The 71,531-nt window shown below is 40.4% G+C and overlaps 2 protein-coding genes and 4 long non-coding RNA genes across 9 annotated transcripts; 2 read left to right on the top strand and 4 right to left on the bottom strand.

The window, feature by feature from the left end:
* Positions 1-4,705: 4,705 nt before the first annotated feature.
* LOC114790669 (uncharacterized) lies at positions 4,706-5,243 on the bottom strand. Its single transcript, XR_003749855.1, has 3 exons — positions 5,182-5,243; positions 5,009-5,067; positions 4,706-4,883 (listed from the first exon to the last, which is right to left on the bottom strand). It is a non-coding gene; the product is annotated as an uncharacterized LOC114790669 (long non-coding RNA).
* A 9-nt stretch (positions 5,244-5,252) lies between these two features.
* On the bottom strand, positions 5,253-6,342 carry LOC114790668 (uncharacterized). Its single transcript, XR_003749854.1, has 3 exons — positions 5,603-6,342; positions 5,375-5,496; positions 5,253-5,287 (listed from the first exon to the last, which is right to left on the bottom strand). It is a non-coding gene; the product is annotated as an uncharacterized LOC114790668 (long non-coding RNA).
* Positions 6,343-26,289: 19,947 nt separating this feature from the next.
* Positions 26,290-26,797, bottom strand: LOC114790671 (uncharacterized). The gene is made up of 3 exons (XR_003749856.1): positions 26,739-26,797; positions 26,566-26,624; positions 26,290-26,464 (listed from the first exon to the last, which is right to left on the bottom strand). It is a non-coding gene; the product is annotated as an uncharacterized LOC114790671 (long non-coding RNA).
* Positions 26,798-41,248: 14,451 nt separating this feature from the next.
* On the bottom strand, positions 41,249-53,388 carry LOC114790667 (uncharacterized). 3 transcript variants are annotated; one of them, XR_003749851.1, is made up of 5 exons: positions 52,658-53,388; positions 52,430-52,551; positions 52,237-52,297; positions 52,064-52,122; positions 51,806-51,962 (listed from the first exon to the last, which is right to left on the bottom strand). It is a non-coding gene; the product is annotated as an uncharacterized LOC114790667 (long non-coding RNA). The 3 variants fall into 3 exon arrangements; XR_003749852.1 differs by lacking the exons at positions 51,806-51,962; positions 52,064-52,122; positions 52,237-52,297 and adding an exon at positions 41,249-41,283; XR_003749853.1 differs by lacking the exons at positions 51,806-51,962; positions 52,064-52,122; positions 52,237-52,297 and adding an exon at positions 52,309-52,342.
* A 6,551-nt stretch (positions 53,389-59,939) lies between these two features.
* On the top strand, positions 59,940-60,943 carry LOC114790663 (gamma-crystallin S). Its single transcript, XM_028980907.1, has 3 exons — positions 59,940-60,073; positions 60,219-60,461; positions 60,589-60,943. The coding sequence occupies exons 1-3, from the start codon at positions 60,056-60,058 to the stop codon at positions 60,859-60,861; spliced, it is 534 nt and encodes a 177-aa protein (XP_028836740.1). The 5' UTR covers positions 59,940-60,055; the 3' UTR covers positions 60,862-60,943.
* A 130-nt stretch (positions 60,944-61,073) lies between these two features.
* gtf3c3 (general transcription factor IIIC, polypeptide 3) lies at positions 61,074-71,311 on the top strand. Of its 2 annotated transcripts, XM_028980905.1 has the most exons (18): positions 61,074-61,341; positions 61,429-61,531; positions 63,923-64,161; positions 64,271-64,394; positions 64,601-64,792; positions 64,948-65,113; positions 65,206-65,353; positions 65,431-65,530; positions 65,804-65,904; positions 66,253-66,424; positions 68,330-68,532; positions 68,713-68,814; positions 69,040-69,175; positions 69,562-69,787; positions 70,273-70,463; positions 70,557-70,681; positions 70,887-71,039; positions 71,112-71,311. In XM_028980905.1, exons 1-18 carry the CDS (start codon positions 61,240-61,242, stop codon positions 71,232-71,234), a joined length of 2,706 nt encoding a protein of 901 aa, XP_028836738.1. In that variant the 5' UTR covers positions 61,074-61,239; the 3' UTR covers positions 71,235-71,311. The 2 variants fall into 2 exon arrangements, with proteins under 2 accessions (XP_028836738.1, XP_028836739.1); XM_028980906.1 differs by lacking the exons at positions 61,074-61,341; positions 61,429-61,531 and adding an exon at positions 63,106-63,129.
* The last annotated feature ends 220 nt before the right edge of the window (positions 71,312-71,531 follow it).

The following is a 71,531-nucleotide window of genomic DNA, read 5'->3' as shown; positions in this document are numbered from 1 at the left end:
ATAAAGTAAAGACTATCATTGAGGTGCTGACGGTCTGTTCTGATCTGGCAACATTAAGTGACATGGCTGTTGCAGATTCAGGTGAGTTACCTTGATTTGCATTCTCCGTACTCACACGTGTTTGTCTTTGCAAAGCATTACTGTAGTTTTCATCATGAAGACACACAGGATGTCTCTTTGTGCAGGTTTCGCAAGTGAGGCGGCATCTGCAGTCCTTACCACTGTGTCCTTGTTTCAGACAGCCATAACAAAGCTTTTTGTCTCTCACATATTTCTTTCTATTTTCTAGAGACATCTTTAAGAAGTCTGGGCACTTGTGAATCTGATGTGCGTCCTGGCACAACATGCATGGAGAACTGATAGGTGTTTTTGTTATTGTCCGTTTGTCACTTTGTACAGTTGCATTTGTGTTAAATACACCTGCTTTTTTCCCACTGATTACCCTTGTACTCAATATTTCAATATTTATCAGTATATATCAATATTTGTTTCAGTGCGGCGAAGTGCATGAATGGAGGTGACTGGGTTGCAAGCAACTTCCGCTTCTAATGAGAGGAAGGAAGCAAAATCACAGAAACTTGGAAACTCACCACCCTCCATTAAAGTTTTTGTTTTGTTTTTCTATTCCATCTTGCATTTATCCAGTCCGGTAGTTTGTGCAAAAATCTTTGATTTTCTTCGCAGTCGTTGAGTATTTGTAATCCCTTTACGTGCGGCATAGCAAGCTTGCATGCATTTATGAAATCTGCAAGGTTCCTTAATCCATCAGCGTCTCTGGACTGCACCTTTGGCCAATTCGCTAGCTTCTCTCTAAATGCCTTTTATATCATGAATGGTTGACCGTATCTTTGGTTTAGTTTATCTCAAGCATCTTTGTATGCCTCTGCATCGTTTCTGAAGAAACTTCTTTCAAGACATTTGCGAGCCGACCCAGTTAAATATCTTTTTAAATACTACAGTTTATCTTTACCGCTGAGAGGCCCTTTCGTTCAATCAGGGACATGAATGTGGATTTCTACTCTATGAAGTTTATTGGATCACCACTAAACACTGTTGGTTCTGGTGTGGGAAGTTTGTTCATTTTTATGCTGTCTTGCACTGCTTGTGCTAGCTCAGAGACATCCGAGTGAGCTGTTTGCACAGGAATGAAGGGGAGTGCTGGTGTGGGCTGTTTGGGGGTGAAGTTTGGGCTAACTGGTTCACCTTTTATTGACTGTTCATCCCCCACTAGTGATAACTCTCTATCATATGCTTCCCACCTGGCTCGAGCTGCTTTTACTTCCTTCTGCGCTCTTAAGCGTTCCAGCTCTGAATTTTGCGCCGCAATTTGTACTTTGTGCTCCTCCTCTAGAGCCTTTATCCTTTCTCTTTGTCTTTGTTCTTCTAATACAACCTCATATTCTGCCTCTTTTGCTGATAGTTCTGCTGCTGCTTCGGCTCGCTTTGCGGTCAGCTGTGAAGCTGAGGATCGTTGTCTGTGGTTTGATGCCGCGGTCGAGCCATATATGGACATGGCATAGTCATGCTGTAAAAGTCCACATAAACGAGTTCTTTCACACTCTGCATCAAAATCTCCATCAACACTACTTATTCTCTCCAGAATTATTCTAAAAACTTCATGAGTTACTTGTTCACATGCATCAATCTTTCTCCTTATGTCAGATGGTGGTGCCGTTTGGATTATTATTTCTGAAAAGAACATCAGTATATTGTCTCTCATTTGTTCTATTATGTCTGCAAGTTCTGACATCTCTTTGTCTGTGATATCTGTCTTTAGCTTTTCTCTTGTTTCTCGTACTTGCATTTTCCATTGTTCATTGTTGGTAGTCTCCTTTCTTTTTGGCATAATTCTTCCTTTTGGTATGTTATCATCCTTTCAGTTTGTACTTTAACTCTTTCAGAACATCTTGGTAAGTCGGACATGGTTTAAGCTTTATCTTGAAGCTCACTTCACATTTGTTCTTTGCATGTGATTGGATCTTTAATGTCTTGTTGTGAACTTGCAATCTGTTCATTTGTGACCGTTTGACTTAGTGATGCAGCTTGTACGTCTTCCATTTGAGCCCCTTTTGATCCATTTTGTCTTCTGACCAACTGCTGGACGTCGCGGGTATTACCTTAAACCACGTAGTGCAGCGGGAGGCAGCGGTCAAGCTCTTACTGTAGCATTCAGTCAATATTGAGAAGGCCAGAACTGATGGTCAAATGATGATTTATTGAAGCCGTCCGTGTCATCAACCAACGTATGAGCTAAGCAAGAGCAGATACCAATAATTACGATCACATCCCTCGTCATGCATAGCACCTTACGTTAGTATATTTCTTTCCCTTAGCATAACTAATCAAGTCTTTTCTCACAAACATTACAGGTTGCTCAAATATACTTTAGTCATAGTTACAAACCTTGTTCCCTTATCAACTGATGCTAGATTTGTTGCTTTTAACTCTTTCGGTTGTCCTTTTCTCTGCTTTGCCACTGAGCCTTTCCTGCTTTACTTCACGCCTTCTGTCTTACATCCAGCTCAGTTCCGTTACCGTACTTCCACTCACAAAGGGGTTATCAAAATATTAGCGGGTAACATTGTATTAATGTAAATCTTACTTTTTTGGTCTTTACAATGAATGTGTTACACTGCACAGTTCATTCTGTCAAACAGTACAAAATGTCTGCTGGTAAAATTTTGTACCATCTGAGATATGCATCTCAATTATTATTCAGAGTACAATAATAGACAAGTTTATAACTCAGTTTAATTATAAAATTATAGAATTATTGGGGTATGCATATAACGACAGGCAGAAATTCATACCTGCTATATTTGAATCTGCAGTATTTTAGGCAATGTGGCTGATAAAGTGCTGAAATCATCCCTCATAGGACAGAGTGGACTGCCAGACAAACAGAAAACAAAGAATGCACAAAGGTGCACAACTAGTGGCCTGCACGCCACATTGATTACATTGGTGAAAAATAGACCCTTTTCGCAATGACAGCTTGGCGGCGATGTCTCATGCTCCTCACTAGCCTCATGATGTGTTTCTGAGGCAATGCGTTCCACTCTTCCACAAGAGCTAAACGCAGTTCTGCCGGGTCACGTGGGGGTGGGGTACGATCATTCAGTCTCTGCTTCAACTGGTCCCAGACGTGCTCTATGGGGTTCAGGTCAGGTGACATTGATGGCCATACCATATGAGGCACTCCAACTGCCTGAATTCTGCCACGATGTGGTGGAGCATTATCATCCATTAATAGAAAGTTGGGCAGAATTGGGGGATGATGGTGGGTTCTATGATGTGTCTGAGGTAAGAATGTGCAGTGACTGAGCCATGTACAATAACCAAATCGGTTTTGCGCTGACTGGTGATGCCTGCCCAGATTGTTGCTCCTCGTCGCTTGACCTCAGTGTATCGCTCACCTCGCATTCTCCAGCAACGCTGACACGACACTAATCAGTGAACAGGACGGTGGACCACTGCTGCATTGTACAGACAACATGGCCTTGTGTCCACTGCAAATGTTCACTGCAGCGTCTTGGTGTCAGTGGAGTCTCCGGCAACGGTCGTCTGGCATTCAAGCCAAAGCGGTGCAGTGGGTTGCGAATGGTTTGTCTGGAAAGCCTAGTAACCCCGCAGCTCATAAACGGGCCTGCAGCTGTGTGGCAGTTGCATAATGATGTCTGAGTATGTAGGTCCTTAGGTAATGGTCATCATTCCAGTCTGTCACTTGTGGGGCTCCACTGCTGGGTCTGTCATGATCTCTGCCAGTAGTCCTGTGTCTTGATGCAAGTCTGCTGATGACACTTTGAGACACATAAAGTTCACGAGCAACATCTGACTGCCTGGTGATGCCTCTCATCCATTAAGTGACATTGTGGTTTTATGGCTGTTTGAATGATTTACTGACAATACCAGCTTCTTATGACCACAGAATGTTGAATTTGATGCCACGTTGAGAAAGGTTGTCTCTTGGTATTGGCCCCAATATAAGGCACACCTGTACACAATGAGACCATTACGTGGAAAACACAAAATGTGTTTGTCTATCAAACCAACATAATTGCCTCCCTATCCCAAAAATGTCCAAAAGTGAAACAAACATCGTATAAATGACATCCACTAAGTCTCTTACAATATCCCTATCTTATTGTGAGTAGTGTATATATCAACTCTGGGAACAGATCCTTCTCCTGTTTCATCTTGGTCTTATAAAGTTGAATGTTTACATCGTTCCATGTGTAATTTTAGTCTCTTGAGCATGAAAAATGAATTATATTGTCTTCACATATGCTGTTGTGAATTGTAATTTTGAACATCACTTCAAGGTGACTTTTAGTTTGCTTCAGAAAAAAAAAAACTGCAGAAGAAACTCCCCTGAATAAACAATAAATTCCCCTCCTCCTCTTTAACAGAGCCACATTCAAACACAATAACCAGTCAGTGTGTAACAGTGGAAGGACAATTTATTTCAGTTTCAAATAAAACGCTTACAAATATTTTATGCCAGATAAAGTTATGTGTTTTATAACAATGAAAAAAATGCTAAATAATTGTCAGATCTATTACATTTTAATATTTAAATCAAACATGTAATATGGGTCAAATATAATTTGCACATACATATAATAAGTAAAACAATTTATGCTACAGTAATTAATTAGGCAAAAGCAATTTAATTCAAATAATTTAATAAAAAGTCAACATGGAACTATGTACAGTTTTAATAAAATCAATTGAACATACAACAAAAATTAAAGTAAAAAGGGGCGTTTCAACAGAATGAAATAAAAATAAAATATGCACACAACGCATTGCTATTCTTTGTCCACTGCTGCAGAGTTGACGCATCCCTGATGGAACCACTTGTTGCAACTATTGCAGGCAATCTGAACATTAAAAAATAAAAAAAACATGTTCATTTTTTTAAATATTTACATGTTCCTTTTTCATTATGTGTTTTAAGCAACAACATATCTGGAAATACCATTCATGTTAAATTTAATATAATTACCCATTGTAGGTCATCTGTTTCCACAAACCCACATTGACAGCAAAGCTTATCCAGGATGTCTAAACACAGACAAATTCACATCAACATCTCGACATATTTCTATTGCTTCAATGTCCTCAGCAAAATATTTCAACATGAAGCTAATTACAATCCAGAACAGTTTCAGCTCTCACCTTGTTTACGGCTCTTCTTCTTGTGCCAGTGGTGGGACGCACCGAGTATGCACTCAGCAAACTGATGCAAAAGAAAACAGGACCGTAGACAGAAGAGGTGAACATCCTGCAACACACAGCCAGAAACAAAATCAGACCTGATCAGAAACATCACAGCAGAAAGAGTTTGGGGCATGACATGACAGGGCATTACCTGTTCGTTTTAGTCAGCAGGCCAAATGCCACCCCATGTTGTTCTGGTGAGTGGCTCTCAGTCCCAATCTGCCTCTCCTCCTCCTCCTCCTGGTCCGCGGGAATGACCGTCTGCCTGGTTTTCTTAGAAAGGATGGCAGAAAACGATTTAACCAAAAACGAATCACCTCCGGGCCATCCTATACAAATCACAAACATATATACACATGAGGTCTGGAAAAGGACTCACCGGTGGAGAACACCAGAGAGCTCTCTTCATCTGTGTATGTCGCTGAAGCTGACTGCTGCTCCCAAGTCACCTGTAGAAAGAAATGAGAGAACATTACACTCCAATTTATTGGAGTTGGAGGACCAGGGCAATACTCACCGATTTTCACTTCACCCTGCCCGGTAACCATGATGTTGTTGCTGTGGATCACCTCCATTCGGTGGAAATAAGGTAGGGAGTGCACCACGGATGAGAGGAGAAAGGGGGGAGAAGTGGAACGTGCACTGTAAACCCGAACAGTACTACTAACTTTTATCCATTACGTTAAGGATAATGACACAAAGTTAGCAATACATTGGAAAAATAGTTAATAATAAGAGTTGTGAAAACTAGGGATGGTAGAGACACCGGCAAGCTGGCATTAACATTTACATATTTTTGGCCTTGTAGGCTAAAGTGGATGCAGAGTCTGTGAATGTGGTAAGTATCCTTTTTTCGTTTACTTTAGATATTTTTAACAGCTTCACACGTAACCCTGCATTGAATTGGTTCTTCGTGCCCTAGCAGTGTACTTACGTGAAGATGACCCACAGTTTTTTAAGACATGGAATGTAAGTACTCGGTGCACTCACCAAACAGGATCAGTTTTTGTGATTATCAGGGTTTTTTTTAATCTTAGCTTCATTAACAAATTACCATAACCACATATATTCAACTTTTTTTCTCTACTGTTGCAAATTCTCCATGTATGTTCTTGTCTAGTTTTTAAATTTGGGCCAATTCGGTGTAAACTGAAAAGGCCTACCTGGTTAAGTATGATACTATATTAAAGTGATAGTTAACCAAAAATGATCTGATGATGTAATTCATTACTAGACATGTTTACAGTTGGACACTCTTTGTGCATTCCAGGTGGAGGATTCAGATGAGCCAGACATCACCTAGTTCCTGCTAAGTAGTTTTGTAAGCGTATGTTGTAGAAAATGTAGCTTTTATATTTGGTATGTTGTCTTCTGCACCAAATCTACCTCAGTTGCACTTCTACAACAAAAACTTTTTGCAATCAGATTGTATTTTTTTATTCTAAGGTTTTTTACAAGTGTATGTTGTTAAACATGTAGTTTAAACATTTGGTAGGTTGTTACTTTAATATTGTCACTTCCTCTGTTTATCTCAATTTGTTTTATAAGCTAAACATGTAGTTTACAGCAGTTTTACATTTAGTAGGTTGTCTTCTGCACCAGATCTACCCCAGTTGCACTCTTACAACAGAAACTTGATATTTGTAATCAGATTTAGTTTATTTTAAGGTTGTTTACAAGTGTCTATTGTTTAACATGTAGTTTAAACATTTGGTAAGTTGTTAGACCTACCTCAGTTGCACTTTACACAATGAAACATTGTGAAGTTAAAGCATTTAAATGTTTACATTTACATTTTTTACAATCTATCTCTGTTGCATATTTCATGCAACAAATACTTGGTTTTGAAATCAGGTATGTATTATTTTTTGTGTTTTGACTTATTCATTTATTGTTTTTATTTCCTATAAATTATAATTTTAACATTTCTTTTTGAAGGAGCTTTATTTATTTTATTTATTTTGATTTGCCGTCTTGCAAAATAATGGCAATGGATGTAAAGTACTCGGTGCACTCACCAAACAGGATCAGTTTTTGTGCTTATCAGGGTTTTTTTAATCTTAGCTTCATTAACAAATTACCATAACCACATATATTCAACTTTTTTTCTCTACTGTTGCAAATTCTCCATGTATGTTCTTGTCTAGTTTTTAAATTTGGGCCAATTCAGTGTAAACTGAAAAGGCCTACCTGGTTAAGTATGATACTATATTAAAGTGATAGTTAACCAAAAAATTCTGATGATGTAATTCATTACTAGACATGTTTACAGTTGGACACTCTTTGTGCATTCCAGGTGGAGGATTCAGATGAGCCAGACATCACCTAGTTTCTGCTAAGTAGTTTTGTAAGTGTATGTTGTAGAAAATGTAGCTTTTATATTTGGTATGTTGTCTTCTGCACCAAATCTACCTCAGTTGCACTTCTACAACAAAAACTTTTTGCAATCAGATTGTGTTTTTTTATTCTAAGGTTTTTTACAAGTGTATGTTGTTAAACATGTAGTTTAAACATTTGGTAGGTTGTTACTTTAATATTGTCACTTCCTCTGTTTATCTCAATTTGTTTTATAAGCTAAACATGTAGTTTACAGCAGTTTTACATTTAGTAGGTTGTCTTCTGCACCAGATCTACCCCAGTTGCACTCTTACAACAGAAACTTGATATTTGTAATCAGATTTAGTTTATTTTAAGGTTGTTTACAAGTGTCTATTGTTTAACATGTAGTTTAAACATTTGGTAAGTTGTTAGACCTACCTCAGTTGCACTTTACACAATGAAACTTTGTACAGTTTAAAGCATTTAAATGTTTACATTTACATTTTTTACAATCTATCTCTGTTGCATATTTCATGCAACAAATACTTGGTTTTGAAATCAGGTATGTATTATTTTTTGTGTTTTGACTTATTCATTTATTGTTTTTATTTCCTATAAATTATCATTTTAACATTTCTTTTTGAAGGAGCTTTATTTATTTTATTTTATTTTATTTTATTTATTTTGATTTGCCGTCTTGCAAAATAATGGCAATGGATGTAAAGTACTCGGTGCACTCACCAAACAGGATCAGTTTTAGTGCTTATCAGGGTTTTTTTTAATCTTAGCTTCATTATCAAATTACCATAACAACATATATTCAACTTTTTTTCTCTACTGTTGCAAATTCTCTATGCATGTTCTTGTCTAGTTTTTAAATTTGGGCCAATTCAGTGTAAACTGAAAAGGCCTACCTGGTTAAGTATGATACTATATTAAAGTGATAGTTAACCAAAAAATTCTGATGATGTAATTCATTACTAGACATGTTTACAGTTGGACACTCTTTGTGCATTCCAGGTGGAGGATTCAGATGAGCCAGACATCACCTAGTTCCTGCTAAGTAGTTTTGTAAGTGTATGTTGTAGAAAATGTAGCTTTTATATTTGGTATGTTGTCTTCTGCACCAAATCTACCTCAGTTGCACTTCTACAACAAAAACCTTTTGCAATCAGATTGTATTTTTTTATTCTAAGGTTTTTTACAAGTGTATGTTGTTAAACATGTGGTTTAAACATTTGGTAGGTTGTTACTTTAATATTGTCACTTCCTCTGTTTATCTCAATTTGTTTTATAAGCTAAACATGTAGTTTACAGCAGTTTTACATTTAGTAGGTTGTCTTCTGCACCAGATCTACCCCAGTTGCACTCTTACAACAGAAACTTGATATTTGTAATCAGATTTAGTTTATTTTAAGGTTGTTTACAAGTGTCTATTGTTTAACATGTAGTTTAAACATTTGGTAAGTTGTTAGACCTACCTCAGTTGCACTTTACACAATGAAACATTGTGAAGTCAAAGCATTTAAATGTTTACATTTACATTTTTTACAATCTATCTCTGTTGCATATTTCATGCAACAAATACTTGGTTTTGAAATCAGGTATGTATTATTTTTCGTGTTTTGACTTATTCATTTATTGTTTTTATTTCCTATAAATTATCATTTTAACATTTCTTTTTGAAGGAGCTTTATTTATTTTATTTTATTTATTTTGATTTGCCGTCTTGCAAAAAATTGTAATCACTGTTTTAACACTTTCCAACCTTTATTTTTAGTATTTTGAACTCAAATATGTGTCAGGCTATGAGTTATTCAAAATGAGTTTATTTCTTGAATAAAACTATTTATATAAGTGGTAATTAATTAAAAACAATAAGTATTGAAAACATAACTTTAGTGTATCATATGTACAGTTTTAAGTACACTGAACTTAAAATAAATAAAAAAGGAAAGAAAAATATTTAAGTTTAGTGTCATTGTAATTTTAAAGTATGTTTACTTAAAAAAATCTTAGGTAATCAGTTTCCACAAAAGTTTTGAGTACTCTTAACTTATCGGGTTTTACAGTGTGGTAAAGGAATTCTGCTGTCTGTCGAGAGGTTTGCTTTCGAGGTTGAACCGGATGTGTTTGGCTTTGGGGGCGTTTTCTCCCCAGTTAACCTGCCTCCGAGTGTATTCTACAATACTATTACTATTAACTGCTAAAACTATAGGATTCGATAGGATTACTACTATTAATATTAATTAAAAGGTTGTTTACAAGTGTCTATTGTTTAACATGTAGTTTAAACATTTGGTAAGTTGTTAGACCTACCTCAGTTGCACTTTACACAATGAGTACACTTAACTTATCGGGAGGTCCTCCTCCTCCTCCTCCTCCTCCTCGGCCCCGCGACCTCCTCCACGTCCCGGAGGTAGCGCTCCACGCGAGACCTCTCCAGGGACGCGGAGCCGCTGCAGTAGAGGCCGGAGAAGGCGGGCTCCGTGACGGCCTTGTTGAGCACCTTGGTGCTCCTTGGTGGAGATGTTGAGCGCCGCCACCTTCTCCACCTGCCGGTGGAAGCTGCGCTCGGTGATCTTGTTCAGCGCCGTGCGGAGGTGGAGCAGCAGCCGCCGCGTTCCACTAACCAGGCCGCGCGTCGCCATCATCCTTCTCGGCCTCCAGGGCTCTTCAGCCCGGTGGAGCCCGAATTCGTCTCGGGGCCGAGCGCTCATGGTGCTGAAAAAGTCCAAGCGTTAATACACAAAAACACTACAATAATTCTCAACAACAAATTCAGAGAATCTAACGGGGTCAATAAAATCAACAATTAAATATAGAAAGTAGCAGTAGAGTTGAAAAAGTCGTGATAATCGCTGAAAATCGCTTTTGGGGTCTTGAAAGCACGCAGCCGCAAGCAGTCAAGTAGTTTGCAAGTAACTAACTGTTTCTAGCACGTCTATTTTAAACAAGAGCTCCTCGGCCAATCAGGACGCTGTGTTTTATTGACAGTTGTCATGGTAACCCGACACGTCTGAACACGTTGGCGGTGTTGTTTTTAATCAAATGATTGTCCATCTAGCATCCTCAGGCCACTTTTTACTCAACTTTTAAATTAGAACTTGTGCTTTTGCGCCCTCTGCTGACACAGTTTTGTCATGACAGCAGTTTAATAAAACCAGGCGCTGAGGTCATATATACACTACGCACAATAAATTAGGGACATTGTTATTTACATGAATGCTTTTCCTATTTGATCTGAATTTTAATGAAAGAATTAAAAGTTCCCTTTGATATTACTAATAATGTATGAGATGAATTATGATGGGTTCTATGATTTCTCTGAGGTAAGAATGTGCAGAGGCTGAGCCATGTACAATAATCAAATTGTCACCTAGTTTTGAACAAACTTTTGGTATTTAAAAATAAAATTATTAATAAACCATGCTGATGTCCCAGCCGTATTATGCACAATTATGAATGTGTTACACTGCACAGTTCATTCTGTCAAACACTCCAAAATGTCTGTGGGTAAAATTTTGTACCATCTGAGATATGCATCCCCCCCTGAATTATTATTCAGAGTACAATAATTGACAAGTTTATAACTCAGTTTCATTATAAAAATACAGAATTATTGGGGTATGCATATAACGACAAGCAGAAATTCATACCTGCTAGATTTGCATCTGCAGTATTTTAGGCAATGTGGCTGATAAAGTGCTGAAATCATCCCTCATAGGACAGAGTGGACTGCCAGACAAACAGAAAACAAAGAATGCACAAAGGTGCACAACTAGTGGCCTGCACGCAACATTGATTCCATTGGTGAAAAATAGACAATGACAGCTTGATGACGATGTCTCATGCTCCTCACTAGCCTCATGATGTGTTTCTGAGGCAATGCGTTCCACTCTTCCACAAGAGCTAAACGCAGTTCTGCCGGGTCACGTGGGGGTGGGGTACGATCATTCAGTCTCTGCTTCAACTGGTCCCAGACGTGCTCTATGGGGTTCAGGTCAGGTGACATTGATGGCCATACCATATGAGGCACTCCAACTGCCTGAATTCTGCCACGATGTGGTGGAGCATTATCATCCATTAATAGAAAGTTGGGCAGAATTGGGGGATGTTGATGGGTTCTATGATGTCTCTGAGGTAAGAATGTGCAGGGACTGAGCCATGTACAATAACCAAATCGGTTTTGCGCTGACTGGTGATGCCTGCCCAGATTGTTGCTCCTCGTTGCTTGACCTCAGTGTATCGCTCACCTCGCATTCTCCAGCAACGCTGACACGACACTAATCAGTGAACAGGACGGTGGACCACTGCTGCATTGTTCAGACCACATGGCCTTGTGTCCACTGCAAATGTTCACTGCAGCGTCTTGGTGTCAGTGGAGTCTCCTGCAACGGTCGTCTGGCATTCAAGCCAAAGCGGTGCAGTGGGTTGCGAATGGTTTGTCTGGAAAGCCTAGTAACCCCGCATCTCATAAACGGGCCTGCAGCTGTGTGGCAGTTGCATGATGATGTCTGAGTATGTAGGTCCTTAGGTAATGGTCATCATTCCAGTCTGTCACTTGTGGGGCTCCGCTGCTGGGTCTGTCAGGCACACCTGTACACAATGAGACCATTACATGGAAAACACAAAATGTGTTTGTCTATCAACATAATTGCCTCCCTATCCCAAAAATGTCCAAAAGTGAAACAAACATCGTATAAATGACATCCGTATAAAAGTCTCTCACAATATCCCTAACTTATTGTGAGTAGTGTATATATCAACACTGGGAACAGATCATTCTCCTGTTTCATCTTGGTCTTTTAAAGTTGAATGTTTACATCGTTCCATGTGTAATTGTACTCTCTTGAGCATGAAAAATTAATTATATTGTCTTCACATATGCTGTTGTGAATTGTAATTGTGAACATCACTTCAAGGTGACTTGAAAAAAAAACTGCAGAAGAAACTCCCCTGAATAAACAATAAATTCCCCTCCTCCTCTTTAACAGAGCCACATTCAAACACAATAACCAGTCAGTGTGTAACAGTAGAAGGACAATTTATTGCAGTTTCAAATAAAACACATAAAAATATTTTATGCCAGATAAAGTTATGTGTTTTATTACAATGAAAAACATGCTAAATAATTGTCAGATTTATTACATTTTAATATTTAAATCAAACATGTAATATGGGTCAAATATAATTCGCACATACATATAATAAGTAAAACAATTTATGCTACAGTAATTAATTAGGCAAAAGCAATTTAATTCAAATAATTTAATAAAAAGTCAACATGGAACTATGTACAGTTTTAATAAGATCAATTGAACATACAACAAAAATTAAAGTAAAAAGGGGCGTTTCAACAGAATGAAATAAAAATAAAATAATGAAAACACTTTAGACAATGCACACAAGACATTGCTATTCTTTGTCCACTGCTGGAGAGTTGACGCATCCCTGATGGAACCACTTGTTGCAACTATTGCAAAAAAACATGTTCATTTTTTAAATGTTTACATGTTCCTTTTTCATTATGTGTTTTAAGCAACAACATATCTGGAAATACCATTCATGTTAAATTTAATATAATTACCCATTGTAGGTCATCTGTTTCCGCAAACCCACGTTGACAGCAAAGCTTATCCAGGATGTCTAAACACAGACAAATTCACATCAACATCTCGACATATTTCTATTGCTTCAATGTCCTCAGCAAAATATTTCAACATGAAGCTAATTACAATCCAGAACAGTTTCAGCTCTCACCTTGTTTACGGCTCTTCTTCTTGTGCCAGTGGTGGGACGCACCGAGTATGCACTCAGCAAACTGATGCAAAAGAAAACAGGACCGTAGACAGAAGAGGTGAACATCCTGCAACACACAGCCAGAAACAAAATCAGACCTGATCAGAAACATCACAGCAGAAAGAGTTTGGGGCAGGACATGACAGGGCATTACCTGTTCGTTTTAGTCAGCAGGCCAAATGCCACCCCATGTTGTTCTGGTGAGTGGCTCTCAGTCCCAATCTGCATCTCCTCCTCCTCCTCCTGGTCCGCGGGAATGACCGTCTGCCTGGTTTTCTTAGAAAGGATGGCAGAAAACGATTTAACCGAAAACGAATCACCTCCGGGCCATCCTATACAAATCACAAACATATATACACATGAGGTCTGGAAAAGGACTCACCTGTGGAGAACACCAGAGAGCTCGCTTCTTCTGTGTATGTCGCTGAAGCTGACTGCTGCTCCCAAGTCACCTGTAGAAAGAAATGAGAGAACATTACACTCCAATTTATTGGAGTTGGAGGACCAGGGCAATACTCACCGATTTTCACTTCACCCTGCCCGGTAACCATGATGTTGTTGCTGTGGATCACCTCCATTCGGTGGAAATAAGGTAGGGAGTGCACCACGGATGAGAGCAGAAAGGGGGGAGAAGTGGAACGTGGTAAAGGAACTCTGCCGTCTGTCCAGAGGTTTGCTTTTGAGGTTGAACCGGATGTGTTTGGTTTTGGGGGAGTTTTCTCCCCAGTTAACCTGCCTCCGAGTGTATTCTACAATACTATTACTATTAACTGCTAAAACTATAGGATTCGATAGGATTACTACTACTAATACTATTCTAATTTGTATAATTATAGCTCTGCGTGTTGGGCTTGTTTTATTCTACGACTGGCCACGTCGCATCTCTGTTAATTACTAGTTACCTATTTAAAAGCTTCAAATATTTAAATGATTGAAAGAAATAGACTAATGTAATTCTCTTCTAGAATTTTGGTCAGTGCCAATTGGAAAGAATAAATTGAAAGTGTTTAAACACAGAGTGGCGCTGTTCTGGGGCCCAGACGCGCCTTTACCGGCCTGCACACCGACTCCTGCTCTCCATCCATGGCGCACAGCCGCGTTCCCTCCACCGGACGCTCCCTGCTCTTCACCGCCTTCTCCTGCCTGCGGAGCCAGAGGCTGCACTCGTCCAGCGTGTCCTGCAGCCTGAAGCGCAGCTGGAACGAGGTCCTCCTCCTCCTCCTCCTCCTCCTCCTCGGCCCCGCGACCTCCTCCACGTCCCGGAGGTAGAATTTTTAAATTAGAAAAAACAGGCGCTGAGGTCATGACGGAAATATATACACTACGCACAATAAGTTAGGGACATTGTTATTTACATAAATGCTTTTCCTATTTGCTCTGAATTTTAATGAAATAATTAAAAGTTCCCTTTGATATTACTAATAATGTATGAGATGAATGATGATGGGTTCTATGATGTCTCTGAGGTAAGAAAGTGCAGTGACTGAGCCATGTACAATAACCAAATTGCCACCTAGTTTTGAGCAAACTTTTGGTATTTAAAATAAATAAATAAATAAGTCCATATTGAGAAGGCCAGAACTGATGGTCAAAATGATGATTTATTGAAGCCATCCGTGTCATCAACCAATGTAAGAGCTAAGCAAGAGCAGATACCAATAATTACGATCACATCCCTTGTCATGCATAGCACCTTACGTTAGTATATTTCTTTCCCTTAGCATAACTAATCAAGTCTTTTCTTACAAACATTGCTCAAATATACTTTAGTCATAGTTACGAACCTTGTTCCCTTATCAACTGATGCTAGATTTGTTGCTTTTAACTCTTTCGGTTGTCTTTTTCTCTGCGTTGCCACTGAGCCTTTCCTGCTTTACTTCGCGCCTTCTGTCTTACATCAAGCTCAGTAACGTTACCGTACTTCGGCTCACAAAGGGGTTATCAAAATATGAGCGGGTAACATTACATTAATGTAAATCTTACTTTTTTGGTCTTTACACTCCCATCAAATTATTTTCTGTTGAACATATGAAACACAAATAATTAAAAAAACAACAAGAATAACATAGTAAACATGCTAACACTGTAACTTGAGATATGTCCATATACTCAAGCATCAGGAATTTACATTGCACTATCTTCCAGCAGCCGAACTAACTTCTGTCCATCTGTATCTTCTACAGTGTCCAAGATTTGGCCAAGCTTCCACTGGGATCGAGGTTGCATTTCATATTTGTCCATTACTATGTCACCTATTTGCATGTTCCCTTTAGGGGTGTTCCATTTTTGTCTGATCATAATGTTTTGAAGGTACCATCGTTCCCATACTCCACCTGCGTGACTAGCATGAGGTGTGTTTAGGATGAAGTCACATTGTTTTTCTGCAAGGAAGGTTGTCAGTCTGTCAGTGTCCATTTCACTTCGTACTGTGTTCAGCTCATTTTTGGAACCTATGAAGTTGGTACCCTGATCACATTTTATTTGTCTGACTGAGCCTCTTATGGCAATGAACGAGTCCATTTATAAAAGTGTCTGTTGACAGATCCTCTAACTTTTCAACATGGACTGCATGTGAATAGAAGCATGTGAAAAGGAGGTCGGGCCTTTTGTGTTCTTTCCATGCTTGTTTGATCAGGAACGGCCCGAAAACGTCCATACCACAGTATGTGAAGGGTGGAGAGTGTTCAATTCTCTCTGCGGGTAGATCTCTCATTTTTTGTCCTTCCACAGGTCTCCTTTGTCCAAAAAACACACTGCCGAATATAGGATGCAACCTTTTGGCTTAACTGGATCATATCTCATTCATCGTGAAGCCTTTTCCTTGATGACTGACCCTTTCGTGGCATTGGGCAATTATCAGTTTTGTGATGTGATGTTCTCTGGGAATGATGGTTGGATGTTCGAATGAATTTGGGAGGGATGAATGCCGTAGTCTTCCTCCCACCTTAAGCACAATATCTTTGTCCAAGAAAACATCCAAGTTGTGCATTTTGTTGTTCTTTGATAGTTGTTTGCCTTTGTTTAGTGTATCTATTTCATTTTGATATACTTGTCTTTGTAAATCTTTGATAATGACAGTTTCTGCATTTTGTCTTTCTGTCACAGTGGTGATCGTGTTTGATTTGTCTTTAAGCAGGTATCGTCTGAGACGTGCTACTGCACTGACTGCGCGGGACCAGGATGAGAACTTTCTGAGGCGGTCACTAAGGCTTGCATGATCAGCAGTTTGTGTACTTAGTGTCTGCACCTTTTTCACTTCTGGGTCTCCTACTAGGAGTTCAATAGTTTCCTTTGGTGGGTGTTGTATTTCTCTTTCCCATAGGAATTTAGGGCCAGTAAGCCAAGTGGATGAGAGTAGTTCATTTACAGACATGCCCCTGGAAGCCATGTCTGCTGGGTTTTTGGCAGTAGGCACATAAAACCATTGTTGTGGTGGGGTATTGTTGCGGATTTTCTGTACTCTATTAGCAACAAATGTATGAAAACGCCTCGCCTCATTATTTAGGTATCCTAGAGTGACTTTAGAGTCAGTCCAAAAGAACTCTTCGACATTGTCGTAAAGTAGTTCCTCTCTCAGCATGTTGCTCACGGTGACTGACACTGTGGCTGCGGTAAGTTCCAGCCTTGGGATTGTGGTGATTTTTGTGGGTGAGACACGTGCTTTGCCCATAATGAAGGTACAATGAACTTCCTTGTTTTTGTTTAAGAGTCTGAGATAAGAACATTGTCCATATCCTGTAGTGCTTGCGTCAGAAAAGTGATGTAATTCTCGTTTCACCACATCTCCACTACATTTGTAATTTTCTCAGATTGTGAAGATCTCCGTTCCAGCGCTCCCACCGTGGCCTGAGATGCTCTGGTATCGGGTCATCCCACTTCATTCCTTGGCAGCACATTTCTTGGAGGATTCCTTTGTCGTTGAGCACGTAAGGAGCTATGATTCCAAGGGGATCGTATATTGCTGCAACTGTGGATAGGATGCCACGCCGGGTTGGTGGTTGGTCCGTTAGTGTGATGTTGAATGTGAAGCAATCTTCCTCCATGTTCCAGTAAATGCCAAGTGCTCTTTCAGTCTGTGCTTCATTAAATGTCAAGTCCTTTGTTTTTGTATCTGTAGCAGAGACCTAACCTCTGAGGTCGGAATACTATACAGAACGTTGATGTTGTTGGACACAACCTTGTGTAACCTTAATCCACCCTTTGTGCACAATTCACATGCTTCCTTTGCCAGTTGTACAGCATCCTTGACTGTCTCTGCACTGGTGACGGCGCCATCTACGTAGAAGTCTCTGGCTATGAACCGTGAGCCCGCAGGATATGCAAGGCTGTTCTCTTTGGCTAAATGTTTCAGTCCATAGTTCGCACAACCGGGTGACGAAACAGCGCCAAAGAGATGAACTGTCATCCTGTACGCTTGCGGTTGGCTGTTTATGTCACCATCTTTCCACCATAAGAAGCGCAAGTAGTTGCGATCGCTTTCTTTGACCTGAAATTGGTGGAACATTTTCTCGAAGTCACACATCAGCGCTATTTGGTGCTGTCTGAAGCGTACAAGAACACCCGTAAGACTGTTGAACATGTCGGGGCCAATCAGTAAATGTTCATTAAGACAGGTACCCTGTCAGGTTTCTTTGGATGATAGATGGCGTGGTGTGGTATGTACAATGTCTTGCCAGGGAGTCCGATATCATCAGTCTCTTCTGCATCACCTCTTTCGATGATGTTATTCATGTATTGCATGTAATCCTCCTTGTATTTTTCGTCTTTCATGAGTTTGTGTTTGAGCTGGTTTAGTCTGTTTTCAGCAAGTTGTCTGTTATCTGGCATTTGTGGCATATCTGGCCAAATGTCCCTTTTCCGTCTGTGCTATGCCTTGCTCAAACTTCTGGAGGAATATTAAATCCTCTTGTGATACAGTCTTTTTGTTTCTGTCCGTCTCTTTGAAATCTCTTTCCAGAGCAAGTATTGCATCTGTTGGAGTGGAGTGAGGGATTTCTTTAACTGTGACTCTGTGGCAGAGGCTGCTGTCTATATCCGTTTCATTGCACAGTGCTGCGTTGCCTACTATGCTCCATCCTAAATCCGTGCGAATAGCATAGGGCTCACCATCTTTTCCTAAGATTATTTGTTTAGGTGCAAAAGCTCTGTGACAGGTATAACCTATAAGGAGACTTACTTCACAACTGAGGAGTGGAGGGATCTCATCTACAATAAGCATTAAATGACTCCACTATTTTGCTGTTTCACATGTGGGTATGTGTTCCCTGTTAGCAGGTAAGAAGTCCTTGGAATATGCCATGGGGAGCTTTATGACTGTGGCTGAGTTATAACCTCTCACCAAGAGATCAGACACCCTTCCACTACTTACGACAGCATTTTTACCCATCATGGTAGTCAATTTCTACTTCCTGATCCACAAAGACAGCATCGCTCTGAGTGTCTAATAATGCATAGACCAATTTTTGGTGGTTGACAGCCATACTGGGACTATGTTGTCCCTGGCTGGTGGAACAACCTTCCCTCCTCCACAAGACTAGCCGAGACTATCACCACTTTTAAGAAGCAGCTGAAAACCCTCTTGTTCAAAAAGTAATACTGTCAAATTTAACACTTACACACACACATGCATACACATTGCACAAAACAATACAAAAATGTTATACATTATAATTTTTTCTTTGTCTAGCACTTAACAATCTCTGAGCATGCTCTTTGCTGACAAGTTGAGCCTTATCAGGGCTCTTAGTTTGTAAACTCAATATTCTATTGTTACGTTCTCCTCGTGTCTAGGGGTGGAAGAGAAGTAACAAAACGAATTAAGATAGCAGCTTTTTAATCTACTAACCTGATTACAATGTCTAATTTGCTTTTCCCCTGTCCCAACACTCCAAAAAGATCACACTAGTCTTAAATGCCAAACAAAAAAGATTTTATTTACAAACTCAAATATCCAAAACAGGGAGCAACACAAACTTCAGGAGGGAACAAGGCCAAAATAACAAACATAACAGTTCTAACTTAGTGTTAAAGAAACTCAGGTAACCTCACAAAAGAAAATATCAAATAAACGACAGAAGTCTTACCTGGCTCCCTTACTAACTCAACACATGAGAAAAGATGACCAAAAGTAAATGGCGTCCTCCTCCCTACTGCTCCTTATAAAATAAGTAAGTAAACAAAAACAAAGAACTCAAGTTTCGGAAAAGTGTAGGAATGGGGCTGTAGTAATGACTAATAAGCTGACAACGGGTGAAGTTGAAGTTAAGGCTAGCACCTTAGCACAAATAATAAGCTAACACATAACACAAGCAATAACACACAAGCTAATGTCTAAGGCAGGAGAAAACACAATCTTCTCTAGTGAGCGGGTCAGAAAGCAGGAGGGCACCTTCTCCTAAGCTGCTCTTCTCTACTCTGCCTGTTCACAAAACACCCTCCCCCGTCCTTCAGGTGTCTGCAGCCTTTAACTCCACAGAGCTCCCCTCGTTAGCCAATGTGGATCCAGCGGTGATTGGTGCAATTAGGCACAGCTGAGCTCCACCAAGCCGGCAGTGTGGTAGACGAGAAGAAGAAAAAAAAGGGAAAAAGATGAGAGAGAAACACAACATACTGTAGCATGACGATTCATGTTTACAATACAATAAACCTAAAATAAATACGTCAGAGGACGTAACACTATAGAAATCGAACGAGAATTGCTGGTGTCTTCCTCTTGTAAATCGCTTTGGATAAAAGCGTCTGCTAAATAAAGTAAAGTAAAGTAAAGACTATCATTGAGGTGCTGACGGTCTGTTCTGATCTGGCAACATTAAGTGACATGGCTGTTGCAGTTTCAGGTGAGTTACCTTGATTTGCATTCTCCGTACTCACACGTGTTTGTCTTTGCAAAGCATTACTGTAGTTTTCATCATGAAGACACACAGGATGTCTCTTTGTGCAGGTTTCGCAAGTGAGGCGGCATCTGCAGTCCTTACCACTGTGTCCTTGTTTCAGACAGCCATAACAAAGCTTTTTGTCTCTCACATATTTCTTTCTATTTTCTAGAGACATCTTTAAGAAGTCTGGGCACTTGTGAAGCTGATGTGCGTCCTGGCACAACATGCATGGAGAACTGTTAGGTGTCTTTGTTATTGTCCGTTTGTCACTTTGTACAGTTGCATTTGTGTTAACTACACCTGCTTTTTTCCCACTGATTACCCTTGTACTCAATATTTCAATATTTATCAGTATATATCAATATTTGTTTCAGTGCGGCGAAGTGCATGAATGGAGGTGACTGGGTTGCAAGTGTAACCACTGTGAAGAATGTAACTACCCTTATAGCAGATATATACAAGCTCAGGTGATTCACCCAAGGGGGGGACCAGTGTCTAGGTTCATGGAGGTAAATGCTGTGCTATGTGATAGCCAGGGAAAAAGATGCTCAGACCAGGGGAGACAGTTGAACTTACTAAATATATTTAAATGGAAATAAGAAAATAAATGTACAATCTAACAGCCGGCATTCACTATAACAAAACAACAAAAACTTCTCTTATAAAACCATAACATAATAATTAACATGTAACAATTTGCAATAATTATAAAGTCTCTCTCTTTTTCCTTCTTCCCAAATTGAGTTGTTTTCTTCTTAGTCAGTGCGTTATAGTCTAGTAGGTCTTTCGTCAGTAAGTCTTAGTCAGTAGGTAACAGTCAAAGTCAAGGATGTCAGATCAAGTCCTACCACACCGGTGACCTGTGTGATGGAGAAGGAATGGAGAAGTTCCCTCTCAGATAGGTGAAGAACATCCGCTTTCCAGGTGGCTCGCCATTCCCCTCGTCAGGGAGAAATCCAGCTTTCAATTTCTTCAGAGGAAGGCTCAATAGAACAAAAAACCTAGCCTGCATAACAACATACAACTTTATTGTTTCAGGCATAACCTTCAAATCATTATGGCCATATCTCTGTAAAATTCTTGGTTTCTCAAAATGAAATAATCTCCCAATTTGCATAGCATAGAATACCAGTATTTCTTCCATATACCTCTATGAAGTATTGTTTTATTCAATACTACCTGAATTATATGTTTTAGGTTATCAACCATGAAATTATGATTAGTTACTCTTTTTAACCATTAATTATGATTTCAAGTGTTACCATACTATTAACATTTAACCATATGAACAAAATTATCATTCAAAATAAAACATTCCATCTCAAAACAATCTCAAGTCACAGAACATTAATTAAGTGAACTGTACTCATTTTACAATTACAATTTTACTGTAAACATAACCACACAGTATCATTTCACATTAAATTTCGCTAGCATAAGGTGCAATGCAAGTTAGCTACTTTAGCTTAGCTTAGCGTGACTCACCAAGACGATCTGTACAGAGACATTCACAGGTTCTAGGAAATTTCAGGTGCTTTGAGTGATTCAAACCACTGGTTTTGGTGGTTAAAACCACTTTTTGTCCACCAAAACCGAACTTTTGTCTCTCGCTCTCTCTCTAGTTCGTGTGCGCTCCTCGTGGTGCTGCGTTGTACTCCCTAACTTGCTAACACAAATCAGTGCGGGACTTTCCCTCTCCTGCAATAGCGATACAGTACGGAGTGGCCCGACCAATAGCAAATAAACAGAACTTGACAGGCACCCAAATAACTTTAATTATTCATAGTCTGGTTTACCACGAGTGATAAGAACAAAAAAAATAACTTTTCATTAATTACACTATCCCTATATGAAATGAGGGACTCTTTCTACTGGGTTACACAAGCAACTTCCGCTTCTAATGAGAGGAAGGAGGCAAAATCACAGAAACTTGGAAACTCACCACCCTCCATTAAAGTTTTTGTTACCTGTCTATTCCATCTTGCATTTATCCAGTCTGGTCGTTTGTGCAACAATCTTTGATTTTCTTCGCAGTCGTTGAGTATTTGTAATCCCTTTACGTGCGGCATAGCAAGCTTGCATGCATTTATGAAATCTGCAAGGTTCCTTAATCCATCAGCGTCTCTGGACTGCACCTTTGGCCAATTCGCTAGCTTCTCTCTAAATGCCTTTTATATCATGAATGGTTGACCGTATCTTTGGTTTAGTTTATCTCAAGCATCTTTGTATGCCTCTTCATCGTTTCTGAAGAAACTTCTTTCAAGACATTTGCGAGCCGACCCAGTTACGTATCTTTTTAAATAGTACAGTTTATCTTTACCGCTGAGAGACCCTTTCGTTCAATCAGGGACATGAATGTGGATTTCCACTCTATGAAGTTTATTGGATCACCACTAAACACTGTTGGTTCTGGTGTGGGAAGCTTGTTCATTTTTATGCTGTCTTGCACTGCTTGTGCTAGCTCAGAGACATCCGAGTGAGCTGTTTGCACAGGAATGAAGGGGAGTTCTGGTGTGAGCTGTTTGGGGGTGAAGTTTGGGCTAACTGGTTCACCTTTTATTGACTGTTCATCCCCCACTAGTGATAACTCTCTATCATATGCTTCCCACCTGGCTCGAGCTGCTTTTACTTCCTTCTGCGCTCTTAAGCGTTCCAGCTCTGAATTTTGCGCCGCCATTTGTTCCTTGTGCCCCTCCTCTAGAGCCTTTATCCTTTCTCTTGGTCTTTGTTCCTCTAATACAACCTCATATTTTGCCTCTTTTGCTGATAGTTCTGCTGCTGCTTCGGCTCGCTTTGCGGTCAGCTGTGAAGCTGAGGATCGTTGGCTGTGGTTTGATGCCGCGGTCGAGCCATATATGGACATGGCATAGTGACACTGTAAAAGTCCACATAAACATGTTTTTTCACACTCTGCATCAAAATCTCCATCAACACTACTTATTCTCTCCACAATTATTCTAAAAACTTCATGAGTTCACATGCATCAATCTTTCTCCTTATGTCAGATGGTGGTGCCGTTTGGTTTCTTATTTCTGAAAAGAACATCAATATATTGTCTCTCCTTTGTTCTATTATGTCTGAAAGTTCTGACATCTCTTTGTCTGTGATATCTGTCTTTAGCTTTTCTCTTGTTTCTCGTACTTGCATTTTCCATTGTTCATAAAGAGTTGTTAGGCTTAATTCTTCCTTTCGGTATGTTATCATCTTTTCAGTTTGTACTTTAACTCTTTCAGAACATCTTGGTAAGTCGGACATGCTTTGAGCTTTATCTTGAAGCTCACTTCACATTTGTTCTTTGCATGTGATTGGATCTTTAATGTCTTGTTGTGAACTTGCAATCTGTTCATTTGTGACCGTTTGACTTAGTGATGCAGCTTGTACGTCTTCCATTTGAGCCCCTTTTGATCCATTTTGTCTTCTGACCAACTGCTGGACGTCGCGGGTATTACCTTAAACCACGTAGTGCAGCGGGAGGCGGCGGTCAAGCTCTTACTGTAGCATTCAGTCAATATTGAGAAGGCCAGAACTGATGGTCAAATTATGATTTATTGAAGCCGTCCGTGTCATCAACCAACGTAAGAGCTAAGCAAGAGCAGATACCAATAATTACGATCACATCCCTTGTCATGCATAGCACCTTACGTTAGTATATTTCTTTCCCTTAGCATAACTAATCAAGTCTTTTCTCACAAACATTACAGGTTGCTCAAATATACTTTAGTCATAGTTACAAACCTTGTTCCCTTATCAACTGATGCTAGATTTGTTGCTTTTAACTCTTTCGGTTGTCCTTTTCTCTGCGTTGCCACTGAGCCTTTCCTGCTTTACTTCACGCCTTCTGTCTTACATCCAGCTCAGTTCCGTTACCGTACTTCCGCTCACAAAGGGGTTATCAAAATATGAGTGCATTAATGAATGAGTGCATTGCATTAATGTAAATCTTACTTTTTTGGTCTTTACAATGAATGTGTTACACTACACAGTTCATTCTGTCAAACAGTACAAAATGTCTGCTAGTAAAATTTTGTACCATCTGAGATATGCAACTCAATTATTATTCAGAGTACAATAATAGACAAGTTTATAACTCAGTTTCATTTTAAAATTATAGATTTATTGGGGCATATATATATATCGACAAGCAGAAATTCATACTTGCTAGATTTGCATCTGCAGTATTTTAGGCAATGTGGCTGATAAAGTGCTGAAATCATCCCTCAAAGGACAGAGTGGACTGCCAGACAAACAGAAAACAAAGAATGCACAAAGGTGCACAACTAGTTGCCTGCACGCAACATTGATTCCATTGGTGAAAAATAGACAATGACAGCTTGATGACGATGTCTCATGCTCCTCACTAGCCTCATGATGTGTTTCTGAGGCAATGCGTTCCACTCTTCCACAAGAGCTAAACGCAGTTCTGCCGGGTCACGTGGGGGTGGGGTACGATCACTCAGTCTCTGCTTCAACTGGTCCCAAACATGCTCTATGGGGTTCAGGTCAGGTGACATTGATGGCCATACCATATGAGGCACTCCAACTGCCTGAATTCTGCCACGATGTGGTGGAGCATTATCATCCATTAATAGAAAGTTGGGCAGAATTTGGGGATGTTGATGGGTTCTATGATGTCTCTGAGGTAAGAATGTGCAGGGACTGAGCCATGTACAATAACCAAATCGGTTTTGCGCTGACTGGTGATGCCTGCCCAGATTGTTGCTCCTCGTCGCTTGACCTCAGTGTATCGCTCACCTCGCATTCTCCAGCAACGCTGACACGACACTAATCAGTGAACAGGACGGTGGACCACTGCTGCATTGTACAGACCACATAGCCTTGTGTCCACTGCAAATGTTCACTGCAGCGTCTTGGTGTCAGTGGAGTCTCCTGCAACGGTCGTCTGGCATTCAAGCCAAAGCGGTGCAGTGGGTTGCGAATGGTTTGTCTGGAAAGCCTAGTAACCCCGCATCTCATAAACGGGCCTGCAGCTGTGTGGCAGTTGCATAATGATGTCTGAGTACTTAGGTCCTTAGGTAATGGTCATCATTCCAGTCTGCCACTTGTGGGGCTCCACTGCTGGGTCTGTCATGATCTCTGCCAGTAGTTCTGTGTCTTGATGTAAGTCTGCTGATGACACTTTGAGACACATAAAGTTCACGAGCAACATCTGACTGCCTGGTGATGCCTCTCATCCAGTAAGTGACGTTGTGGTTTTTTGGCTGTTTCAATGAATTACTGACAATACCAGCTTTTTATGACCACAGAATGTTGAATTTGATGCCACGTTGAGAAAGGTTGTCTCTTGGTATTGGCCCCAATATAAAGCACACCTGTACACAATGAGACCATTACGTGGAAAACACAAAATGTGTTTGTCTATCAAACCAACATAATTGCCTCCCTATCCCAAAAATGTCCAAAAGTGAAACAAACATCGTATAAATGACATCCACTAAGTCTCTCACAATATCCCTATCTTATTGTGAGTAGTGTATATATCAACTCTGGGAACAGATCCTTCTCCTGTTTCATCTTGGTCTTATAAAGTTGAATGTTTACATCGTTCCATGCGTAATTTTAGTCTCTTGAGCATGAAAAATTAATTATATTGTCTTCACATATGCTGTTGTGAATTGTAATTGTGAACATCACTTCAAGGTGACTTTTAGTTTGCTTCAGAAAAAAAAACTGCAGAAGAAACTCCCCTGAATAAACAATAAATTCCCCTCCTCCTCTTTAACAGAGCCACATTCAAACACAATAACCAGTCAGTGTGTAACAGTGGAAGGACAATTTATTGCAGTTTCAAATAAAACACATACAAATATTTTATGCCAGATAAAGTTATGTGTTTTATAACAATGAAAAAAATGCTAAATAATTGTCAGATCTATTATATTTTAATATTTAAATCAAACATGTAATATGGGTCAAATATAATTCGCACCGACATATAATAATTAAAACAATTTATGCTACAGTAATTAATTAGGCAAAAGCAATTTAATTCAAATAATTTAATAAAAAGTCAACATGGAACTATGTACAGTTTTAATAAGATCAATTGAACATACAACAAAAAATATAAATAAAAGTATAAAAAAGGGCATTTCAACAGAATGAAATAAAAATAAAATAATGAAAACACTTTAGACAATGCACACAAGACATTGCTATTCTTTGTCCACTGCTGGAGAGTTGACGCATCCCTGATGGAACCACTTGTTGCAACTATTGCAGGCAATCTGAACATTAAAAAATAAAAAAAACATGTTCCTTTTTCATTATGTGTTTTAAGCAACAACATATCTGGAAATACCATTCATGTTAAATTTAATATAATTACCCATTGTAGGTCATCTGTTTCCACAAACCCACATTGACAGAAAAGCTTATTCAGGATGTCTAAACACAGACAAATTCACATCAACATCTCGACATATTTCTATTGCTTCAATGTCCTCGGCAAAATATTTCAACATGAAGCTAATTACAATCCAGAACAGTTTCAGCTCTCACCTTGTTTACGGCTCTTCTTCTTGTGCCAGTGGTGGGACGCACCGAGTATGCACTCAGCAAACTGATGCAAAAGAAAACAGGACCGTAGACAAAAGAGGTGAACATCCTGCAACACACAGCCAGAAACAAAATCAGACCTGATCAGAAACATCACAGCAGAAAGAGTTTGGGGCAGGACATGACAGGGCATTACCTGTTCGTTTTAGTCAGCAGGCCAAATGCCACCCCATGTTGTTCTGGTGAGTGGCTCTCAGTCCCAATCTGCCTCTCCTCCTCCTCCTCCTGGTCCGCGGGAATGACAGTCTGCCTGGTTTTCTTAGAAAGGATGGCAGAAAACGATTTAACCGAAAACGAATCACCTCCGGGCCATCCTATACAAATCACAAACATATATACACATGAGGTCTGGAAAAGGACTTACCGGTGGAGAACACCAGAGAGCTCGCTTCTTCTGTGTATGTCGCTGTAGAAAGTCACCTGTAGAAAGAAATGAGAGAACATTACACTCCAATTTATTGGAGTTGGAGGACCAGGGCAATACTCACCGATTTTCACTTCACCCTGCCTGGTAACCATGATGTTGTTGCTGTGGATCACCTCCATTCGGTGGAAATAAGGTAGGGAGTGCACCACGGATGAGAGGAGAAAGGGGGGAGAAGTGGAACGTGCACTGTAAACCCGAACAGTACTACTAACTTTTATCCATTACGTTAAGGATAATGACACAAAGTTAGCAATAGTTAATAATAAGAGTTGTGAAAACTCGGGATGGTCGAGACACCGGCAAGCTGGCATTAACATTTACATATTTTTGGCCTTGTAGGCTAAAGTGGATGCAGAGTCTGTGAATGTGGTAAGTATCCTTTTTTCGTTTACTTTAGATATTTTTAACAGCTTCACACGTAACCCTGCATTGAATTGGTTCTTCGTGCCCTAGCAGTGTACTTACGTGAAGATGACCCACAGTTTTTTAAGACATGGAATGTAAGTACTCGGTGCACTCACCAAACAGGATCAGTTTTTGTGATTATCAGGGTTTTTTTTAATCTTAGCTTCATTAACAAATTACCATAACAACATATATTCAACTTTTTTTCTGTACTGTTGCAAATTCTCCATGTATGTTCTTGTCTAGTTTTTAAATTTGGGCCAATTCAGTGTAAACTGAAAAGGCCTACCTGGTTAAGTATGATACTCTATTAAAGTGATAGTTAACCAAAAAATTCTGATGATGTAATTCATTACTAGACATGTTTACAGTTGGACACTCTTTGTGCATTCCAGGTGGAGGATTCAGATGAGCCAGACATCACCTAGTTTCTGCTAAGTAGTTTTGTAAGCGTATGTTGTAGAAAATGTAGCTTTTATATTTGGTATGTTGTCTTCTGCACCAAATCTACCTCAGTTGCACTTCTACAACAAAAACTTTTTGCAATCAGATTGTATTTTTTTATTCTAAGGTTTTTTACAAGTGTATGTTGTTAAACATGTAGTTTAAACATTTGGTAGGTTGTTACTTTAATATTGTCACTTCCTCTGTTTATCTCAATTTGTTTTATAAGCTAAACATGTAGTTTACAGCAGTTTTACATTTAGTAGGTTGTCTTCTGCACCAGATCTACCCCAGTTGCACTCTTACAACAGAAACGTGATATTTGTAATCAGATTTAGTTTATTTTAAGGTTGTTTACAAGTGTCTATTGTTTAACATGTAGTTTAAACATTTGGTAAGTTGTTAGACCTACCTCAGTTGCACTTTACACAATGAAACATTGTACAGTTTAAAGCATTTAAATGTTTACATTTACATTTTTTACAATCTATCTCTGTTGCATATTTCATGCAACAAATACTTGGTTTTGAAATCAGGTATGTATTATTTTTTGTGTTTTGACTTATTCATTTATTGTTTTTATTTCCTATAATTTATATTTTTAACATTTATTTTTGAAGGAGCTTTATTTATTTTATTTTATTTATTTTGATTTGCCGTCTTGCAAAATAATGGCAATGGATGTAAAGTACTCGGTGCACTCACCAAACAGGATCAGCTTTAGTGCTTATCAGGGTTTTTTTAATCTTAGCTTCATTAACAAATTACCATAACAACATATATTCAACTTTTTTTCTCTACTGTTGCAAATTCTCCATGTATGTTCTTGTCTAGTTTTTAAATTTGGGCCAATTCAGTGTAAACTGAAAAGGCCTACCTGGTTAAGTATGATACTATATTAAAGTGATAGTTAACCAAAAAATTCTGATGATGTAATTCATTACTAGACATGTTTACAGTTGGACAATCTTTGTGCATTCCAGGTGGAGGATTCAGATGAGCCAGACATCACCTAGTTTCTGCTAAGTAGTTTTGTAAGTGTATGTTGAAGAAAATGTAGCTTTTATATTTGGTATGTTGTCTTCTGCACCAAATCTACCTCAGTTGCACTTCTACAACAAAAACTTTTTGCAATCAGATTGTATTTTTTTATTCTAAGGTTTTTTACAAGTGTATGTTGTTAAACATGTAGTTTAAACATTTGGTAGGTTGTTACTTTAATATTGTCACTTCCTCTGTTTATCTCAATTTGTTTTATAAGCTAAACATGTAGTTTACAGCAGTTTTACATTTAGTAGGTTGTCTTCTGCACCAGATCTACCCCAGTTGCACTCTTACAACAGAAACGTGATATTTGTAATCAGATTTAGTTTATTTTAAGGTTGTTTACAAGTGTCTATTGTTTAACATGTAGTTTAAACATTTGGTAAGTTGTTAGACCTACCTCAGTTGCACTTTACACAATGAAACATTGTACAGTTTAAAGCATTTAAATGTTTACATTTACATTTTTTACAATCTATCTCTGTTGCATATTTCATGCAACAAATACTTGGTTTTGAAATCAGGTATGTATTATTTTTTGTGTTTTGACTTATTCATTTATTGTTTTTATTTCCTATAATTAATATTTTTAACATTTCTTTTTGAAGGAGCTTTATTTATTTTATTTTATTTATTTTGATTTGCCGTCTTGCAAAATAATGGCAATGGATGTAAAGTACTCGGTGCACTCACCAAACAGGATCAGTTTTTGTGCTTATCAGGGTTTTTTTTAATCTTAGCTTCATTAACAAATTACCATAACAACATATATTCAACTTTTTTTCTCTACTGTTGCAAATTCTGCATGTATGTTCTTGTCTAGTTTTTAAATTTGGGCCAATTCAGTGTAAACTGAAAAGGCCTACCTGGTTAAGTATGATACTATATTAAAGTGATAGTTAACCAAAAAATTCTGATGATGTAATTCATTACTAGACATGTTTACAGTTGGACACTCTTTGTGCATTCCAGGTGGAGGATTCAGATGAGCCAGACATCACCTAGTTCCTGCTAAGTAGTTTTGTAAGCGTATGTTGTAGAAAATGTAGCTTTTATATTTGGTATGTTGTCTTCTGCACCAAATCTACCTCAGTTGCACTTCTACAACAAAAACTTTTTGCAATCAGATTGTATTTTTTATTCTAAGGTTTTTTACAAGTGTATGTTGTTAAACATGTAGTTTAAACATTTGGTAGGTTGTTACTTTAATATTGTCACTTCCTCTGTTTATCTCAATTTGTTTTATAAGCTAAACATGTAGTTTACAGCAGTTTTACATTTAGTAGGTTGTCTTCTGCACCAGATCTACCCCAGTTGCACTCTTACAACAGAAACTTGATATTTGTAATCAGATTTAGTTTATTTTAAGGTTGTTTACAAGTGTCTATTGTTTAACATGTAGTTTAAACATTTGGTAAGTTGTTAGACCTACCTCAGTTGCACTTTACACAATGAAACATTGTACAGTTTAAAGCATTTAAATGTTTACATTTACATTTTTTACAATCTATCTCTGTTGCATATTTCATGCAACAAATACTTGGTTTTGAAATCAGGTATGTATTATTTTTTGTGTTTTGACTTATTCATTTATTGTTTTTATTTCCTATAAATTATCATTTTAACATTTCTTTTTGAAGGAGCTTTATTTATTTTATTTATTTTGATTTGCCGTCTTGCAAAAAATTGTAATCACTGTTTTAACACTTTCCAACCTTTATTTTTAGTATTTTGAACTCAAATATGTATCAGGCTATGAGTTATTAAAAATGAGTTTATTTCTTGAATAAAACTATTTATATAAGTGGTAATTAATTAAAAACAATAAGTATTGAAAACATACCTTTAGTGTATCATATGTACAGTTTTAAGTACACTGAACTTAAAATAAATAAAAAAGGAAAGAAAAATATTTAAGTTTAGTGTCATTGTAATTTTAAAGTATGTTTACTTAAAAAAATCTTAGGTAATCAGTTTCCACAAAAGTTTTGAGTACTCTTAACTTATCGGGTTTTACAGTGTGGTAAAGGAATTCTGCTGTCTGTCGAGAGGTTTGCTTTCGAGGTTGAACCGGATGTGTTTGGCTTTGGGGGCGTTTTCTCCCCAGTTAACCTGCCTCCGAGTGTATTCTACAATACTATTACTATTAACTGCTAAAACTATAGGATTCGATAGGATTACTACTATTAATATTAATTAAAAGGTTGTTTACAAGTGTCTATTGTTTAACATGTAGTTTAAACATTTGGTAAGTTGTTAGACCTACCTCAGTTGCACTTTACACAATGAAACATTGTACAGTTTAAAGCATTTAAATGTTTACATTTACATTTTTTACAATCTATCTCTGTTGCATATTTCATGCAACAAATACTTGGTTTTGAAATCAGGTATGTATTATTTTTCGTGGTTTGACTTATTCATTTATTGTTTTTATTTCCTATAAATTATAATTTTAACATTTCTTTTTGAAGGAGCTTTATTTATTTTATTTTATTTATTTTGATTTGCCGTCTTGCAAAAAATTGTAATCACTGTTTTAACACTTTCCAACCTTTATTTTTAGTATTTTGAACTCAAATATGTGTCAGGCTATGAGTTATTCAAAATGAGTTTATTTCTTGAATAAAACTATTTATATAAGTGGTAATTAATTAAAAACAATAAGTATTGAAAACATAACTTTAGTGTATCATATGTACAGTTTTAAGTACACTGAACTTAAAATAAATAAAAAAGGAAAGAAAAATATTTAAGTTTAGTGTCATTGTAATTTTAAAGTATGTTTACTTAAAAAAATCTTAGGTAATCAGTTTCCACAAAAGTTTTGAGTACTCTTAACTTATCGGGTTTTACAGTGTGGTAAAGGAATTCTGCTGTCTGTCGAGAGGTTTGCTTTCGAGGTTGAACCGGATGTGTTTGGCTTTGGGGGCGTTTTCTCCCCAGTTAACCTGCCTCCGAGTGTATTCTACAATACTATTACTATTAACTGCTAAAACTATAGGATTCGATAGGATTACTACTATTAATATTAATTAAAAGGTTGTTTACAAGTGTCTATTGTTTAACATGTAGTTTAAACATTTGGTAAGTTGTTAGACCTACCTCAGTTGCACTTTACACAATGAGTACACTTAACTTATCGGGAGGTCCTCCTCCTCCTCCTCCTCCTCCTCGGCCCCGCGACCTCCTCCACGTCCCGGAGGTAGCGCTCCACGCGAGACCTCTCCAGGGACGCGGAGCCGCTGCAGTAGAGGCCGGAGAAGGCGGGCTCCGTGACGGCCTTGTTGAGCACCTTGGTGCTCCTTGGTGGAGATGTTGAGCGCCGCCACCTTCTCCACCTGCCGGTGGAAGCTGCGCTCGGTGATCTTGTTCAGCGCCGTGCGGAGGTGGAGCAGCAGCCGCCGCGTTCCACTAACCAGGCCGCGCGTCGCCATCATCCTTCTCGGCCTCCAGGGCTCTTCAGCCCGGTGGAGCCCGAATTCGTCTCGGGGCCGAGCGCTCATGGTGCTGAAAAAGTCCAAGCGTTAATACACAAAAACACTACAATAATTCTCAACAACAAATTCAGAGAATCTAACGGGGTCAATAAAATCAACAATTAAATATAGAAAGTAGCAGTAGAGTTGAAAAAGTCGTGATAATCGCTGAAAATCGCTTTTGGGGTCTTGAAAGCACGCAGCCGCAAGCAGTCAAGTAGTTTGCAAGTAACTAACTGTTTCTAGCACGTCTATTTTAAACAAGAGCTCCTCGGCCAATCAGGACGCTGTGTTTTATTGACAGTTGTCATGGTAACCCGACACGTCTGAACACGTTGGCGGTGTTGTTTTTAATCAAATGATTGTCCATCTAGCATCCTCAGGCCACTTTTTACTCAACTTTTAAATTAGAACTTGTGCTTTTGCGCCCTCTGCTGACACAGTTTTGTCATGACAGCAGTTTAATAAAACCAGGCGCTGAGGTCATATATACACTACGCACAATAAATTAGGGACATTGTTATTTACATGAATGCTTTTCCTATTTAATCTGAATTTTAATGAAAGAATTAAAAGTTCCCTTTGATATTACTAATAATGTATGAGATGAATTATGATGGGTTCTATGATTTCTCTGAGGTAAGAATGTGCAGTGGCTGAGCCATGTACAATAATCAAATTGTCACCTAGTTTTGAACAAACTTTTGGTATTTAAAAATAAAATTATTAATAAACCATGCTGATGTCCCAGCCGTATTATGCACAATTATGAATGTGTTACACTGCACAGTTCATTCTGTCAAACACTCCAAAATGTCTGTGGGTAAAATTTTGTACCATCTGAGATATGCATCCCCCCTGAATTATTATTCAGAGTACAATAATTGACAAGCTTATAACTCAGTTTCATTATAAAAATACAGAATTATTGGGGTATGCATATAACGACAAGCAGAAATTCATACCTGCTAGATTTGCATCTGCAGTATTTTAGGCAATGTGGCTGATAAAGTGCTGAAATCATCCCTCATAGGACAGAGTGGACTGCCAGACAAACAGAAAACAAAGAATGCACAAAGGTGCACAACTAGTGGCCTGCACGCCACATTGATTCCATTGGTGAAAAATAGACAATGACAGCTTGATGACGATGTCTCATGCTCCTCACTAGCCTCATGATGTGTTTCTGAGGCAATGCGTTCCACTCTTCCACAAGAGCTAAACGCAGTTCTGCCGGGTCACGTGGGGGTGGGGTACGATCATTCAGTCTCTGCTTCAACTGGTCCCAGACGTGCTCTATGGGGTTCAGGTCAGGTGACATTGATGGCCATACCATATGAGGCACTCCAACTGCCTGAATTCTGCCACGATGTGGTGGAGCATTATCATCCATTAATAGAAAGTTGGGCAGAATTGGGGGATGTTGATGGGTTCTATAATGTGTCTGAGGTTAAGAATGTGCAGGGACTGAGCCATGTACAATAACCAAATCGGTTTTGCGCTGACTGGTGATGCCTGCCCAGATTGTTGCTCCTCGTCGCTTGACCTCAGTGTATCGCTCACCTCGCATTCTCCAGCAACGCTGACACGACACTAATCAGTGAACAGGACGGTGGACCACTGCTGCATTGTTCAGACCACATGGCCTTGTGTCCACTGCAAATGTTCACTGCAGCGTCTTGGTGTCAGTGGAGTCTCCTGCAACGGTCGTCTGGCATTCAAGCCAAAGCGGTGCAGTGGGTTGCGAATGGTTTGTCTGGAAAGCCTAGTAACCCTGCATCTCATAAACGGGCCTGCAGCTGTGTGGCAGTTGCATAATGATGTCTGAGTATGTAGGTCCTTAGGTAATGTTCATCATTCCAGTCTGTCACTTGTGGGGCTCCACTGCTGGGTCTGTCATGATCTCTGCCAGTAGTCCTGTGTCTTGATGCAAGTCTGCTGATGACATTTTGAGACACATAAATTTCACGAGCAACATCTGACTGCCTGGTGATGCCTCTCATCCATTAAGTGATGTTGTGGTTTTATGGCTGTTTGAATGAATTACTGACAATACCAGCTTTTTATGACCACAGAATGTTGAATTTGATGCCACGTTGAGAAAGGTTGTCTCTTGGTATTGGCCCCAATATAAGGCACACCTGTACACAATGAGACCATTACGTGGAAAACACAAAATGTGTTTGTCTATCAACCCAACATAATTGCCTCCCTATCCCAAAAATGTCCAAAAGTGAAACAAACATCGTATAAATGACATCCGTATAAAAGTCTCTCACAATATCCCTAACACTGGGAACAGATCCTTCTCCTGTTTCATCTTGGTCTTATAAAGTTGAATGTTTACATCGTTCCATGCGTAATTTTAGTCTCTTGAGCATGAAAAATGAATTATATTGTCTTCACATATGCTGTTGTGAATTGTAATTGTGAACATCACTTCAAGATGACTTTTAGTTTGCTTCAGAAAAAAAAACTGCAATAAATTCCCCTCCTCCTCTTTAACAGAGCCACATTCAAACACAATAACCAGTCAGTGTGTAACAGTGGAAGGACAATTTATTGCAGTTTCAAATAAAACACATACAAATATTTTATGCCAGATAAAGTTATGTGTTTTATAACAATGAAAAAAATGCTAAATAATTGTCAGATCTATTACATTTTAATATTTAAATCAAACATGTAATATGGGTCAAATATAATTCTCACATACATATAATAAGTTAAAAAAAATTATGCTACAGTAATTAATTAGGCAAAAGCAATTTAATTCAAATAATTTAATAAAAAGTCAACATGGAACTATGTACAGTTTTAATAAGATCAATTGAACATACAACAAAAATATAAATAAAAAGGGGCGTTTCAACAGAATGAAATAAAAATAAAATAATGAAAACACTTTAGACAATGCACACAACACATTGCTATTCTTTGTCCACTGCTGGAGAGTTGACGCATCCCTGATGGAACCACTTGTTGCAACTATTTCAGGCAATCTGAACATTAAAAAATAAAAAAAACATGTTCCTTTTTCATTATGTGTTTTAAGCAACAACATATCTGGAAATACCATTCATGTTAAATTTAATATAATTACCCATTGTAGGTCATCTGTTTCCGCAAACCCACGTTGACAGCAAAGCTTATCCAGGATGTCTAAACACAGACAAATTCACATCAACATCTCGACATATTTCTATTGCTTCAATGTCCTCAGCAAAATATTTCAACATGAAGCTAATTACAATCCAGAACAGTTTCAGCTCTCACCTTGTTTACGGCTCTTCTTCTTGTGCCAGTGGTGGGACGCACCGAGTATGCACTCAGCAAACTGATGCAAAAGAAAACAGGACCGTAGACAGAAGAGGTGAACATCCTGCAACACACAGCCAGAAACAAAATCAGACCTGATCAGAAACATCACAGCAGAAAGAGTTTGGGGCAGGACATGACAGGGCATTACCTGTTCGTTTAAGTCAGCAGGCCAAATGCCACCCCATGTTGTTCTGGTGAGTGGCTCTCAGTCCCAATCTGCCTCTCCTCCTCCTCCTCCTCCTGGTCCGCGGGAATGACCGTCTGCCTGGTTTTCTTAGAAAGGATGGCAGAAAACGATTTAACCGAAAACGAATGACCTCCGGGCCATCCTATACAAATCACAAACATATATACACATGAGGTCTGGAAAAGGACTCACCGGTGGAGAACACCAGAGAGCTCGCTTCTTCTGTGTATGTCGCTGAAGCTGACTGCTGCTCCCAAGTCACCTGTAGAAAGAAATGAGAGAACATTACACTCCAATTTATTGGAGTTGGAGGACCAGGGCAATACTCACCGATTTTCACTTCACCCTGCCCGGTAACCATGATGTTGTTGCTGTGGATCACCTCCATTCGGTGGAAATAAGGTAGGGAGTGCACCACGGATGAGAGGAGAAAGGGGGGAGAAGTGGAACGTGGTAAAGGAACTCTGCCGTCTGTCCAGAGGTTTGCTTTTGAGGTTGAACCGGATGTGTTTGGCTTTGGGGGGGTTTTCTCCCCAGTTAACCTGCCTCCGAGTGTATTCTACAATACTATTACTATTAACTGCTAAAACTATAGGATTCAATAGGATTACTACTACTAATACTATTCTAATTTGTATAATTATAGCTCTGCGTGTTGGGCTTGTTTTATTCTACGACTGGCCACGTCGCATCTCTGTTAATTACTAGTTACCTATTTAAAAGCTTCAAATATTTAAATGATTGAAAGAAATAGACTAATGTAATTCTCTTCTAGAATTTTGGTCAGTGCCAATTGGAAAGAATAAATTGAAAGTGTTTAAACACAGAGTGGCGCTGTTCTGGGGCCCAGACGCGCCTTTACCGGCCTGCACACCGACTCCTGCTCTCCATCCATGGCGCACAGCTGCGTTCCCTCCACCGGACGCTCCCTGCTCTTCACCGCCTTCTCCTGCCTGCGGAGCCAGAGGCTGCACTCGTCCAGCGTGTCCTGCAGCCTGAAGCGCAGCTGGAACAAGGTCCTCCTCCTCCTGGACCCCGCGACCTCCTTCACCTCCCGGAGGTAGAACTTTTAAATTAGAAAAAACAGGCGCTGAGGTCATGACGGAAATATATACACTACGCACAATAAGTTAGGGACATTGTTATTTACATAAATGCTTTTCCTATTTGCTCTGAATTTTAATGAAATAATTAAAAGTTCCCTTTGATATTACTAATAATGTATGAGATGAATGATGATGGGTTCTATGATGTCTCTGAGGTAAGAAAGTGCAGTGACTGAGCCATGTACAATAACCAAATTGCCACCTAGTTTTGAGCAAACTTTTGGTATTTAAAATAAATAAATAAATAAATAAGTCCATATTGAGAAGGCCAGAACTGATGGTCAAATGATGATTTATTGAAGCCGTCCGTGTCATCAACCAATGTAAGAGCTAAGCAAGAGCAGATACCAATAATTACGATCACATCCCTTGTCATGCATAGCACCTTACGTTAGTATATTTCTTTCCCTTAGCATAACTAATCAAGTCTTTTCTTACAAACATTGCTCAAATATACTTTAGTCATAGTTACGAACCTTGTTCCCTTATCAACTGATGCTAGATTTGTTGCTTTTAACTCTTTCGGTTGTCCTTTTCTCTGCGTTGCCACTGAGCCTTTCCTGCTTTACTTCGCGCCTTCTGTCTTACATCAAGCTCAGTAACGTTACCGTACTTCGGCTCACAAAGGGGTTATCAAAATATGAGCGGGTAACATTACATTAATGTAAATCTTACTTTTTTGGTCTTTACACTCCCATCAAATTATTTTCTGTTGAACATATGAAACACAAATAATTAAAAAAACAACAAGAATAACATAGTAAACATGCTAACACTGTAACTTGAGATATGTCCAAATACTCAAGCATCAGGAATTTACATTCCACTATCTTCCAGCAGCCGAACTAACTTCTGTCCATCTGTATCTTCTACAGTGTCCAAGATTCGGCCAAGCTTCCACTGGGATCGAGGTTGCATTTCATATTTGTCCATTACTATGTCGCCTATTTGCATGTTCCCTTTAGGGGTGTTCCATTTTTGTCTGATCCTAATGTTTTGAATGTACCATCGTTCCCATACTCCACCTGCGTGACTAGCATGAGGTGTGTTTAGGATGAAGTCACATTGTTTTTCTGCAAGGAAGGTTGTCAGTCTGTCAGTGTCCATTTCACTTCGTACTGTGTTCAGCTCATTTTTGGAACCTATGAAGTTGGTACCCTGATCACATTTTATTTGTCTGACTGAGCCTCTTATGGCAATGAACGAGTCCATTTCTAAAAGTGTCTGTTGACAGATCCTCTAACTTTTCAACATGGACTGCATGTGAATAGAAGCATGTGAAAAGGAGGTCAGACCTTTTGTGTTCTTTCCATGCTTGTTTGGTCAGGAACGGCCCAAAAACGTCCATACCACAGTATGTGAAGGGTGGAGAGTGTTCAATTCTCTCTGCGGGTAGATCTCTCATTTTTTGTCCTTCCACAGGTCTCCTTTGTCCAAAAAACACACTGCCGAATATAGGATGCAACCTTTTGGCTTAACCTTGGAATCCAATACCCACTGGATCATATCTCATTCATCGTGAAGCCTTTTCCTTGATGACTGACCCTTTCGTGGCATTGGGCAATTATCAGTTTTGTGATGTGATGTTCTCTGGGAATGATGGTTGGATGTTCGAATGAATTTGGGAGGGATGAATGCCGTAGTCTTCCTCCCACCTTAAGCACAATATCTTTGTCCAAGAAAACATCCAAGTTGTGCATTTTGTTGTTCTTTGATAGTTGTTTGCCTTTGTTTAGTGTATCTATTTCATTTTGATATACTTGTCTTTGTAAATCTTTGATAATGACAGTTTCTGCATTTTGTCTTTCTGTCACAGTGGTGATCGTGTTTGATTTGTCTTTAAGCAGGTATCGTCTGAGACGTGCTACTGCACTGACTGCGCGGGACCAGGATGAGAACTTTCTGAGGCGGTCACTAAGGCTTGCATGTTCAGCAGTTTGTGTTCTTAGTGTCTGCACCTTTTTCACTTCTGGGTCTCCTACTAGGAGTTCAATAGTTTCCTTTGGTGGGTGTTGTATTTCTCTTTCCCATAGGAATTTAGGGCCAGTAAGCCAATTGGATGAGAGTAGTTCATTTACAGACATGCCCCTGGAAGCCATGTCTGCTGGGTTTTTGGCAGTAGGCACATAAAACCATTGTTGTGGTGGGGTATTGTTGCGGATTTTCTGTACTCTATTAGCAACAAATGTATGAAAACGCCTCGCCTCATTATTTAGGTATCCTAGAGTGACTTTAGAGTCAGTCCAAAAGAACTCTTCGACATTGTCGTAAAGTAGTTCCTCTCTCAGCATGTTGCTCACGGTGTCTGACACTGTGGCTGCGGTAAGTTCCAGCCTTGGGATTGTGGTGATTTTTGTGGGTGAGACACGTGATTTGCCCATAATGAAGGTACAATGAACTTCCTTGTTTTTGTTTAAGATAAAACGTGGACCCTTCCGAGTGCCTCGCCGCATCGGCCCAGTCCTCCGTGTCTCCCACCTCCGCCAGGCTCACCCATCCCCTCTGCAACCTCCCCAGTCTCCGCCTCCGTCTCCGCAGCGTCGCAACGGCTCTCCGACCCCCACCCTGATCTACCGGGCCCGTCAGGAGCCGGGCCTAAGAGGGGGGGCTCTGTCATGGCCAACGCGCCTCCAGCCCGCTAGAGGGCACCTCACCAGCCTGGGAGACGACGACCCGGAAGAGGAAATGGAAGCGGGCGGTGGCAAGTATAAAAGGGAGGTAACACCAAGGAGACACGCCCGCTCTTTGTATGAGTTAAATGAGTTAAATGAGTTGTATGAGTTTACTCGCCAGAGACGCTAGCTCTCTCACCCACGACCTACGATAATTGAGATTCCCGTAATACGACCTTCGCCTGCCCACGACTTCGAGAATTGCCTGATCCCCTGGAAACCACGAAAGGAACCCCGACCGGAACTTCCTGACTACAACCTCTTCCTGCCCCTGACCTTGAACCTACCTGACCCCTCGGCTAAGACGGGATTCCATGCTCCCCTACCTTCCTGCCGCCCAAGACCTACTCCCGTCCTCCCAAAGATACCGAACCATCCTGAAACCCGCCGTCTTCCGGTTCTCCTCTGCCCCGGTCCTTCCCAAAGATCCCGAACTGACTCCCCGCTGCGTTGCAGCGCGTCCATTACTTCCTCATTCCTCGCCGGCCAGGCGCCCCCGGTCCTCCTGCCCCGCTCGCCCAGCGTCCTCTACCGGTACGACGGCTTATCCCCACGCCGAAAGTATGTCTGCAACTACATCATCGAATTCCCCCTGTGACAAAAACACATAAAAATATTTTATGCCAGATAAAGTTATGTGTTTTATTACAATGAAAAACATGCTAAATAATTGTCAGATTTATTACATTTTAATATTTAAATCAAACATGTAATATGGGTCAAATATAATTCGCACATACATATAATAAGTAAAACAATTTATGCTACAGTAATTAATTAGTCAAAAGCAATTTAATTCAAATAATTTAATAAAAAGTCAACATGGAACTATGTACAGTTTTAATAAGATCAATTGAACATACAACAAAAATTTAAGTAAAAAGGGGCGTTTCAACAGAATGAAATAAAAATAAAATAATGAAAACACTTTAGACAATGCACACAAGACATTGCTATTCTTTGTCCACTGCTGGAGAGTTGACGCATCCCTGATGGAACCACTTGTTGCAACTTTTGCAAAAAAAATGTTCATTTTTTAAATGTTTACATGTTCCTTTTTCATTATGTGTTTTAAGCAACAACATATCTGGAAATACCATTCATGTTAAATTTAATATAATTACCCATTGTAGGTCATCTGTTTCTGCAAACCCACGTTGACAGCAAAGCTTATCCAGGATGTCTAAACACAGACAAATTCACATCAACATCTCGACATATTTCTATTGCTTCAATGTCCTCAGCAAAATATTTCAACATGAAGCTAATTACAATCCAGAACAGTTTCAGCTCTCACCTTGTTTACGGCTCTTCTTCTTGTGCCAGTGGTGGGACGCACCGAGTATGCGCTCAGCAAACTGATGCAAAAGAAAACAGGACCGTAGACAGAAGAGGTGAACATCCTGCAACACACAGCCAGAAACAAAATCAGACCTGATCAGAAACATCACAGCAGAAAGAGTTTGGGGCAGGACATGACAGGGCATTACCTGTTCGTTTTAGTCAGCAGGCCAAATGCCACCCCATGTTGTTCTGGTGAGTGGCTCTCAGTCCCAATCTGCCTCTCCTCCTCCTCCTCCTGGTCCGCGGGAGCGTTTGACACTATTGATCACGCTATTCTCCTTGCCAGGTTAGAGAATGTTATCGGGATTAAGGGAACAGCCCTTGAATGGTTCAGATCATATTTGACCAACCGATATCAGTTTGTGGACATCAATGGTGTTTCGTCTTCACATAGTAAAGTAGAGTTTGGTGTTCCACAAGGCTCTGTCCTAGGTCCGTTACTTTTTTCTCTATACATGTTACCTTTAGGCAACGTCATCCGCAAACACGGTATTAGCTTTCATTGCTACGCTGACAACACACAGCTGTATCTGTCAGCAATGCCAGATCAGAGGCAGCAGCTGAACAAAATAGAGAATTGTCTGAAGGACATTAGACAGTGGATGCTCACCAACTTTCTCCTGCTAAACCCTGACAAGACAGAAGCGCTCGTAATCGGGTCTCAAGCAGCCAGGCATAAGCTGGCTGACTACACCATAACCCTGGATAGCCTTTCTATCTCACCGAGTATTGAAGTGAAGGATCTAGGTGTCATCATTGATGCAGGTCTCTCATTCAGTTCGCACGTAGATAATGTCACTAGAATAGCATTCTTTCACCTTAGAAATATTGCGAAAATAAGAAATATAATTTCAATGCATGATGCAGAAAAGTTGGTCCATGCATTTATTACATCAAGGTTAGATTACTGCAATGCATTATTGTCTGGATGCTCTAGTAGGTGCATGAGTAAACTCCAGCTAGTACAGAATGCTGCAGCCAGAGTTCTAACCAGAACCAGGAAATTTGACCACATCACCCCAGTCTTACAATCACTGCACTGGTTACCCATCAAATTTAGGATTGACTACAAAATCCTACTTATAACCTATAAAGCTCTAAATGGTCTCGCCCCACAGTACCTGAGTGAACTTTTGGTTCCTTACGAACCGCCACGCCCCCTTCGATCAATGGGTGTGGGGTCACTACTGGTACCAAAGGTGCAGAAGGTCACAGCTGGGAGCAGATCCTTCTCCTATAGAGCTCCGCAGTTGTGGAACAGCTTGCCTGTCAGTGTCCGGGATTCAGACACAGTCTCAGTGTTTAAATCCAATCTCAAAACCTATCTGTTTTCTCTGGCTTTTTGCTAAAGTCCTAGACCCTCATTTCACTTGATTTTGACGCAGTGTCAATTATAAAGTCAGGTTTATCACAGAGTCCCCCTGTTAGACACAGACAAAGTTAAATTCACCAGTTAGGCTGTCCTAGTTAGGGTACCGGGCCACTGTAGCACCAATATACCATTATAACCACAGATTTCAGTATCGGTCGTACAGTGCAACCGTCTGCCGCTGCTTCTGTTTGTTTTTCTCCAAGCACCCAGACTACTGGCAGACCCCAGTGAAGAGACAAGCAGATACATCCTGGTTCCTGACAACTGCTTTACAAGGACAAAACATAAAACAAACCAGAGGGTCACCACAGCCACCACCACCATTACAACTACAGCTTCAGGGATCTTCAAATGGACCAGTAACATCATTACAGACACGTAATCTAGACCATGACACTGAATACATCCTGGACTTCTCCAACCCTACAACTGTAGGACTCATTATATCATATCCAACCCTGCACTGACACCATTTGCAGGCTCACTCTACACTGGAAGGGGGTCCCTCTCTGTATCACTCCTTCCCAAGGTTTCTTCCTTTCTTTTTTTCTCTCTCCTAGAGTTTTTTTTTGTGTGGAGTTTTTCCTTGTGTGCAGAAGGGTCAAGTGTGGGGGGTGTCAACTGTAGGGCCTGTCAAAGCCCATTGAGACATACTGTATGTGATTTTGGGCTATATAAGAAATAAATTTTGTTGTTGTTGTTGATGTTCGAATGAATTTGGGAGGGATGAATGCCGTAGTCTTCCTCCCACCTTAAGCACAATATCTTTGTCCAAGAAAACATCCAAGTTGTGCATTTTGTTGTTCTTTGATAGTTGTTTGCCTTTGTTTAGTGTATCTATTTCATTTTGATATACTTGTCTTTGTAAATCTTTGATAATGACAGTTTCTGCATTTTGTCTTTCTGTCACAGTGGTGATCGTGTTTGATTTGTCTTTAAGCAGGTATCATCTGACACGTGCTACTGCACTGACTGCGCGGGACCAGGATGAGAACTTTCTGAGGCGGTCACTAAGGCTTGCATGTTCAGTAGTTTGTGTACTTAGTGTCTGCACCTTTTTCACTTCTGGGTCTCCTACTAGGAGTTCAATAGTTTTCATTTGGTGGGTGTTGTATTTCTCTTTCCCATAGGAATTTAGGGCCAGTAAGCCAATTGGATGAGAGTAGTTCATTTGCAGACATGCCCCTGGAAGCCATGTCTGCTGGGTTTTTGGCAGTAGGCACATAAAACCATTGTTGTGGTGGGGTATTGTTGCGGATTTTCTGTACTCTATTAGCAACAAATGTATGAAAACGCCTCGCCTCATTATTTAGGTATCCTAGAGTGACTTTAGAGTCAGTCCAAAAGAACTCTTCGACATTGTCGTAAAGTAGTTCCTCTCTCAGCATGTTGCTCACGGTGACTGACACTGTGGCTGTGGTAAGTTCCAGCCTTGGGATTGTGGTGATTTTTGTGGGTGAGACACGTGCTTTGCCCATAATGAAGGTACAATGAACTTCCTTGTTTTTGTTTAAGAGTCTGAGATAAGAACATTGTCCATATCCTGTAGTGCTTGCGTCCGAAAAGTGATGTAATTCTCTTTTCACCACATCTCCACTACATTTGTAATTTTCTCAGATTGTGAAGATCTCCTTTCCAGCGCTCCCACCGTGGCCTGAGATGCTCTGGTATCGGGTCATCCCACTTCGTTCCTTGGCAGCACATTTCTTGGAGGATTCCTTTGTCGTTGAGCACGTAAGGAGCTATGATTCCAAGGGGATCGTATATTGCTGCAACTGTGGATAGGATGCCACGCCGGGTTGGTGGTTGGTCCGTTAGTGTGATGTTGAATGTGAAGCAATCTTCCTCCATGTTCCAGTAAATGCCAAGTGCTCTTTCAGTCTGTGCTTCATTAAATGTCAAGTCCTGTAGCAGAGACCTAACCTCTGAGGTCGGAATACTATACAGAACGTTGATGTTGTTGGACACAAACTTGTGTAACCTTAATCCACCCTTTGCACACAATTCACATGCTTCCTTTGCCAGTTGTATAGCATCCTTGACTGTCTCTGCACTGGTGACGGCGCCATCTACGTAGAAGTCTCTGGCTATGAACCGTGAGCCCGCAGGATATGCAAGGCTGTTCTCTTTGGCTAAATGTTTCAGTCCATAGTTCGCACAAACGGGTGACGAAACAGCGCCAAAGAGATGAACTGTCATCCTGTACGCTTGCGGGTGGCTGTTTATGTCACCATCTTTCCACCATAAGAAGCGCAAGTAGTTGCGATCGCTTTCTTTGACCTGAAATTGGTGGAACATTTTCTCGAAGTCACACATCAGCGCTATTTGGTGCTGTCTGAAGCGCACAAGAACACCCGTAAGACTGTTGATCATGTCGGGGCCAATCAGTAAATGTTCATTAAGACAGGTACCCTGTCAGGTTTCTTTGGATGATAGATGGCGTGGTGTGGTATGTACCATGTCTTGCCAGGGAGTCCGATATCATCAGTCTCTTCTGCACCACCTCTTTCGATGATGTTATTCATGTATTGCATGTAATCCTCCTTGTATTTTTCGTCTTTCATGAGTTTGTGTTTGAGCTGGTTTAGTCTGTTTTCAGCAAGTTGTCTGTTATCTGGCATTTGTGGCTTTTCTCTAAATGGCAATGACATCTCCAAATGTCCCTTTTCCGTCTGTGTTATGCCTTGCTCAAGCTTCTGGAGGAATATTAAATCCTCTTGTGATACAGTCTTTTCGTTCCTGTCCGTCTCTTTGAAATCTCTTTCCAGAGCAAGTATTGCATCTGTTGGAGTGGAGTGAGGGACTTCTTTAACTGTGACTCTGTGGCAGAGGCTGCTGTCTATATCCGTTTCATTGCACAGTGCTGCGTTGCCTACTATGCGCCATCCTAAGTCCGTGCGAATAGAATAGGGCTCACCATCTTTTCCTAAGATTATTTGTTTAGGTGCAAGAGCCCTGGGACAGGTATAACCTATAAGGATGTAAAAACCACATGAAGACCATGTGGTGTGGGAGAAGAGAATAGAGTGTGTAGAAAAAACTCTTTCTCCCTCCACACAAAGCACTGTATTCAACCACTGCAATTTGATGTTACCTGGCAGAAAGAGGCATGGCACAATAGAGGTTAAAAATGAACAGTTTCTAATTTATTAACACCGGTAGATAATTATTGTAGTTACATGTGAATATTGAATGTAAAAAGGTACCAAGGTTGCAGAGAAAATAAACATGAGAAGAAAGAGTAAAGAGGGAGAAGAGAAAAAGAGGAGGAGAGAAAGACTCAGAAACCTTCCGGTTTCCGATGGAAAAACCCCCCTGAGCAAGATAGCTCAGAGTCCCATTTTCCACATGTGCGCAGGCTTTTATACCCCTGGCCTACAGGAAGTTGTCACTGGCATACAGGAAGTTGTCACTGGCCTACAGGAAGTTGTCACTGACCAATCAGAACCTGTTGTTTCTGATGTCACGCCCCCGGTGCCTCCCATTTGGTGAAGACAAAGAGGGTGGGCGGTCCTGACGGCTGATACTTCGCACGTTGATGTCGGACAAAAGACATGTAAAAACCGGGGTGTCGAATCTTCACCCACAACCGTCGACACAGGAATGTTACACTTCCCCCTGCAGACATCTGTTATGCAAGACAAAGCAGGCTCCCGCGATGTCCATTCTTACAGACGGCCGGTTGATCCCCTGGGGCACTCGAGTATTCAGGGTCCATGGGGATCACAATTGGGTCATGATTGTGTATCTGCTTGCTTCCTGGTCAGTCGGGAATTCAAATGTAGCCGATAGTTGTGGTTCTGTGTCCTTTGCGATCCTCAGGCGTCTGAGGTCACCCTTGTAGGGAAACCTGCCTTCTTGACATAGATCAAACACAGCAGCATACATAGAATATTCAACTTGATCCAGGGCTTTTCACACTTGGTTGGGTTCTTTGTCTGGAGTGTGATGAGGTTTGCATACAGATTGTGCATGTAGAGAAACAGTGTTCATCGTACATTAAAACCAAACCAGAAAAACAAATGACAACAATGATCAGATACTGTAATGCAAAAAACATGTAAATATAGTGGGAGGCTTAAAATGATATCAGGGAATTCATAACTCCGCAGATTTGCACTGGCTTATCAAGTCTAATCAACAACAGTGGCCGGAAAAATAAATACAAATAAACTTCCTGTAGGCCAGGGGTATAAAAGTCTGCGCACATATGGAAAAGGGGCTCTGAGCTATCTTGCTCAGGGGGGTTTTTCCCTCAGAAGCCGGAAGGCTTCTGGGACTTTTATCTTCCCTTCTCTTTCTCTTCTCCCTCTTTACTCTTTCTTCTCATGTTTACTTTCTCTATAACCTTGGTACCTTTTTACATTCAATATTCACATGTAACTACAATAATTATTTAACGGTGTTAATAAATTAGAAACTGTTCATTTTTAACCTCTGTTGTGCCATGCCTCTTTCTGCCAGGTAACATCAAATTGGAGTGGTTGAATACAGTGCTTTGTGTGGAGGGAGAAAGAGTTTTTTCTACACACTCTATTCTCTTCTCCACGCCACATGGTCTTCATGTGGTCTTTTTTACAAGGAGACCCACTTCACAACTGAGGAGTGAAGGGATCTCATCTACAATAGGCAGTAAATGACTCCTGCGTTACATCCTGATCCACAAAGACAGCATCGCTCTGAGTGTCTAATAATGCATAGTCCAATTTTAGGTGGTTTACAGCCATACTGGGACTATGTTGTCCCTGGCTGGTGGAACAACCTTCCCTCCTCCACAAGACTAGCCGAGACTATCACCACTTTTAAGAAGCAGGTGAAAACCCTCTTGTTCAAAAAGTAATACTGTCAAATTTAACACTTACACACACACATGCGTACACATTGCACAAAACAATACAAAAATGTTATAACCCTAGCACTTATCAATCTCTGAGCATGTTCTTCGCTGACAAGTTGAGCCTTATCAGGGCTCTTAGTTTGTAAACTCAATATTCTATAGAAATCGAACGAGAATTGCTGGTGTCTTCCTCTTGTAAGTCGCTTTGGATAAATGCGTCTGCTAAATAAAGTAAAGTAAAGTAAAGACTATCATTGAGGTGCTGACGGTCTGTTCTGATCTGGCAACATTAAGTGACATGGCTGTTGCAGTTTCAGGTGAGTTACCTTGATTTGCATTCTCCGTACTCACACGTGTTTGTCTTTGCAAAGCATTACTGTAGTTTTCATCATGAAGACACACAGGATGTTTCTTTGTGCAGGTTTCGCAAGTGAGGCGGCATCTGCAGTCCTTACCACTGTGTCCTTGTTTCAGACAGCCATAACAAAGCTTTTTGTCTCTCACATATTTATTTCTATTTTCTAGAGACATCTTTAAGAAGTCTGGGCACTTGTGAATCTGATGTGCGTCCTGGCACAACATGCATGGAGAACTGATAGGTGTTTTTGTTATTGTCTGTTTGTCACTTTGTACAGTTGCATTTGTGTTAAATACACCTGCTTTTTTCCCACTGATTACCCTTGTACTCAATATTTCAATATTTATCAGTATATATCAATATTTGTTTCAGTGCAGCGAAGTGCATGAATGGAGGTGACTGGGTTGCAAGCAACTTTTGCTTCTAATGAGAGGAAGGAGGCAAAATCACAGAAACTTGGAAACTCACCACCCTCCATTAAAGTTTTTGTTACCTGTCTATTCCATCTTGCATTTATCCAGTCCGGTAGTTTGTGCAAAAATCTTTGATTTTCTTCGCAGTTGTTGAGTATTTGTAATCCCTTTACGTGAGGCATAGCAAGCTTGCATGCATTTATGAAATCTGCAAGGTTCCTTAATCCATCAGCGTCACTGGACTGCACCTTTGGCCAATTCGCTAGCTTCTCTCTAAATGCCTTTTATATCATGAATGGTTGACCGTATCTTTGGTTTAGTTTATCTCAAGCATCTTTGTATGCCTCTTCATCGTTTCTGAAGAAACTTCTTTCAAGACATTTGCGAGCCGACCCAGTTAAATATCTTTTTAAATACTACAGTTTATCTTTACCGCTGAGAGACCCTTTCGTTCAATCAGGGACATGAATGTGGATTTCTACTCTATGAAGTTTATTGGATCACCACTAAACACTGTTGGTTCTGGTGTGGGAAGTTTGTTCATTTTTATGCTGTCTTGCACTGCTTGTGCTAGCTCAGAGACATCCGAGTGAGCTGTTTGCACAGGAATGAAGGGGAGTGCTGGTGTGGGCTGTTTGGGGGTGAAGTTTGGGCTAACTGGTTCACCTTTTATTGACTGTTCATCCCCCACTAGTGATAACTCTCTATCATATGCTTCCCACCTGGCTCGAGCTGCTTTTACTTCCTTCTGCGCTCTTAAGCGTTCCAGCTCTGAATTTTGCGCCGCCATTTGTACCTTGTGCTCCTTCTCTATAGCCTTTATCCTTTCTCTTTGTCTTTGTTCCTCTAATACAACCTCATATTCTGCCTCTTTTGCTGATAGTTCTGCTGCTGCTTCGGCTCGCTTTGCGGTCAGCTGTGAAACTGAGGATCATTGGCTGTGGTTTGATACCGCGGTCGAGCCATATATGGACATGGCATAGTCATGCTGTAAAAGTCGACATAAACGAGTTCTTTCACACTCTGCACCAAAATCTCCATCAACACTACTTATTCTCTCCAGAATTATTCTAAAAACTTCATGAGTTACTTGTTCACATGCATCAATCTTTCTCCTTATGTCAGATGGTGGTGCCGTTTGGATTATTATTTCTGAAAAGAACATCAATATATTGTCTCTCCTTTGTTCTATTATGTCTGCAAGTTCTGACATCTCTTCATCTGTGATATCTGTCTTTAGCTTTTCTCTTGTTTCTCGTACTTGCATTTTCCATTGTTCATTGTTGTTAGTCTCCTTTCTTTTTGGCTTAATTCTTCCTTTCGGTATGTTATCATCCTTTCAGTGTGTACTTTAACTCTTTCAGAACATCTTGGTAAGTCGGACATGGTTTAAGCTTTATCTTGAAGCTCACTTCACATTTGTTCTTTGCATGTGATTGGATCTTTAATGTCTTGTTGTGAACTTGCAATGTGTTCATTTGTGACCGTTTGACTTAGTGATGCAGCTTGTACGTCTTCCATTTGAGCCCCTTTTGATCCATTTTGTCTTCTGACCAACTGCTGGACGTCGCGGGTATTACCTTAAACCACGTAGTGCAGCGGGAGGCGGCGGTCAAGCTCTTACTGTAGCATTCAGTCCATATTGAGAAGGCCAGAACTGATGGTCAAATGATGATTTATTGAAGCCGTCCGTGTCATCAACCAACGTAAGAGCTAAGCAAGAGCAGATACCAATAATTACGATTACATCCCTGGTCATGCATAGCACCTTACGTTAGTATATTTCTTTCCCTTAGCATAACTAATAAAGTCTTTTCTCACAAACATTACAGGTTGCTCAAATATACTTAGTCATAGTTACAAACCTTGTTCCCTTATCAACTGATGCTAGATTTGTTGCTTTTAACTCTTTCGGTTGTCCTTTTCTCTGCGTTGCCACTGAGCCTTTCCTGCTTTACTTCACGCCTTCTGTCTTACATCAAGCTCAGTACAGTTACCGTACTTCCGCTCACAAAGGGGTTTTCAAAATATGAGCGGGTAACATTGCATTAATGTAAATCTTACTTTTTTGGTCTTTACAATGAATGTGTTACACTGCACAGTTCATTCTGTCAAACACAAAATTTTGTAAAATTTTGTACCATCTGAGATATGCATCCCCCCTGAATTATTATTCAGAGTACAATAATAGACAAGTTTATAACTCAGTTTCATTTTAAAATTATAGATTTATTGGGGCATGCATATATAACGACAAGCAGAAATTCATACCTGCTAGATTTGCATCTGCAGTATTTTAGGCAATGTGGCTGATAAAGTGCTGAAATCATCCCTCATAGGACAGAGTGGACTGCCAGACAAACAGAAAACAAAGAATGCACAAAGGTGCACAACTAGTGGCCTGCACGCAACATTGATTCCATTGGTGAAAAATAGACAATGACAGCTTGATGACGATGTCTCATGCTCCTCACTAGCCTCATGATGTGTTTCTGAGGCAATGCGTTCCACTGTTCCACAAGAGCTAAACGCAGTTCTGCCGGGCCACGTGGGGGTGGGGTACGATCATTCAGTCTCTGCTTCAACTGGTCCCAGACGTGCTCTATGGGGTTCAGGTCAGGTGACATTGATGGCCATACCATATGAGGCACTCCAACTGCCTGAATTCTGCCACGATGTGGTGGAGCATTATCATCCATTAATAGAAAGTTGGGCAGAATTGGGGGATGTTGATGGGTTCTATGATGTCTCTGAGGTAAGAATGTGCAGGGACTGAGCCATGTACAATAACCAAATCGGTTTTGCGCTGACTGGTGATGCCTGCCCAGATTGTTGCTCCTCGTCGCTTGACCTCAGTGTATCGCTCACCTCGCATTCTCCAGCAACGCTGACACGACACTAATCAGTGAACAGGACGGTAGACCACTGCTGCATTGTTCAGACCACATGGCCTTGACATCCACTAAGTCTCTTACAATATCCCTATCTTATTGTGAGTAGAGTGTTTATATCAACACTGGGAACAGATCCTTCTCCTGTTTCATCTTGGTCTTATAAAGTTGAATGTTTGCATCGTTCCATGCGTAAATTTAGTCTCTTGAGCATGAAAAATTAATTATATTGTTTTCACATATGCTGTTGTGAATTGTAATTGTGAACATCACTTCAAGATGACTTTTAGTTTGCTTCAGAAAAAAAAAACTGCAGAAGAAACTCCCCTGAATAAACAATAAATTCCCCTCCTCCTCTTTAACAGAGCCACATTCAAACACAATAACCAGTCAGTGTGTAACAGTGGAAGGACAATTTATTGCAGTTTCAAATAAAACACATACAAATATTTTATGCCAGATAAAGTTATGTGTTTAATTTACAATGAAAAACATGGTAAATAATTGTCAGATTTATTACATTTCAATATTTAAATCAAACATGTAATATGGGTCAAATATAATTCACACATACATATAATAAGTAAAACAATTTATGCTACAGTATTAATTAGGCAAAAGCAATTTAATTCAAATAATTTAATAAAAAGTCAACATGGAACTATGTACAGTTTTAATAAGATCAATTGAACATACAGCAAAAAATATAAATAAAAGTATAAAAAAGGGCATTTCAACACAATGAAATAAAAATAAAATAATGAAAACACTTTAGACAATGCACACAACACATTGCTATTCTTTGTCCACTGCTGGAGAGTTGACGCATCCCTGATGGAACCACTTGTTGCAACTATTGCAGGCAATCTGAACATTAAAAAATAAAAAAAACATGTTCCTTTTTCATTATGTGTTTTAAGCAACAACATATCTGGAAATACCATTCATGTTAAATTTAATATAATTACCCATTGTAGGTCATCTGTTTCCACAAACCCACATTGACAGAAAAGCTTATCCAGGATGTCTAAACACAGACAAATTCACATCAACATCTCGACATATTTCTAAAGCTTTAATGTCCTCGGCAAAATATTTCAACATGAAGCTAATTACAATCCAGAACAGTTTCAGCTCTCACCTTGTTTACGGCTCTTCTTCTTGTGCCAGTGGTGGGACGCACCGAGTATGCGCTCAGCAAACTGATGCAAAAGAAAACAGGACCGTAGACAAAAGAGGTGAACATCCTGCAACACACAGCCAGAAACAAAATCAGACCTGATCAGAAACATCACAGCAGAAAGAGTTTGGGGCAGGACATGACAGGGCATTACCTGTTCGTTTAAGTCAGCAGGCCAAATGCCACCCCATGTTGTTCTGGTGAGTGGCTCTCAGTCCCAATCTGCCTCTCCTCCTCCTCCTCCTGGTCCGCGGGAATGACCGTCTGCCTGGTTTTCTTAGAAAGGATGGCAGAAAACGATTTAACCGAAAACGAATCACCTCCGGGCCATCCTATACAAATCACAAACATATATACACATGAGGTCTGGAAAAGGACTCACCGGTGGAGAACACCAGAGAGCTCGCTTCATCTGTGTATGTCGCTGAAGCTGACTGCTGCTCCCAAGTCACCTGTAGAAAGAAATGAGAGAACATTACACTCCAATTTATTGGAGTTGGAGGACCAGGGCAATACTCACCGATTTTCACTTCACCCTGCCCGGTAACCATGATGTTGTTGCTGTGGATCACCTCCATTCGGTGGAAATAAGGTAGGGAGTGCACCACGGATGAGAGGAGAAAGGGGGGAGAAGTGGAACGTGCACTGTAAACCCGAACAGTACTACTAACTTTTATCCATTACGTTAAGGATAATGACACAAAGTTAGCAATACATTGGAAAAATAGTTAATAATAAGAGTTGTGAAAACTCGGGATGGTCGAGACACCGGCAAGCTGGCATTAACATTTACATATTTTTGGCCTTGTAGGCTAAAGTGGATGCAGAGTCTGTGAATGTGGTAAGTATCCTTTTTTCGTTTACTTTAGATATTTTTAACAGCTTCACACGTAACCCTGCATTGAATTGGTTCTTCGTGCCCTAGCAGTGTACTTACGTGAAGATGACCCACAGTTTTTTAAGACATGGAATGTAAGTACTCGGTGCACTCACCAAACAGGATCAGTTTTTGTGATTATCAGGGTTTTTTTTAATCTTAGCTTCATTAACAAATTACCATAACAACATATATTCAACTTTTTTTCTCTACTGTTGCAAATTCTCTATGCATGTTCTTGTCTAGTTTTTAAATTTGGGCCAATTCAGTGTAAACTGAAAAGGCCTACCTGGTTAAGTATGATACTCTATTAAAGTGATAGTTAACCAAAAATGATCTGATGATGTAATTCATTACTAGACATGTTTACAGTTGGACACTCTTTGTGCATTCCAGGTGGAGGATTCAGATGAGCCAGACATCACCTAGTTCCTGCTAAGTAGTTTTGTAAGCGTATGTTGTAGAAAATGTAGCTTTTATATTTGGTATGTTGTCTTCTGCACCAAATCTACCTCAGTTGCACTTCTACAACAAAAACTTTTTGCAATCAGATTGTATTTTTTTATTCTAAGGTTTTTTACAAGTGTATGTTGTTAAACATGTGGTTTAAACATTTGGTAGGTTGTTACTTTAATATTGTCACTTCCTCTGTTTATCTCAATTTGTTTTATAAGCTAAACATGTAGTTTACAGCAGTTTTACATTTAGTAGGTTGTCTTCTGCACCAGATCTACCCCAGTTGCACTCTTACAACAGAAACTTGATATTTGTAATCAGATTTAGTTTATTTTAAGGTTGTTTACAAGTGTCTATTGTTTAACATGTAGTTTAAACATTTGGTAAGTTGTTAGACCTACCTCAGTTGCACTTTACACAATGAAACATTGTGAAGTTAAAGCATTTAAATGTTTACATTTACATTTTTTACAATCTATCTCTGTTGCATATTTCATGCAACAAATACTTGGTTTTGAAATCAGGTATGTATTATTTTTTGTGTTTTGACTTATTCATTTATTGTTTTTATTTCCTATAATTTATATTTTTAACATTTCTTTTTGAAGGAGCTTTATTTATTTTATTTATTTTGATTTGCCGTCTTGCAAAATAATGGCAATGGATGTAAAGTACTCGGTGCACTCACCAAACAGGATCAGTTTTTGTGCTTATCAGGATTTTTTTAATCTTAGCTTCATTAACAAATTACCATAACCACATATATTCAACTTTTTTTCTCTACTGTTGCAAATTCTCCATGTATGTTCTTGTCTAGTTTTTAAATTTGGGCCAATTCAGTGTAAACTGAAAAGGCCTACCTGGTTAAGTATGATACTATATTAAAGTGATAGTTAACCAAAAAATTCTGATGATGTAATTCATTACTAGACATGTTTACAGTTGGACACTCTTTGTGCATTCCAGGTGGAGGATTCAGATGAGCCAGACATCACCTAGTTCCTGCTAAGTAGTTTTGTAAGTGTATGTTGTAGAAAATGTAGCTTTTATATTTGGTATGTTGTCTTCTGCACCAAATCTACCTCAGTTGCACTTCTACAACAAAAACTTTTTGCAATCAGATTGTGTTTTTTTATTCTAAGGTTTTTTACAAGTGTATGTTGTTAAACATGTAGTTTAAACATTTGGTAGGTTGTTACTTTAATATTGTCACTTCCTCTGTTTATCTCAATTTGTTTTATAAGCTAAACATGTAGTTTACAGCAGTTTTACATTTAGTAGGTTGTCTTCTGCACCAGATCTACCCCAGTTGCACTCTTACAACAGAAACTTGATATTTGTAATCAGATTTAGTTTATTTTAAGGTTGTTTACAAGTGTCTATTGTTTAACATGTAGTTTAAACATTTGGTAAGTTGTTAGACCTACCTCAGTTGCACTTTACACAATGAAACATTGTACAGTTTAAAGCATTTAAATGTTTACATTTACATTTTTTACAATCTATCTCTGTTGCATATTTCATGCAACAAATACTTGGTTTTGAAATCAGGTATGTATTATTTTTTGTGTTTTGACTTATTCATTTATTGTTTTTATTTCCTATAAATTATCATTTTAACATTTCTTTTTGAAGGAGCTTTATTTATTTTATTTTATTTTATTTTATTTATTTTGATTTGCCGTCTTGCAAAATAATGGCAATGGATGTAAAGTACTCGGTGCACTCACCAAACAGGATCAGTTTTAGTGCTTATCAGGGTTTTTTTTAATCTTAGCTTCATTATCAAATTACCATAACAACATATATTCAACTTTTTTTCTCTACTGTTGCAAATTCTCTATGCATGTTCTTGTCTAGTTTTTAAATTTGGGCCAATTCAGTGTAAACTGAAAAGGCCTACCTGGTTAAGTATGATACTATATTAAAGTGATAGTTAACCAAAAATGATCTGATGATTCTGATGATGTAATTCATTACTAGACATGTTTACAGTTGGACACTCTTTGTGCATTCCAGGTGGAGGATTCAGATGAGCCAGACATCACCTAGTTCCTGCTAAGTAGTTTTGTAAGCGTATGTTGTAGAAAATGTAGGTTTTATATTTGGTATGTTGTCTTCTGCACCAAATCTACCTCAGTTGCACTTCTAAAACAAAAACTTTTTGCAATCAGATTGTATTTTTTTATTCTAAGGTTTTTTACAAGTGTATGTTGTTAAACATGTAGCTTAAACATTTGGTAGGTTGTTACTTTAATATTGTCACTTCCTCTGTTTATCTCAATTTGTTTTATAAGCTAAACATGTAGTTTACAGCAGTTTTACATTTAGTAGGTTGTCTTCTGCACCAGATCTACCCCAGTTGCACTCTTACAACAGAAACTTGATATTTGTAATCAGATTTAGTTTATTTTAAGGTTGTTTACAAGTGTCTATTGTTTAACATGTAGTTTAAACATTTGGTAAGTTGTTAGACCTACCTCAGTTGCACTTTACACAATGAAACATTGTACAGTTTAAAGCATTTAAATGTTTACATTTACATTTTTTACAATCTATCTCTGTTGCATATTTCATGCAACAAATACTTGGTTTTGAAATCAGGTATGTATTATTTTTCGTGTTTTGACTTATTCATTTATTGTTTTTATTTCCTATAAATTATAATTTTAACATTTCTTTTTGAAGGAGCTTTATTTATTTTATTTTATTTATTTTGATTTGCCGTCTTGCAAAAAATTGTAATCACTGTTTTAACACTTTCCAACCTTTATTTTTAGTATTTTGAACTCAAATATGTGTCAGGCTATGAGTTATTCAAAATGAGTTTATTTCTTGAATAAAACTATTTATATAAGTGGTAATTAATTAAAAACAATAAGTATTGAAAACATAACTTTAGTGTATCATATGTACAGTTTTAAGTACACTGAACTTAAAATAAATAAAAAAGGAAAGAAAAATATTTAAGTTTAGTGTCATTGTAATTTTAAAGTATGTTTACTTAAAAAAATCTTAGGTAATCAGTTTCCACAAAAGTTTTGAGTACTCTTAACTTATCGGGTTTTACAGTGTGGTAAAGGAATTCTGCTGTCTGTCGAGAGGTTTGCTTTCGAGGTTGAACCGGATGTGTTTGGCTTTGGTGGCGTTTTCTCCCCAGTTAACCTGCCTCCGAGTGTATTCTACAATACTATTACTATTAACTGCTAAAACTATAGGATTCGATAGGATTACTACTATTAATATTAATTAAAAGGTTGTTTACAAGTGTCTATTGTTTAACATGTAGTTTAAACATTTGGTAAGTTGTTAGACCTACCTCAGTTGCACTTTACACAATGAGTACACTTAACTTATCGGGAGGTCCTCCTCCTCCTCCTCCTCCTCCTCGGCCCCGCGACCTCCTCCACGTCCCGGAGGTAGCGCTCCACGCGAGACCTCTCCAGGGACGCGGAGCCGCTGCAGTAGAGGCCGGAGAAGGCGGGCTCCGTGACGGCCTTGTTGAGCACCTTGGTGCTCCTTGGTGGAGATGTTGAGCGCCGCCACCTTCTCCACCTGCCGGTGGAAGCTGCGCTCGGTGATCTTGTTCAGCGCCGTGCGGAGGTGGAGCAGCAGCCGCCGCGTTCCACTAACCAGGCCGCGCGTCGCCATCATCCTTCTCGGCCTCCAGGGCTCTTCAGCCCGGTGGAGCCCGAATTCGTCTCGGGGCCGAGCGCTCATGGTGCTGAAAAAGTCCAAGCGTTAATACACAAAAACACTACAATAATTCTCAACAACAAATTCAGAGAATCTAACGGGGTCAATAAAATCAACAATTAAATATAGAAAGTAGCAGTAGAGTTGAAAAAGTCGTGATAATCGCTGAAAATCGCTTTTGGGGTCTTGAAAGCACGCAGCCGCAAGCAGTCAAGTAGTTTGCAAGTAACTAACTGTTTCTAGCACGTCTATTTTAAACAAGAGCTCCTCGGCCAATCAGGACGCTGTGTTTTATTGACAGTTGTCATGGTAACCCGACACGTCTGAACACATTGGCGGTGTTGTTTTTAATCAAATGATTGTCCATCTAGCATCCTCAGGCCACTTTTTACTCAACTTTTAAATTAGAAGTTGTGCTTTTGCGCCCTCTGCTGACACAGTTTTGTCATGACAGCAGTTTAATAAAACCAGGCGCTGAGGTCATATATACACTACGCACAATAAATTAGGGACATTGTTATTTACATGAATGCTTTTCCTATTTGATCTGAATTTTAATGAAAGAATTAAAAGTTCCCTTTGATATTACTAATAATGTATGAGATGAATTATGATGGGTTCTATGATTTCTCTGAGGTAAGAATGTGCAGTGGCTGAGCCATGTACAATAATCAAATTGTCACCTAGTTTTGAACAAACTTTTGGTATTTAAAAATAAAATTATTAATAAACCATGCTGATGTCCCAGCCGTATTATGCACAATTATGAATGTGTTACACTGCACAGTTCATTCTGTCAAACAGTCCAAAATGTCTGTGGGTAAAATTCAGAGTACAATAATTGACAAGTTTATAACTCAGTTTCATTATAAAATTATAGAATTATTGGGGCATGCATATAACGACAAGCAGAAATTCATACCTGCTAGATTTGCATCTGCAGTATTTTAGGCAATGTTGCTGATAAAGTGCTGAAATCATCCCTCATAGGACAGAGTGGACTGCCGGACAACATTGGTGAAAAATAGACCCTTTATTGTACGAGGAGATTTTACTGTACAAAATCCATGGCAAATATAAAAGTGGTCTGTTGCAATATAGCATGTCAATAGTAACATGCACTACCAAAAAAGTCTGGCCACCAACCTGACCTGACAGTACATATGGCGGGTGGACTGCTCTTTTAGATAGGGAAGAAGATCAGAAAAGCAGACAAGGCTTATATGGGGAGAGAGGAGGAGAATAATAAAAACAACCCCCAGGCTGTACTCCACTGGGGAGCACACACAAAAAAAACACGTCTGCAACATAAGCACCATCACAACATAAAAGTAAAAGTCATTCGCAACAGGAGAGGGGAAATGGACGGCGGATGTAATCCCTTGTGAACGAGCATCAAAACAGCACTCACACAGTCCATGCAGGGGGTACGAATCGGGCGGAGGGGTGGGGTTGGGGGTGAGTGCATATCAGTGTGCGTGTATAACTGTGTGCATGTGTGTTTGAGTGTCCTCGGGTTGGGGAAGGAATAAGAGAGTCAAGCTGCCCTGGCCCTGACGAGAGATGCTGATTCCGCAGAAGTCGTTGTTTAGGGGAGCCGAACGCAGATAGGAAAGATTTGTTTGGGTTTCTGGGCGAAGAGCTAAAACTTTTGCAGCTGTTCAATAGTCTCTGGTCTGCTCAGTCCAAATTTCCAAATTTGTATAGTTTCTGATTTATAGTCACAGTTTGTGAGTTTGTACAGTTAACTGGGCATTGAAACGATTCTGTGTGCCCCTTATCATTCGCAGACCAATGGTCTGGTTGAGTGGATCAGTGGCGCACAGTATGACAATTCACAAATTATGTTATTGAATAATTCTGTAATAATATTACAAATTCAATCTTCTGTTTTTTTTTTTGTGAAAGTGAAGTGATTGTCATTGTGAAACACTGCAGTGCAGCACACAGTGGCACAATGAAATGTGTCCTCTGCATTTAACCATCACCCTTGGTGAGCAGTGGGCAGCCATGACAGGCGCCCGGGGAGCAGTGTGTGGGTACGGCGCTTTGCTCAGTGGCACCTCAGTGGCACCTTGGCAGCTCGGGATTCGAACCGGCAACCGACAATTCCGGGTTACCCACTAGGCCACCACTGCCACTGATTGTCGATTATTGTTGTCAATCTGGCAGCTTTTTGAAAGCTTTTGGTCCTTTACTACAGAGTCAGGCTGTTGATATCGCCATGGACCAGGATTCCAATCCATTCACCATGGTTCTTGCAATGCAGAGTAATAATATGTTTCATCCAGTCTTCTGAAAGGCCTTTCTTTGAGCTTTATCATAATGTGCACATGTTTTGGAACATTATTATTATTATCTATATATTTTGTTGTGTTGGCCTGATTAATGTATTTTGTGATTAATGTGTGTGTGTGGGTGTGTGTGTGTGTGTGTGTGTGTGTGGTGTGGTGTTGTGTTGTGTGTGTGTGCAAGCGTGCTCGTGCGTTTGATTCAGCAACAGCAGTACAGACTGCTTGTTCAATGGCCACTGTCCTGCAACAAGCTTCTTTTATACAGTATAATCCTAGCACCCTTTTCTGGAAAACATGAATAATACCAGAACCACTGACTCAATTTTTGGATCTCTTTTTCATGACAAAGCAATTGTTCGGTTTATAAAACCTGACTGATATAAAAGCTGCCTGGGTGCAGCCCAGTCCAGCACCTCTCCTCTCCCTCTTAAGGCACAGAACCTCAGCAGAGCAGAATATGTCCAAAATGGGCAGGGTGAGTAATACAAGGGTACAATTGTTGGGGCTTTCTGCCGACATTTTATATGTTAATGTGCTTCTAATATTGCTGATCAATGACTCAGGAACGGTAGCTCCACGGTAGCTGATGTTGAGAATATAAACTGCCTCTCTTTCTGAAGATCATCTTTTACGAAGATAAGAACTTCCAGGGCCGTCGTTATGAGTGTGACAGTGACTGCTCCGATTTCCACACCTACCTGAGCCGCTGTAACTCCATCCGTGTGGAGAGCGGGGCCTGGGTTGTCTATGAGCGGCCCAACTACATGGGCTACCAGTACGTGTTGACAAGAGGAGAGTACCCAGAATACCTGCGCTGGATGGGTCTCAATGATCGGCTCAGTTCCTGCAAAGTTATTCACTTTGTAAGAAACTTGCATTTTTTTTACGCTGGCTGACATGAATATAAAACAAGAAATGTGTTATTTGCAGATGTTAACGTAGCACGTATGCCTGTCCTGTGTCCTCTTGCTGCACACCTCTACTCTGCAGGCCAGTGGCTCCCATTACAAGATCCAGCTCTATGATAAGGGTGACTTCGCTGGCCAGGCTTATGAGGCTACTGAAGACTGTCCATCTGTATTGGAGCGCTTCCGTACACGAGAGGTCCACTCCTGTAAGGTGCTGGAGGGAGTGTGGGTGTTTTATGAGCATCCCAACTACCGTGGGCGCCAGTACCTGCTGGAGAAGGGCGAGTACCGTAAGCCCGTGGACTGGGGTGCTGTATGTCCTACGGTCCAGTCCTTTCGACGCCTTACAGAGTGACCTCCCAAAGTTAACAAACCAACAAAAAAAAAAAAAAATCCTTCACCCAGACCCAGTTCCAAGACAGACCTTCTAACCAACAGACAGCTGAGGTCCAAGCCCAAATAAAATGAGTGGCAAGATGTTGCATGAGCTGTTGTGTTCATTATTCCATAACTGTTCTTATAAATGGCATTATCACAAACTTTAGGGAAACCTTTTGAAAGGTTGTGCGGCAAAAATATTTCAAATTTCCTAAAATCCTTATCTCAGGCTGGCTGTTGAGATTGTTTAGCTGTGCAGGTCACTAAACGTACACCAGATGGCGCTGTGGCGCTTTGGGGGCCACGAAGCGACCAGACGCGCAGAAGAAATCCGTCGGCGGCGACTGTTGCACCCATGATGTCGGAGTTCAGTCCTGAACTCATTGAGTATTTAGATGGAAAGATTTCTTTCGAGGAGTTTGAGGAACGAAGAGAGCAGCGACAGTCTGCAAAAAAGGTGCATACTGTTAGGCGTCTTGGGCCGACTCGGTCGTCTTAAATCTCGTTCATTGCGGCCAGTGACCGCCTGTTTCTGGGCTTTCAGGCTCCCGGCGGGGGAGGTTACTGTTCGGACACAGCGGCCACGGATGATGGCGCTACACCCAGCACCTCCAGCTGTTTTCGGCGGCCAGTAAAGCGCCACACCGGCAAGTCGCAATCAGCCATTTACGACTAATTAGTCCTGCATTTACACGTACAGTACAGACCAAACGTTTGGACACACCTTCTCATTCGATGTGTTTTCTTTATTTTCATGACCGTTTACATTGGTAGATTCTCACTGAAGGCATCAAAACTATGAATGAACACATGTTCTTTATGATATGTTATGTACCTGAACCCAATCGAGATGGTTTGGGGTGAGCTGGAAGAAACTAGAATATAAAACATGTTTTCACTTATTTCACCTTTTTTTTTTTTTATTAAGTACATTAAGTACAAGCCTTCAGTGAGAATCTACCAATGTAAATGGTCATGCAAATAAAGAAAAGACATTGAATGAGAAGGTGTGTCCAAACTTTTGGCCTGTACTGTATATGAATTTAAACAAACTCTAATTTGCAATCCATGAGCTTTAATAATGAGTTGGCCCATACTGTATCTTCGACTTTTTAGTGAAGGCTTTTTTTTAGTGAAGGTGTTTTTGTGGCCATTTGTTGGACATGAAGGGTTAATTCCTAATAAGATAAGATAAGAAAAAACTTTTATTAGTCCCACAAGTGGGAAATTGCACTTGTCACGGCAGAATGTGGACAGAAGCAGAAGGTAATAGCAGCAAAAACAGAGGTAATAGCATCACAAAAAATAACATAAATATGTATCTGTATATATGTACAAATTTACAATTTAAACAGTTAACAATTTAACAGAATGTGCCAAAGTGTGTGTGTTTGTCTGTGTATGTGTGGTCAGCTGTGAGGTCTTTGTTATAGAGTCTGACAGCGGTTGGAAGAAAAGACCTTCTGAACCTCTCCTTCCCACATCGTGGGTGCAGTAACCTGCCACTGAAGGAGCTGCTCAGTGCTCTCAGAGTTTCCTGCATGGGGTGGGAGATGTTGTCCAACAGGGATGACATCTTAGCCACCATTCTCCTGTCACTCACCACCTCCACTGGGTCCAGAGGGCATCCTAGAACAGAGCTCGCTTTCAGGATCAGCCTTTTCAGCCTCTTCCTGTCTCCAGCGGAGATGCTGCTACCCCAGCAGACCACACCGTGATAGACCACACCGTAATAGGGGTGTTGCGAAATATCAATACAGCAATATATCACTATATTTTATGTGGTGATATTGTATCGATACAGGGACATCAAAATATCAATATTGTATACAAAATTCACTTCTGAGTTATGTTTTGCATTTAAGGCATTTGGCTGACGCCCTTATCCAGAGCGACTAACAACATGCTTTCATGTTACCATCAATGAAGTGATTCACTAGGACCCCAACTATGAATACAATCTTTTTATCCACTATGTTGTAGTTTCTATACACAAGTCAGACAATAAGAACGTTACAAGTTAATCTAAATATTCTCTAAAGAGGAGGGTCTTGAGCTACCATTTGAAAGTGCTCAGTGACTGAGCTGTTCTGACCTCAAGGGGAAGTTCATTCCACCACCGAGGGGCCAAGACGGAGAAGAGTCTAGATGAGTGTCTTCCTATCAGAGATGGAGGGACCAGGCGAGCAGTACTGGAGGTTCGGAGTATACGAGGTGCAGTGCGAGGTGTAATAAGGGCTGTGAGGTAGGATGGTGCTACTCCATGTTTGGCTGCGTAGGCCAGTATCAGTATTTTGAATCTGACGCGTGCAGCTACTGGGAGCCAGTGGAGGGAACATAGCAGAGGGGTGGTGTGGGAGAATTTGGGAAGGTTGAAGATCAGTCGTGCTGCTGCATTTTGTATTAGTTGTAGAGGTCGGATGGTGCATAGAGGTACACAGCATCTCATATATCTGCTTATATATCAATTTTGCAATATGTACAGTATCACAATATATTGTTATATATGGTGACCTGTGTATCGTGAAACGTATCATATCGTGAGATCCTTGCTAACACACACCCCAGACAACACGTCTCCTTTACACCTTGCATTGCACTTGGTGTTTGCAGCTGTTCGGCCATGGAGACCCATTCCATGCAGCCTTTCTGCAATTCGGAAGTGTGTAGCTGTTGACCTCAGAAAGTTAGCGGTTTATGTGCAGCTCAGTATGTTTTGACCCCATTGTTCCCACTTGCTTTTGTGTTATAATACAATTAGTTACTTCTGGAGGTATTTTATTGGTTATTGTGCAAAGGCGTTGTGGTTAGAATTGGCCCAGTGTCTATGAATATTAATGATCTTTATTTTCCAAAAAAGTCTTCACCACACTCATAAACAGTTCAGATGTAAATTATTGTAATTGTAATTGCATTTTTATGCGTTTTATGAATATTGTTTGTCAGGTCCTACTCTATGAACCTTTAGCTGTAATTTAATAATCCTTCTAATTATGATTGTTAATAACTGGCTCTGTTTGGCATCCCTGCCCATGTAGGAGATGCAGAAGAGGGGGTAAGCCTATCTGTACAACAGGCTTTTGCCTCGATGATTGGTGAAGGTCTTGAGGTGCAGCAGGAAGAGGATGACCTTGAAGATGAAGGTTTTGAGGTCAGCAGAGAAAAAGCGGAAGGTGATGATGACGATTATGGGGAGGAAGAGAACGAGGAGATCACAGCCGGCGATGTGTTTGCACTGGAGATGGAGTTGAACCGGGAAAATAAGAAAATGATGAAAGTGAGGCCTTCAGTATTTTCTGATGCACCATTGATTGTTCTTGCTTACCTAGATGATTGAGGGTCATATGTTCGGAATAAATATACATATATACTTTTTAATTTCTCAGGAACGGCGTAGCCGCAGCAAACTGCCACGTGCCCTCCGGGGTCTGATGGGAGAGGCCAATATTCGATATGCCCGTGGAGACAAGGAGGATGCCATCTTGATGTGCATGGAGATAATTCGTCAGGGTAGGCATCATGTAGCGGTGTTTAAATAGTTCATGGTTTTGTGAAGAATTTGAAAACAGCAATATACTCACAATTCAAAGAATAGTCATGGAATCAAAAAGTCATGGAAATGTTTTGGTAAAATGTGTACAACCCTGAAAGACATTTCCCCTTATTTTTTCACACCTCTTGTTAAGTAACATTTCATCCAACTTTGTTCTCTGTAGCCCCCTTAGCTTATGAGCCTTTCTCTACCTTGGCTATGATCTATGAGGACCAGGGTGACATGGAGAAGTCCCTGCAGTTTGGTCTGATTGCCGCCCATCTCAACCCTAGTGACTGTGAGGAGTGGGTCAAGCTGGCAGACATGTCGCTGGAGCAGGACAACATCAAACAGGCCATTATCTGCTACTCCAAAGGTGGGGCTGGGTTATATACACCCTGAAAAGTCATGTTGCAATATTCAAAAAATTCACATCAGTCAAGAATGTCAAAAGGTTTTTGTGAGATTATGAAGATCAAAAGTGACTAATTACACCAACAATAGACATATTTGTGCTGTTCATTCTTCTAGCCATTAAATATGACCCTTCTAACGTTCGGTACCTGTGGGAGCGCTCGAGCCTTTATGAGCAGGTTGGGGAACATAAGCAGGCCATGGACGGCTACCGTCGCATCCTCAACCTGCTGCCCCCTCATGATGGCGAGCACTTCATGCAGCTCTCCCGCGACATGGCCAAGTGAGGACCTGCTCGAATCACTCAAAAGCACAAAATAAGTGGTCCTTCCTTGAGCTCAGTGTTTAAATGTTTGTCTTGGTGTCCATGCACAGAAGCTACTATGAGAGCAGCGAACTGACGTCCGCTATTGGTGTGATGGAGGAGGCCCTGAACCGACACCCTGAACTTGTGACACACGAGTGTGTCAACATGGCTGCGGAGCTCTACATCGCCAACCACCAACACAGCAAAAGCCTTGAGGTAGAAAATGGACAGAGAGGGAGGGTAGATCTAATGGAGATAAATTCCACGAGATGTCCATGTGTTTCTCTGAACAGGTGCTGGTCAATTTCTGCGCTGTCGAGCTTAAGAGAGCAGAGGCCACACAGAGCACTCATGAGCGAGAAGAGAACAATGCAGAGTCAGAAGGGACACTGGGTAAAGAGTCATTTTTACTCCTGATGCAGGGAAGGGATACAAGACAATTTTATTTGGAATCATGTTTTTTCATTTAGTCAAAAAAATAGGTGCACATAGGTACAACAAAAACATAAATTGTTGTTCTTGAGCCCTAAAGCATTTTGGATGCACTGGAGTGTTTGGAGTGTTTGAATAATATGTTAAATAATTTTTATTACAAAACACAGTTTTTGGTTGTCTGTAGTTAAACGTTTCCTCTCCTGTCTCTTTTTTTTTTTTTTGCCCGTGCAGGGGAGGTGGTGGAGATAGTTGTGCCTGAAGAGGTGCCAATCGATATCAGGGTGAAGCTGATGGTGTGTTTGATACACCAGCATGTCTGCAAGCCACTGGATGTAAGTTAGCACGCATGCTTTTTCACAGCAAATCCATTTTTGTTTGCTAATTGCCCCAGTCTTCTCATTTGGGGGCAGTGGTGGCCTAGGGGTTAAGGAGATGGCCCTGTAATCAGAAGGTTGCTGGTTCGTATCCCGAGCCACCAAGGTGCCACTGAGCAAAGCACCGTCCCCACACTCTGCTCCCCGGGCGACTGTCATGGCTGCCCGCTGCTCACCAAGGGTTATGGTTGTGTTACCGTGTGCTGTGCTGCTGTGTATCACAACGACAATCGCTTCACTTTCACTTTCATTATACCACCCCCTCACATACTTAATTTTCCCCCTGTTCCTTATCCCTGTCTTCAGCCCATGCTGACCTCTCTGATGGAACAGAGTCCTGAGGATTTTGGTGATCTATATCTTGATGTGGCCGAGGCCTTCCTTGATGAGGGCCAGTATAATTCTGCCCTACCTCTCCTCTCTGCACTGGTCTGCTCTGAGAGGTACAATCTGGCCGTGGTGTGGCTCCGACATGCAGGTAATGTTGTGTGCGTGTCTTCATACAATGTCCTCACAAGATTATAAAGGAGAGACAAAAGATTTGATTTTGGAAGTTGGGGTCAGGTTTAGATGTTTACAGTTAAAATTGGTCTTCGTTATTCGAGGGGCAGTGGGTGCCTAACGGTCAATAAAGCAGACTCGTAAACAAAAAGTTGCTTGTTCAAATCCAAACCGCCAAGGTGACACAGAGGTCCGCAACCTGCTCCCCGGACGCCTTACATGGCTGCCCACCATGCTGTGTATCACAATGGCAATAATAATCACTTTCACTTATAAAACCTTATGTTTTACCTTTTACATTTACTTTTCTTATAGGCTATACATCTTCAGTAATCATTATAATATTTGTTCAAAGTAGGGCTGTCAAAATTAGCATGTTAATTGCTAAAATTCATTTAAAAATGTAACACATTAAAATAGATGGAACACATCTGCAGCACTGGAGCACTAACGGTTATCTTGTTTGTCACATCTCGGCTTGAATTTTGCATAAATACTTTTGATTCGATGATGTTTGCTCTACATTTGAAAAGTTCAACCTCAAGCAGAAATCGACAAATTGGTTTGGTAGTGCATCACGTGGCCCCATTCAAAGTGATGCATGCGAGCCTGACACAGGAATGCAGTAAATAGCAATAATGCAATAATAGCAAATTATGTGATTAATTAGTTAAGTACACTGCTCAAAAACTATAGGGAACACTTATACACAATGGAACTCCAAGTCAGTCACACAGTCACAAAATGTCCACTTAGGAAGCAACACTGACAATCAATTTCACTTGCTGTTGTGCAAATGGAATAGACAACAAGTGGAAATTATAGGCAATTAGCAAGACATCCCCAATAAAGGCGTGGTTCAGCAGGTGTTAGCATGAGACTGAGTCTACAAACCACACAAGTGGCTCAGGTAGTGCAGCTCATCCAGGATGGCATGTCAATGCGAGCTGTGGCAAGAAGGTTTGCTGTGTCTGTCAGCGTAGGAGACAGGCCAGTACATCAGCAGACGTGGAGGAGGTCGTAGGAGGGCCACAATCCAGCAGCAGGACCGATACCTCCACCTTTATGCAAGGAGGAACAGGAGAAGCTCTGCCAGAGCCCTGCAAAATAACCTCCAGCAGGCCACAAATGTCCATGTGTCTGCTCAAATAGTCAGAAAGAGACTCCATGAAGGTTGTATGAAGGCCCGATGTCCAGGTGGGGGTTGTGCTCACAGCCAAATACTTGGCTTTTGCCAAAGAACACCAATATTGGCAAATTTGCCACTGGCAGCCTTTGCTCTTCACAGATAAAAACAGGTTCACACTGAGCACATGTGACAGACGTGACTGAGTCATTGTGATTTTGTGTCATCTTTTTGTCAGCACATTCAACTTTGTAATTCATTCATTCAGATCTAGGATGTCTTATTTTTGTGTTCCCTTTTTTGAGCAGTACTGATTTTTATTACATTTAATGCATAAAACCTGGCAAGAAGAATGTGGTTATAAACAACACTGGCACATATGAGTGTTGTCCAAGAATCAGTGTTGGCCCCGTAATCAGGAGGTTGCCGGTTCGAATCCCGATCTGCCAAGGTGCCACTGAGGTGCCACTGAGCAAAGCACAGTCCCCACACACTGCTCCCCGGGCGCCTATCATGGCTGCCCACTGCTCACTCAGGGTGATGGGATAAATACAGAGGACACTGTGTGCACCATGTGCTATGCTGCTGTGTATCACATGTGACAATCGCTTCACTTTCAATCACTTTCACTTTTTGTGCAGTTTTGAGTTTGATATCTAAAATATCTTGTTTGAGAATAGGTATTGAGGAAATCCACCCTACGCCTCTGTAACTGTTTTTGTAATAGGTTTGTGTGCGTGTGTGTCTGTTTTGAAGAGTGTCTAAAGGCTTTGGGACATATGGAAGTTGCAGTAAAGAGCTACACCAAGGTGGTGGAGATGGCACCACTACACTTGGAGGCTCGCCTGTCCCTTTCCACCCTGCAGCAGCAGCTGGGACGTCCAAACAGTGCACTGGAAGCGTTGGAGCCCATGTATGACCCAGACACACTAGCACAGGATTCTTCTGCTGCGCAGCAGGTGTGTAGCTGATATGTCATTATTCTGTATCATTATCTCCTTTTTATTCATCTCAATGTGTCTTTATTTATCAAAGATCGGATTTTGTCATTTTTACTTAAATAAATATGTTCCATTTTTATAACATAGGCCACATTTAAAAATGTATAGCCAATTGTTTGTATGTTGTTTGTGATTCAGGAGCTGAAGCTATTGCTGCACCGCTCCACTCTCCTCCTGTCTCAGGAAAGGATGGAAGACTACATTGACACACTTCTTACCATGCTGGCTATGCTTCTGAAGGTCTGTCCCCTTCCAATGTTTCTTATCGCAAGCGCTTTATTTTTCCGTCACTAATATCATTTGCTCTCCACATTTTTCTCACTGTGTTCTGCTTTTGTCTTTCATTTTTGCTCGGTGCAGATTAGTCCTGCACTCTTATTCATGTGCTCACTGTCATTTGATAAAAATAACTATATTTGTGTTATCAGTTTTCTGATCTGCTGTGTGTGTGTGTGAGAACTTCAGGTAGCAATGAACAGAGCCCAAGTTTGCCTGATCTCCAATTCTTCATTGGGCTCCAAACACTTGCACCTGGTTAAGCTGGTTCAGGGGAAGGTGTTTGACATTGATGACCAGGAGGCAGCGTACCTCGATGTCACAGGTCTGATGTCACCAGTGCACCCAAATCAATCAAACATATTTTCTGCTGGCCAACCATGCAAACCTTTACATTTATAATACACTTACAGTGTATAGCAGACTGCTTTGTCCAGAGTTACTGAGACATGGCCCATGTACTTTAGACTTTATATGTAAGAGGGCTCATCCTCCCATTGGGCAAAAGATACAGGAGCATCAGGACATGGACAGTCTGAGTAACAGCTGCAGTCCCAGAGCTGTAATCCCTCCCACGTAACTAAGACGCTCCATAATCCTGGAACCACCCCACCCCCAGCTTCTACAAAGCTTACTTTGGCAGAGTTTCACTCTAAATATGGGAATATAAAGCATCTTGTCTTCTATTCTGCCCTGGCCGTGTGTCTGTAGGAAAGACGAGTGTGTTGTCCCGTGAAGACTGGTGGCAGCTCTTGCTGCGCTGTGTGAACGCTCTCTGCGACAGTCGCCGTTTTAAGGAGGCTGAGCTCCTTGTTGACTCCTCTCTGGAGTATTACTCCTTCTACGATGATCGTGTCAAACGGAAGGAACTGGAGTACTTGGGGCTCTCTGCTGCATTTCTGGACCGCAACTTCCGCAAAGCCTATAATTACATCAGGTGGGTGGGAGTCAGCATTTACCAGGCGCCCTTATCCAGAGCGACTTTCAGGGACAGTCCCCCTGGAGACACTCAGGGTTAAGGGGACACAATGGTATTAAGTGTGATTCAAACCTGTGACTTTGTGGTCACTACCCGCTAGGCTACTACCACCCTGGCATGAGACGTTCTTCTGCATCATTCAGATGGGGCGGTGGTGGCCTAGCGGTTAAGGAAGTGGCCCTGTAATCAGAAGGTTGCCGGTTCAAATCCCGATCCACCAAGGTGCCACTGAGCAAAGCACCGTCCCCACACACTGCTCCCCGGGCGCCTGCCATGGCTGCCCACTGCTCACTCAGGGTGATGGGTTAAACGCAGAGGACAAATTTCACTGTGTGCACTGTGTGCTGTGCTGCTGTGTATCACAATGACAATCACTTCACTTAAAAAACTTAAAAAGATAGTTTAACCCAGTTCCCTCTCTTGGAAATGACCCTGTGCTACAGGCTGATGCTGATGGATAGTGTGGAGCGAGCTCAACTGTGGAACGTGTTCAGTCAGGTGACACTGCACTCTCAGGACGCACGCCACCATCGCTTCTGTCTTCGTCTGTTGCTCAAGAACCCAGAGAACCTGGCCCTCTGTGTGCTTAATGGCCACGCCTCCCTTGTGTCGGGCAGCTTTAAACATGCTCTTGGTACGAAGTCCTTGCATCACATTCCTCCTGCCCCAGGAGGGTCAGGCCAGACGTTAGTTGGACCCGTGACAAGTTTTTGTTTCTCTTTCCTAGGTCAGTACATGCAGGCCTTTCGCTCCCAGCCCACTAACCCCATCCACAGCCTGACAGTGGGACTCACCTTTTTGCACATGGCCTCACAGAGGTTTTTCAACAAGCGACATCCACTGGTGCTACAGGTTGGCATGACTGCTGTTACGAGATTCCAACACAGCTCTTAGACGCCCATGTAGAAAAACAACAAACATGTTTCTTCAGTTATCTTATTATTATTATTATTATCGGTTTACTTTTTACTATTTCTAGATATCATTTACTGTTTATGATGGCATTACCGTGTGTTAGGACCTGTATCTTAACACATGTGGCTGTATCCTCTCTCAGGCTTTCTCCTTCCTCTGGCGTTACGTGGAGCTGAGAGGCGAATGCCAGGAGACCATGTACAACCTGGGACGAGCGCTGCATCAGATAGGCCTCACCCATTTAGCAATTCATTATTACCAGAAGGCCCTGACTTTTCCGCCATCATCCTTGGAGGTACTGAGACCCAGATTACTTCATGTTTTATAAAGGATGTAGAGAATAATCTCCACTCTGCTCTCTCTGCAGGGAATTGATGACGACCATGTAGACCTACGCAGGGAGATTGCGTACAACCTGTCACTTATCTACCAGGCTAGTGGCAACATAGATATGGCCAGACATGTTCTCTATACCTACTGCATTATTTGAGATCTCAATATGCATTTTACTTGTGTAAATAGTCATTGAATATCATTGTGCAATTAAACTTTTCTATTTTCACTAAATATGTGGAAATGTCTTAATAAGACTATCATAGATATCTTTATAGTTTCAGGTTGATTGTCACAGTATACCTCACAGTACATACATTACTCCACTATGCTTTTTTTAAACTACTTTTAATTTTGTAAATATATTGCATTTATATTGAAATCCAACTGTATATAATATTGCACTCAGTTGCTTGTGAGAAACCAATGACCAGAACCAAGTTCTGTGTGTGTG

Source organism: Denticeps clupeoides, chromosome 5 (assembly GCF_900700375.1).
Source record: "Denticeps clupeoides chromosome 5, fDenClu1.1, whole genome shotgun sequence".
In the NCBI taxonomy this organism is placed as follows: Eukaryota; Metazoa; Chordata; class Actinopteri; order Clupeiformes; family Denticipitidae; genus Denticeps; species Denticeps clupeoides.
Note: the sequence above shows the minus strand (reverse complement) of the source record. Positions and strands in the feature narration are given on the sequence as shown.

What these genes read in the sequence shown, in the direction of transcription:
- LOC114790663 (XM_028980907.1), top strand. An exon ending in CCTGCAAAGTTATTCACTTT is followed by an intron (nt 60,462 to 60,588) that starts GTAAGAAACTTG and finishes TCTACTCTGCAG; the next exon opens with GCCAGTGGCTCCCATTACAA.
- gtf3c3 (XM_028980905.1), top strand. Translation starts at nt 61,240, where the DNA reads ATGATGTCGGAGTTCAGTCCTGAACTCATTGAGTATTTAGATGGAAAG. An exon ending in GCCAGTAAAGCGCCACACCG is followed by an intron (nt 61,532 to 63,922) that starts GCAAGTCGCAAT and finishes CTGCCCATGTAG; the next exon opens with GAGATGCAGAAGAGGGGGTA. An exon ending in ATGTCTGCAAGCCACTGGAT is followed by an intron (nt 65,905 to 66,252) that starts GTAAGTTAGCAC and finishes CCCTGTCTTCAG; the next exon opens with CCCATGCTGACCTCTCTGAT.